At 43.9% G+C, this 72,089-nt stretch overlaps 1 protein-coding gene across 2 annotated transcripts; it reads right to left on the bottom strand.

Moving 5' to 3' along the window:
• Positions 1-33,790: 33,790 nt before the first annotated feature.
• Positions 33,791-71,755, bottom strand: fam171b (family with sequence similarity 171 member B). Of its 2 annotated transcripts, XM_078404075.1 has the most exons (9): positions 71,434-71,555; positions 55,957-56,042; positions 52,758-52,991; positions 50,730-50,822; positions 45,029-45,187; positions 41,649-41,819; positions 39,840-39,956; positions 38,304-38,424; positions 33,792-37,042 (listed from the first exon to the last, which is right to left on the bottom strand). In XM_078404075.1, the coding sequence occupies exons 4-9, from the start codon at positions 50,797-50,799 to the stop codon at positions 35,683-35,685; spliced, it is 1,998 nt and encodes a 665-aa protein (XP_078260201.1). In that variant the 5' UTR covers positions 50,800-50,822; positions 52,758-52,991; positions 55,957-56,042; positions 71,434-71,555; the 3' UTR covers positions 33,792-35,682. The 2 variants fall into 2 exon arrangements, with proteins under 2 accessions (XP_078260200.1, XP_078260201.1); XM_078404074.1 differs by lacking the exon at positions 55,957-56,042 and having other exon boundaries at positions 33,791-37,042; positions 71,434-71,755.
• Between the last annotated feature and the right edge of the window lie 334 nt (positions 71,756-72,089).

The following is a 72,089-nucleotide window of genomic DNA, read 5'->3' as shown; positions in this document are numbered from 1 at the left end:
GCAGATTGCTAACTGTGGGCAATACTGGGATTGATTAACAGAAGGAAGCTTGTGAATTATCAATACAAAGATACTTTAGCAAACTGCAAGCAACATGGATTCAGAGAGGAGATTTTGTTTGATCAGTCTCCTCTATCACCTTGAGGAACCATTGACTCAAGTGGACTAATCCATGAAAGGATCAAACATCACTACCAATATGTGACAACGTTCAATGCAAACTGCGAGTTGAATTGAAAGCTACAGCATTGGAGCCTACACCCTGGGAGTGGATAACTTAATGTCAGAGTCGAATTAAATGAGAAAAAAAAAAATCACGAAAGCTGTAAATCTGAAACAAAAATGGAAAATACCAGAAATGTTCAGCATATCAAATCCTCTCCCCATTTTAACTAAAAATGCACGTATTTCTCTTTTTACTTAACTGAATGCACGGTCATGAACTCATCACCAAGTTTCTGTCGCCACAGATGATGCCTGACCAGCTTAACAGTACTTTCTACGGAATTAAATGTGTTCTTGTTACGAGGGAGTTTGTTTGGAGATGGGAGGAAGATGTTTCTAACTTTAACACCCCCTGCTGTCTCTCATTTATAAAAGTGATTTAGATTCAGAAGCTCAATGTAAAAATAGTCAAAAAGGTGGATGCTACAAAATTAAGAGAGCAAATTGAATCAAAGGAGGTAGTTCTGAAATGGACACAATGCACATATGGGCAGAATAATCACAAATATAATTTAAATGTGAATGGTAACATTCTGGAGGGAAAATGCAGTATATATTCCACAAATTATGTTGAAATCGATCATCTCAACAGCAAATATCCCTGACATACCCAGAGCCAGAACCAATCGTGTCTAATCTATGGAATGCAAGGATAAATAAACTGGAATCAATCTCAATAATTTACTTAAACTCTATTTTGTCCAGACATGGAGTTGTGGGGGCAGGATTAGTGGAGATACCAAATTCAGAGGAGAGTTGTGAATGTAATCTTACGGCAGGGTGTGAGTCATTAGGAAAGACTGGAAATCTTGAATGTTTCAATCTGTAAAGATGATATCAGAAATGGGCAAATTCAAATCAGTAAGCAATAAATGTAGGTTCAACACACCCTCGTCAATGAGTGGACTAGACTTCCAGATGGGATCGTCTCCAAAGACGTACAGGTTTGGAGGCTAATTAGCTTGGTATAATTGTAAATTGTCCCCAGTGTGTGTGGGATAATGTCAGTGTGCGGGGATCACTGTTTGGTGCAGACTCAGTGGGCTGGAGGGCCTGTTTCCACGCTATATATCTCTACACTAAATTGAACCTGTGTTGGAAGTAACTGCAGATGCTGGTTTACACCAATGATAGACACAAAATGTTGGAGTAATTCAATGGGACAGACAGCATCTCTGGAGAGTAGGAATGGATAACGTTTCAGGTCGAGACCCTTCTTCAGATCCTGGAAGCCTTTAACAAACAAGCAAATGCTGCAATATGTACCAGGATCTTTTGGAATGATTCTGTTAGATGGGCCTTTATTCACAAAATGCTGGAGTAACTCAGCAGGTCAGGCAGCATCTCAGGAGAGAAGGAATGGGCGACATTTTGGGTCAAGACCCTTCTTCAGACTGATGTCAGGGGGGCGGGACAAAGGAAGGATATAGGTGGAGACAGGAAGACAGTGGGAGATCTGGGAAGGGGAGGGGAAGAGAGGGACAGAGGAACTATCTAAAGTTGGAGAAGTCAATGTTCATACCACTGGGCTGCAAGCTGCCCAGACGAAATATGAGGTGCTGTTCCTCCAATTTCCGGTGGGACTCACTATGGCACTGGAGGAGGCCCATGACAGAAAGGTCAGACTGGGAATGGGAGGGGGAGTTGAAGTGCTCAGCCACCTGGAGATCAGATTGGTTAACGCGAACCGAGCGCAGGTGTTGATCAAAGCGATCGCCGAGCCTGCGTTTGGTTTCGCCGATATAAATAAGTTGACATCTGGAGCAGCGAATGCAATAGATGAGGTTGGAGGAGGTGCAGGTGAACCTCTGTCTCACCTGGAAAGACTGTTTGGGTCCTTGGATGGAGTTGAGGGGGGAGGTAAAGGGACAGGTGTTGCACCTCGTGCGGTTGCAGGGGAAAGTGCCCGGGGATGGGATGGTTTGGGTAGGAAGGGACGAGTGGACCAGGGAGTTACGGAGGGAACGGTCTCTGCGGAACGCAGAAAGGGGAGGGGATGGGAAGATATGGCCAGTGGTGGGGTCCCATTGTAGGTGACGGAAATGTTGACGGATGATTTGTTGGAATGTCAGGGGGACGGGATGGGCCAATGTGTTTCTTAATCAACAATTCCCCCAATACCTTGTGAACAGAAAACTGTATGAAGAGATTCACTACCTGATATTTTGTTCTCCAGCACTTTCACTTTTTCTTTCAACTTTGGATCTGCAGACAAAAGATAACTTAAATCACTTTGAGGAACTATTATCGTTTCAGAATTAATTAAAAAACTTCTGTATATATTGAATGTTCAACATCCATTTTACATAAAGTAATTAGTTAGAAGGTAGCTGACTCGTATGTCAAATATTTTTTTCCCCCTTTTTTGCAAAGGATAAACTTGATTGTAAATGTATTCTAGATTTTGATTATCATTCAAAGTACCAATTTGAAAGAAGAAGATTAGCTTTGTCAATTCTTAGCTGAAAACAATGACGCATGTTGTGGATGGTAATTCAATACTCCAGGAAATAAGGCTATGTCTCTACCCAACCATTGGTTTGATCCTGAACCAAATCACAAGGATGGGCTGATGTGGATGAAGAGCAAGAAGTCCGTCTCATTAATTGCACGACGATTATTCCCGTCCCCCTGCTCATTGAGAGGCATAGAGAAATAATAGATACAGCACGGAAACAGGCCCTTGGGCCCAGAAAGTTCACTCCGAGCATCACTAATCCTATATTAATCCCACTTTTATTCTCCCCACTTTCTCATCAGCTCCTCCTAGATTCAACTACTTACCTGCACTCTAGGGGCAATTTACAATGTCTAATTAACCGAGCAACCTAGCATCTTTGGCATTTGGGAAAAAACTGCAGCATCCAGAGGAAACCCACGCGGGCACGGGGACAACGTGCAAACTCCAAGGAGATAGCTCCTAAGGTGAGAATTGAACCTAGTCTCAGGTTGTGTGGCAACAGCATTACTAACTGTGTCACTGTGCTGCCACTTCGGCAGACAAATTCCAAAACAACACCTTTTTATTCATTTGGTGCAGTAACATACTCATCGAGACTAAGGTATATATATAGTCCAGTCCTCACTGTGCAAACAGCAAACATGGAGAATCTTCCTTTAAGCTGCAAATCTCAGTGATTTTATGAATTTCTCTTAAATTAATTGGCACGAATACTTACGCTACATATTGTGTCTCTACAATAAGGGGATTCCCATGGAAATTCAATATCAAAATATATTCACTTTAAGGGGTAATGGTTTAGTTTAGAGATACTGCGCGGAAATAGGCACTTCGGCCCACCGAGTCCGCACCAACCAGCGACCCCCGCACATTAACACTATCCTACACGTGCCAGGGACAATCTATACTAATACCAGCCAATTAACCTACAAACCTGTATGTCTTTGGAGTGTGGGAGGAAACCGTAGATCTCAGAGAAAACCCACGCGGTCACAGGGAGAACGTAAAATCTCTGTACAGACAGTCCCGTAGTCGGGATCGAACCTGGGTCTGGCGCTGCAAGCACTGTAAGGCTGCAACTCTACCACTGCCACCCTGGAAGTGAATGGGAAGTGTAGAATAATGGTCCACCCAACCTCATCAGAAATTGTAAATGACGTTCAGAAAGTGGCACATAACACCTTCGGTCTGAAATCCCTGGCTCTCTGCGCCCACTGTTCCCCAGTCATGCTGCAAAATCATACAATGTTTGCTTGGAGGTAGGAAAACAATCATTATGAAAGGGTATGGGCTTCATTTAAATTGGACCAGTGCAAATGATTTGTAGAGATCTTAAATAAGTTAATGGGAAATACTGGAGGGACGATTCCGGGTTTAAGGATCATTATTTACACGGAGACATTTAATGAGCTGGGTGGGACTATATAGAAAAAAACCCAGAAAACAATAGATAGCTTTTGCATTTCTCCAGCTTCATCCAACAAAAGCTCAAAGTCTGATGAAGGGTCTCGACCCGAAGCATCACCCATTCCTTCTATCCAGAGATGCTGCCTGTCCTGCTGAGTTACTCCAGCATTTTGTGTCCATCTTCCGTGTAAACTTGCATCTGCAGTTCCTTCTAACACATAAAAGCTCAAAGAACACCTTTGAAGGCTTGCATTTAAAAAATCAGTTGTTTGTTTTACCTAGTAAAACTCTATGCTGGTAATAAATGATAACCCTGTTGTATACTTTCATTCTTTTTGTTTTTATGAATACCGCACCCAATTTCAAAGTCCTCAAATAGTTCACTGGTCAATCCCATTTGTTTGTGGGATCTGCTGGTTAGCTGATAAACGGAGAATTTCAATAAGCTAACATAACTCTGAATGTTGACATATTGTAGTTTCTTACACCAATTTCAATTTAGTTCTGCTTAATAGAGACCAAAGACCAAACACCTATTGACTGGCTTTCTCAATGACCAAAGAAGACCTGATTTCGCCAGACTAATTAATGTGCAAAACCTCTCTAAGATTGAAGCTATAAAAAAAGCATTTAAGCTCTGAACATGATGCAAAGACTGGATTCCATGCTTAGTGATGGAATGTTTCAGTGTGTCGAACTGCATGCGTGTGAGACGCAGGGAGCTGGGTGCAGATGCATGGGAGAGCATGGGTTTAAATAGCAATTAGGTCAGATGTTAAGAGACTTTTTGAGAGGAGTAAGTCTTTGGAATTTAGCTTAGTTTAGAGATGCAGGCCGGAAACAGGACCTTTGGCCTATCGAGTCTGCACTGATCCGTGATCCCCGCACATTAACACTATCCTACACACACTAGGGGAAAATTTACACTTATACCGAGCCAATTAACCCACAAACCTGCATGTCTTAGGAGTGTGGGAGGAAACCGAAGATCTCGGAGAAAACCCAAGCGGTCACGAGGACAACGTACAAACTCCGTACAAACAGCACCCATAGTCGAGATCGAACCCGGGACTCCAGCGTTGCAAGAGCTGCAAGGCAGCAACTCCGCCACTGCGCCACCGTGCCACCCAGACTAGAATGTATTGTTAATTGGTGGAAACCATACCTTCACATGGGAGTTGGATGAATTCTGAACTCCCATCACATTAAAGATAATGAATGAGTAGCCGATGAAACCCTAGTCAATATGATCTCCCGTAGCAGACTTTGCCCCTCATTGTCCTTGGGTGTTTTTTCGGCTTTGTTGCTTTTTCCTGAGGATCACAGAGCAGCAGGTTGCAGCTACTCACAACGTTCCGGGCACCGGGAGCAGTCAGCAACTCAATTGAGCATCTGTCTCAATCCTGCCTGTCTGCCTTCCCTCTCTCTCCCTACAAGGACAGGAGAGTCCAGACAGTTCACAGCTCAAAAATAAAGAGCCATTAAATGCAAGAGATAACTTTGCTGGGTGTGGTGTCAAATGGGCAGATGTCAAACATCGATACATCAACTAAGCGCTTTGGGTCAAAGGCAGGTGGAGAAATCTTCCCCATTTAATCAAATGGAAAAATAATAACAGCAAAATCAATGCACAGCTGATTTGACAGCATGGATAAAATGGATGCCTCCAAATTAGACATGTGAAATGATAAACATTAGGCATGACGCACCCAATAACCTCCTTACATAATATACCATTCTTTAATCCTGAAGATTCACAACCAGCTTAGACTTAGTTTACTGCCGAGTGGTGAATTTTAGATCATAATGTCCATCAAGCGAGATAATGGAGGAGATTTGTGAGTTGGCCCTGGTAATGTTTTCTGGACTAGATAGATAGACTGCGCCAATTATGGTGAAGTACTTTGCTATGTTCCCATTCTAAATATTCCACCTCATCGTCTACATTGGCTGAATAATGTATTGCAGGACATGATTCTTTTCTGTGAGGACTTCAGTGTTAAGTAGTTACCCTGAAGAGCTTCAGGCCTAGCTCTTGGTGCTGGGTCAGGGCCAGTCCCCATGCTCACGTTCGCATTACTGCATCCTTGAATGTTGGGGCAAAACGCAGTGGAGCCTCCGCTAACAGTGAGAGTAGATGTGATGTTTTGCTTTGGGCCACCTGAATATGCATTTGAGGGAAGATGAGGTACCAAATTAGTCAACAGCGCACACCAATAAATTTTGATCAGGTTATTTAACATCATAAATACCATAGAGATATCATTATCTTTTGCAACTGAAGCATTATTAATTATCTAATTCTACAACTAATTCGAAGTACCAGCACAAGAGGAGATTCCTGGATTAAACAAAATGCTATCACTACAAATTGAGGAATGTAAACCATTTTTAAAAAAAAATTCTGCATTGGTCAAACATGACTAGGCAACAGCCTGGCTCGTTAGGCTGAGCGGGGAGTGACGCATGCAAAAGAAAAATTCCCCAAAAATAAACTTTATTCAGAACAATAAAAAAAAATATACAAAACAAGAACAGTGCTTCCAACACCCTCAGTGGTTAAACATATATTCATTAGTGTTATATTGGGCAGTGTTCACAAAACCTTCATTCTACCCGATACTCTTGCCCCTCATGTGGCCCCCTGGGGTGATATCCCTTCCCTTGGTGGAGGAGTTTCTCCACCTCACCAAGCAGCAGAAGGACCCTAGACTGTGGTCCTCCCCCACAGAGCCCTGGCATTGACTGCACCGAGCTTCAGTGCGTCCCTCAGCACGTACTCCTGCAGTCTGGAGCGGGCCAGTCGGCGACATTCCCCGATGGACATCTCGCTCTGCCGGGAGGTCAAGAAGGTTCGAGCAGAAGAAAGAGCGTCTTTCACCGAGTTGATGGCCCATACAAAACTGACCAATAACACAAGGCAGACGTCTGGTGCCCATCCATGTGCTGGGTGCTTGCGACAACTCCATTCCCTGACAATCAACCCACATTCCCCTCCGTGGCCCCCATCTGAGGTGCATGTTGCGTACTGCAAGGGAATGCTTCACTTATTACAACATTGTTTTTAAACTTAAGTTTTCAGTCAGAAATCAAATGGCCACAATAAACAGTTGTGTGTCCCTGATGTTCTGCTTTAAAATGAGTTTGAGCGATACTCAGCCAGGAACGTATAGGAGTCCCCACGGTTTATTGCACTGGTAACGCTGAACCTGGCAGATCTTGCCAATTTATTTGATTGTGAGTTAATCCTTTGCACTCCTCCTCATCCTCTCCAATTCAAATAACATTTATTTCAATTTATTTTACTACCTGGGCTTTACTACCTGGGCTTTACCAATGCAGAAACTGCTTGGTAATGGAATATCACATATAAACCATACCTTTTACTATCTGAAAAATGATCACCAACATTTTACAAAATTTTACAAAGCCAAATTTAATTCATAGTAATGCATAGAAAAAAAGATTATCTTTCCCGGGGACTTACCTTCCCTGCCACCTACTTGAACCTCACAAATGTCCTCTAAACACACAATCATTTAAGTTAATATTGTTTATTTACCCAACTTCATGAGAAAATTAATTGTGAACATCTTTTGCAAAATATACAACAGAGAGACACTCAGGCTGTGAACAATGCAGATTAATCTAGAAACCGAGCTGAAACATTTACTTTAACTAGCTACAAATAAAAGGAGAAGGTACCTGGATCCATCTTTGTTATAGAAAGTATCTCCGAGCTGCAGGACCAACAGGAACTATAATGACGATAAAAGTAGTTACTTTAAGTAAATATGTTTAAACTGAACTAGCCAAGAGTTGCCTGCACAGTGCGAGTGATTTTATCTTTACAATGCCATAAAGCATTCAACACGTTACAGGAATAATTTTATTTTTAGAGCATAAAAAAAGTTTATGGCTCCAATTCTGGTGGAGCAGGGAATTGTCCCTGAAGGTACTGCATTCATTGGCCAGTGGTAGAGTTGGCAGGCTTTGTGCACCTGTTAGTTAGACCATAGTCCTTCCCTGGGATCAGCAAGGAGACTGACAATGTAATCAGAAGTTATTGTTGCAAATAACTCTACGATTAATCCTGCAGAGAAGTGCAAGTGTGAATATGATTGGCTCAACTTCAATCACCTTTCCACCGAGACCTCACCCCATTCCAGAGGTAAATAACCTTCTAAGATTCACTTTCTAGTTCCACTGGAAATCAAGCTGGCATGACATGTGGTTTAGTTTAGTTATGAGGTACGGCGCGGGCAGCAGGCCCCTCGGCCCACCGTATCCACGCCAACCAGCGATCCCTATACACCAACACTCTCCGACACACCAGGGACAATTTACAATTCTTACCAAAGCCAATTAGTCTACAAACCTGTACGTCTTTGGTGAGTGGAAGGAAACCGGAGCACCCGGACAAAACCAACGTAGTCACAGGGAGAACGTACAAACTCCATACAGACAGCACCCGTAGTCAGGATCAACCTCGAGTCTCTGGCGCTGTAAGGCAGCAACTCTGCCGCTGCGCCACTGTGCCGTCCTTGTGATTGGGGTGGGGAGGTGGGGGTGAGAGGATGGTCAGTGGGTGAAGAGAGGCAAGGAGTTTAGGAATTTTATGGTCTGCGATTCCTTGCTCTACAAGTCGAAGAGCTGAAACTTTTTGTGGGATCGAGGAGAAGCAATTAGCCTTGCAGGCGAGAAACGTCAGAGTTGTAAGCAAAAATACACGCGAAGCCCAGGATTTCAGCATGGTTTTCTAACTCTGTGCCTTAAAAGAAGCAAGCCCAAACCAGGACCACTCAGTTTGAACTGGAAGAGTAGCACTCAGCCACACCCTCGCAACCCTGCTATTGAGGGCGTGCAGCGTAGGTTCACTAGGTTAATTCCCGGAATGGCGGGACTGTCGTATGTTGAAAGGCTGGAGCAATTAGGCTTGTATACACTGGAATTTAGAAGGATGAGGGGGGATCTTATTGAAACATATAAGACAATTAGGGGATTGGACACATTAGAGGCAGGAAACATGTTCCCAATGTTGGGGGAGTCCAGAACAAGGGGCCACAGTTTAAGAATAAGGGGTAGGCCATTTAGAACGGAGATGAGGAATAACGTTTTCAGTCAGAGAGTGGTGAAGGTGTGGAATTCTCTGCCTCAGAAGGCAGTGGAGGCCAGTTCGTTGGATGCTTTCAAGAGAGAGCTGGATAGAGCTCTTAAGGATAGAGGAGTGAGGGGGTATGGGGAGAAGGCAGGAACGGGGTACTGATTGAGAATGATCAGCCATGATCGCATTGAATGGCGGTGCTGGCTCGAAGGGCTGAATGGCCTACTCCTGCACCTATTGTCTATTGTCTATTGTCTCCTCCACAACAAAAACAAAGGCCTTATTTTTATCATATCGCATAGAGACATCCAGCATGGAAACTGGATGTCTCTATGTGAGCCCTTTGGCCCCGCCGAGAATATGCTGTGCATCAAACACTCGTTGGCACATACTATTTTTATTCTGCCCTTATTCTTGTCCATGCCTCATAAATCCTACCACTCATCTACACGATGGGCAAGTCATGAAGGCTAACTGACCTACAAATCTTCACCTCCTTGAGATGTGGGAGAAAACCGGAGCACCCCAAGGAAACCCACGTGGTCACAGGAGGGAGCGTAGAAGCTCCAGACAGACAGCACCGTGGGTCTGGATCAAACAGGGATCACTCGACTATAAGAGGCAGCAGCCTCACCAGCTGTTCTACTGTGCTATTTATTAACCTATTTAATTGGGTATTTTTACGGTGGAGATTGGCAGATTCTTAATTAATAAGGGTGTCAGGTTGTGGGGAGAAAGCAGCAGAATTGGGGTTGAGGGGGAAAGTTGCAACAGCCATGATTGATTGGCAGAATAGACTCAATGGGCTGAATGGCCTAATTCTGCTCCTTTGTCATGAACTTATGATATTAGGCTGGTAAGCAAGCATTCCATGGCGAGTTTAGCGATGGATCACCCTTTAATAGCGCAAGTACAGATTGCCCCTTTAAGTTACATCCAGGCAAGCTGCCACCTCTCCATATAAACTGTTTCTTTAGTCGACACCCACGTTAATTCTAAAAACATGTAGAAACAAAGAACTGCAGATGCTGGTAAATACACAAAGTGCTGGAGTAACTCAGCAGCTCAGGCAGCATCCGTGGAGAACATGGATAGGTGACGTTTTGGGTCGAGACCCTTCTTCAGACTCCTCGATTTCACACAGAGGCTGGTAGGTACAAGGAATGAGCGGTCAGAGGATGTAGTTTAGACAATAACAAGGTTTAAAAGTCATTTGGACAGGCACCGCGGAATCACACGGAAGGGAGAGGTGGTGAGTAAGTAGAATACATCTGTCAAGTCATATTACATTTCTTAAGCTTATAATTACTAAGCAATGTCAAAGAGTGTTACCTTATTAAACATTTCTAAAAGTCTTATTTTAGATAATAGCAGGTAGAATCTCTACAGTAGCACAGCTGGTAGAGTAGGAAAGAACTGCAGAAGCTGGTTTAAATCGAAGGGAGACACAAAATGCTGGAGTACCTCAGCGGGACATACAGCATCTCTGGAGAGAAGGAATGGGTGATGTTTCGGGTCGAGACCCTTCTTCAGACTGAAGAAGGGTCTCGACCCGAAACGTCACCCATTCCTTCTCTCCAGAGATGCTGCCTGACCTGCTGAGGTACTCCAGCATATTGTGTCTACAGCTGGTAGAGTTGCTGCCTTAGAGTCAGAAACCTGGGTTCGATCCTGACCTAGGGTACTGACTGTGTGGAGTTTGCATGTTCTCCGTGTGACCGTGTGGGATTTTCTCTGGGTGGTTCTGTTTCCCCCTGCATCTCTGGAATTCCCTGCCCCTGAGGGGGATGGGTCATTCAATAGTCAATAGTCAATAGTCAATTTATTTGTCACATACACATAAATGTGCAGTGAAATGAAAGATTACCCACAGTCCAACAATAAGACCAATAAAAATAAGCAATAAAAATATGCAATAACACATACAATCATAAACCAACACCAAACAAAAGAAACATCCATCACAGTGAGTCTCCTCCAGTCACCTCCTCACTGTGATGGAAGGCCAGAATGTCTTTTCTCTTCCCATGCCGTCTTCTCCCGCAGTCAGGCTGTTGAAGTTGCCATATTCCAGGCCGTGCCGGATGGTGAAAGGTCCGCGGCGGGCCGACCCAAGCCCCGCGATTCGGGGCGGGCGAAGACGCTGTCGCTGCCGCTGCCAGAGCTCCCGATGTCACCCCCCACCCAGGGGCCTGCGAGCTTCCGACGTCCACGCGGCCCGCGGCTGAAGTAGCCTCCGGAGACGAGTCGCAGCAGCTCCCGCAGCCTCCGAAGGCAGCCAGCGCTGCAGGTGGTGAGTCTGGGCCGCAGGCTCTGCGAACCAGAGCCCCAGGTGGTCCCAGCCGGAGGTCGCCAGCTCCAGGTGCATGGCCAGTGGTAGGCCGCAGCGGGAACGGAGACACGACACAGAAACAAAGGTCGCGTCTCCGTTCGGAAGAGACAATTTTACAGTTTTACAGTTCCCCCCCACATAACACACAACCACAAACACTACATCATATCTAAACACTACAATGAAGACAAAAAACAACAAAAAACACAAAAGGCAAACGGACTGCAGGCGAGCCGCAGCTGCTAGGGCAGCACATTTGACATATTTCAGGTGAAGATAGATAATTTTTTGAAGAATTGATGAATTGAGGGTTAAGGTAGTTTACAGAGAAGGCAGGTTGGGATCAGCACAGACAAGCCTTTAACATTGAATGCCAGTGCAGGTTTGTGGAGCCTGGTGCCCTAGTCCTGTTCCTATTGTATGGTGCTCTTGCATAATGCCCCATTGTCTCACATTTAGTATATCATAACCAAAGGGGTCGCTTTTATCATTTAATTCTCCAGCATGTTTTGAAGCACTTAAAAAAATATTGTGAAATGAACTTTAAAAATTTAACTGCGTTCTTATAAAGAATTAATACAACATGTAGGTACAATTACCACATTTTATTCCTGGATCCACATGTTCCACTTCTGCAGCGAAGTCTTATTATTATTTATACAGGAGGAATTGGCCAACAATCACAAGTGAAATATGTGAAATAAACTTGTAATATGTGAAATATATCAAACAATAAAACATCTTGGCAGCATTTGAATGTTGATTCATGCAAGTACTGTTAATTTTCCGATGAAATCAATACGTAAATGGCTTGGAGATTCCTGTGTTATTGTTCCTTGTCTGGACATCTCAGGTATTAACCGTGGGTCAAAATGATCGCACTTATCCTGAAAGAGATGTGTGTGGAAAAAAGTATTTTTACGCAGAGAAGGGTGGGTGCCAGGGGTGGTGGTGGAAAGTGAAATTTAAATAGAAAAGTGAAATTTAAAAGGCTTTAGGATTGGCACATGAATATTCAGATATGGAGGGATATGGGCTGCATGCAGATGAGAGATCTTGGCATCATATGCTCAACATGGACATAGTGCGCTGAAGGGCCTGTTCCTATGCTGTTCTATGTTCTATGTATCTGACAGGCAAGGAGGCACGAGGGAGCCAGACCCAGCCTGTCATGAGAAGAATGCAGACCAGTGAAATATAATATAGGTGGAGACCCAGGAAAAGGATCTCTACTCATCTTACTTTTGAAATGCGCACAGGAGATTTTGGTGACCCTGGATGCAACGTTGAATTTGAGCAACACACAGGGAGAGGAGAGATATGGATTATGTGCAGGCAGATGAGAGTTGGTCTTGGCATCAGGTTCGGCACAGACATTGTGGGGCTGTACTGCTCTATGTGTAGGAAGGAACTGCAGATGCTGGTTTACACCAAAGCTAGACACAAATTGCTGGGATAACTCAGCGGCTCAGGGAACACCTTTGGACAAAAAGGAATAGGTGACATTTCGGGTCGAGACCCTTCTTCAGACTGATCCTCTTCTGTACTGTTCTATGTTCTTGCTATTGAGGCAGTGCAGCCTAGGTTCACGTGGTTAATCCCCAGGATGTCGGGACTGTCATATGAGGAAAGATTGGAAAGACTGGGCTTGTATTCAATGGAATTTAGAAAGATGAGAGGGGATCTTATAGAAACGTATAAAATTATAAAAAGGACTGGACAAGTTAGATGCAGGAAAAATGTTCTCAATGTTGGGGGAGTCCAGAACCAGGGGCCACAGTCTAAGAATAAAGGGGAGGCCATTTAAAACTGAGATGAGAAAAAACTTTTTTACCCAGAGTTGTGAATTTGTGGAATTCTCTGCCACAGAAGGCAGTAAAGGACAATTCACTGGATGAATTTTAAAGAGAGTTAGATAGAGCTCTAGGGGCTAGTGGAATCAAGGGATATGGTGAGAAGGCAGGCATGGGTTACTGATTGTGGATGATCAGCCATGATCACAATGAATGACGGTGCTGGCTCGAAGGGCCAAATGGCCTCCTATGTTTTTCTATGTTTCTATGTTCTAAACATGGTCAAAAGCAAGGTTCAGCTACTTTAGAATAGCAGCCCAGATGAGAGGGGGAGATCCTACTGTATGAGCTCGTGCATGACATATCTATTTAAGGTGCACAGTGCTGTAAACAGATGCCCTGAAACCACATCGGTTGTAGTAACGTATCCAAGGAGAGTCCTCATTTTCTGTTCAGGTGTTTGGCACGCCATGATGTTGGAATACATCTCGTTCGTGAGACCGTGCCCGATCATGTGATCTGCCAGTTCATCAACATGCTTCACTTTCTGGACCAGCTTCGCCCAGTTCGCCTTCAGAAACAATTTCTTGTCTGTTGTCGCAAAAATAGAAAGTAGAGGTTGATACTAAGCCTTAATACATAACTCGCACAAACAGGTTTATGTTTGTAAATATTTTTTTTAATTAGATTTCATAGAAATGAGCCTATTAAGAGGTTGTAATTAATGCTTATTTTCCTATGATTGTAAATGAAACTGGTATAGTCTTATTGCTCCGGGAAATGGAAAGAAAAAGTTGTATTTTTTGTTTTAGTTTTAGAGATATAGCACGGAAACATGCCCTTCAACCCACCAAGTCCACACCAGCCAGTGATCCCTGTATACGACCACTATCCTACACACTAGGGACAATTTACCATTTTTAAATTTAGTTTAAAATTTTAGTTTTAAATTAAAACTCAGTTTTAAATTGACCAATTTACCATTTTTACCGAAGTCAATTAACCTACAAACCTGCACGTTTTTGGAATGTGGGAGGAAACTGGAGCACCCACACAGTCACAGGGAGAACGTACAAACTCCGTACAGACAGCACCTGTAGTCAGGATCGAACCCGGGTCTCTGGCACAGTAAGGCAGCAACTCTGCTGCTGGACCACTGTGCCGCACTAATACTTCAACTATTTTGAATGGGGCACTAGATTTTTGTATAAATTGGGACCTTGAGGATAAATTAATTTTAATTTTCAGAAGCTGCTTGTTTTATATCTGTCAATTCGCTGAACTTTCAGACTGGCTGGTTCAGGATCATTACACCTTTAAGAAGCAAACATTTAAGAGCAGGAGTTGGACATACACCAGCTCAAACCTGTTCTGTCGTTCAGTAAGTTCAGCACTTATGTTAGATTTTCAGTTTTTGTTTAGATTTAGAGATACAGCGCAGAAACAGGCCCTTCGGCCCACCGAGTCCGCGCCGCCCAGCGATCCCCGCACATTAACACTATCCTACACACACTAGGGACAATTTTTGCATTTACCCAGTCAATACCTGTATGTCTTTGGAGTGTGGGAGGAAACCGAAGATCTCAGAGAAAACCCACGCAGGTCACGGGGAGAACGTACAAACTCCGTACAGACGGCGCCCGTAGTCAGGATCGAACCTGAGTCTCCGGCGCTGCATTCGCCGTAAGGCAGCAACCCTACCGCTGCGCCACCGTGCCGCCTACCGTTCTACCTTAGCACGTATCTTCTCCATGATCGTTGATACCCTGAGTCTCCTCAATGTACTGCACAACAACAATATCTTAAACTGTAATGTTTGAAACCAACATCCATGTGCAGAATAGTGGGATTCAGGAACAGTTCAGGAATGATCTTCCACCTCAGCACTTACTTTCTCCATCATCCTGGATTCCCATAGTCTCCAATATCTTACGCTTTAATGTTTGAAAATACCATCTCTAAACTAAACTAAACCATCTGGGTGCAGAATAGTGAGATCCACTCTTCCTGCAGTTTACCACTAACTTAGAATGAAGCATGGCATTAAAGAAATGTAATTTATTTTGTGGGTGAATGCAGTGTTTAAAGCATACTGCCTGGTAGTTAACATATTGGCGGGAACGTAAGGCTTGCCAACAGTCCTGCATCATCTGCTATTTAAAGAGGAAATTGTCTGCCCTGTACAAAATCAAAACAGGGTCCCCTTTTCTCTCATGTTGGAACTTTTAGCTGCTAATGTAGGAGGCGCAGAGTATGTGTACTCAGACTCTGATATATTTTATGTTGATTCTGGATGTTCCCTGTTGCGTGGTGTTTGAGCCGAGCGAGACTGGGCTTGTTGCTGGTGACAGCACCCCCTCCCTCAGACGCTGCTATGACCCCTATCACTGGCTGGCAGGCCAGGAGAGGCCAATCCCCAGCATCATTGGTAACAGCCGGCTTCAATCATCTGACATTGGTTTGGCCGCCTGAACCTTGTCAGCCTACTCCCCATAAAGCCCAGGCCCTCGAGTCAGAGGGGAGAAAATGAGAGATAGGAAGGGGGAGAAAGTGGGGGCGGTCACCTCCCTCCCTGCCAGCTGTGTTCCCTTGTTACAGGTTTAAGGAAGATTGAGCCACTGGGACAACCTGAGACCACCAGTGCCTCCGTGTGGTCAAGATTAGGCTGCTGAGAAGAATTCCTAGACAGCCAGTGCCTCTACTAAGGCTAAGACTGGGTGGCTGGGGCAGGCCCGAGATGCCAGGACCTCTTACTGCCCATGAACAATGAAGGACTGCACCCACACACGCACGCACAGACACGCACGCACGCACATAGATTAAGCCACCAAGATAACTCAGAGACCGCCTCTTCAAGCCCAAAGCTGAGCAGCCAGGAAGAAACCCGAAACCGCCAGCGCCTCCACTCAAGGCAAGGGTGAACTGCAGGGAGAAGCCTCAGATAATCACAACTCTTCCTTCGAAGACCTGGACTGACTTGCCGGGACAACCCCGAGGTCGCCAGCACCACCGCCAATGTGCTCTGATGGCGAAGGACAGCGCCCCCATGTGGTGCTGGACTTTGTTACCACTGTAAATAAACGATATCACGTACGTTCACCCTGCTACTGCGAGTGTCAGTGTGATCACTGCCGAACCTGGCATCATCTCCAATGCCACACTCTGGGTCTATTCACACGACCTGCTGTCTCCCAACATCTTGCTCAGCCATGTGGCCGCCTTCTCCTCATTGTCACCAACTGTATAATGAATCACATTGTCTTGCATAATAAATAATGACAAAGTCATCAAGAAAATTAACATCTGTTTTTCTTTTCATCTTCATATTTCTCCTGCCTTGCCCAGAGCCTTGTCATTTTCATGGATCTTTCATTCTTTGCAATTTGAGGGTAATTCTGGAAACTGACCATTGTGTTCATCTGTAGATGTTATTAATAATTGTCTTTTATAAATCAACGGAAAAAGTAATTACCTGTCACTTTGTCCTCGAGCTCACTGACACTTATTTTGTTTGTGGGACCTGCAAATGCAATTTAATTTAAAATACTGTTATTTCCCTTTGCAGTTTTATTTCAATTCATAGATCTTAAATATGTCACAATTTTGGCATTCAATTCATCCAATTTATTTTGACAAATTCTGTACAGTTCAACCCTCCATCATTTCCTCCTGATGTTTTCAATCTTAAAGCTGCTTTAGATTATAATTGCCTGCTTTTATGACTCTTCCATTAAGAAGATGGATCATTAAAAAGTAAACTGTATTCTGGATTTTTTTTCCCTGTGACTAAAAATGTCCTTATTTATCTCTTGAAATTGTTTTAAATTCAAAATACGTGTGACGCCGTGTTCTATTGTGGCAACTGCAAACATATCAGTATGAACAAGATTTTGAAATATTAATTTAAATCTTTCATCCATTGACTTGCTGAAGGTTGTACGGGTGGAATTAATCTTTAAAACCCTGAAAAGTCTGGCGTGGTCCAGTGTTTGATTCTATCTGTTAAATTAATCAAGGTTACCTCAGAATCAACTCAACTCTAATAACTAATGCACATCACAGTCAATGTCAACAAAACCTAGCCTATTGCATTTTCATGTTGTATGGGTGGGGATGATTCATTTTGCTCCCATTGGAAAATGAGCCACATTGCAATGGGTTTGATGTGGAGATAGTTCCTGATGATGGATGCTACCTTCTGTCAGAGCTTTCGTGTGAATCCTACTTTGAGTGGAAGTGCGATCACAACATTTCAGCTGAAGATCAAAGTGTGGCCTTTGATAATAATACGATTTAACAAGGGGAAAGGGCGACCCCAAAGACACGACCAAGGATAATGCAGACGAGCAGAAGTGAATCATTAAGAGGTCGTCATTCATAAAATAACGCAAGGCTCCACTTGAATAATTTACCTATAGGCAGGTTCCTGTTGTGCCTGGTTGAGTTGAAATTTACTGGTATGTTAATGGTTGAGAGTTGACTCGTTTGGATGAAGGGACACACCACGACAGAACATCCTGTAGCATTAATTTCAGCTGTAATGCCTCCCTGTCCACTGACCACAGGAACCGAAGGAGCTTGGATAATAGATTGAAAAATTACATGCAAATACAATTTATTTACACTTGATTAGCTTATTTGTTCCACTGAGTGTTGTTGTTTTAAGTAGAATTACAATAGTCAAACTTATAACCATCTCTATGTTATAACTATCTCTATATTATAACCATCTCTGTGCAACAGAACTCGAGGTTCACTCAAATGCTAAGTGCCCAGTGTAAAGAGCGAACAAAGTGTTCTCCATGTTTTGTTACTCCACCTGCCTGCAAAATAAAGACAACTGCAGTAACATACTCACATTTTCTTAAATCAAATATTGAGTGTACTATCAAACGCAGCGAATTACGGACGCAGCCCAGACCATCACACAAACCACCCTCCCTTCCATCGACTCCATTTATGCCTCACGCTGCCTCAGCAAGGCCAACAGCATAATCTAGGACGAGTCGCACCCTGGCCACTCCCTCCAGTCTCCTCTCCTCTCGGGCACACCTCCAGATTCAGGGACTGTTTCTTCCCAGCGGTTATTGGGTAACTGAATCATCCCCAATGAGAGAGCAGCACTGAACTACTATCTACCTCTTTGGTGATCCTCGGACTATCCTTGATCGGACTTTGCTGGCTCTACCTTGCACTAAAGGTTATTCCCTTATCGTGTATCTACACACTGTAAATGGCTCGATGGTAATCATGTATTGTCTTTCTGCTGACTGGATAGCTTTTCACTGTACCTCGGCATACGTGACAATAAACAAAACTAAATGAAATAATTGCATATTTTATAGACATGTGCAGTGTCCAAAGGACAGGAGGAGGGAATAACGGAATCAAAGGATATGGGGGGAAAAACCAGGAACAGGGTACTGATTCTGGATGATCAGCCATGATCATATTGAATGGCGGTGCTGTGCTGGCTCGAAGGGTCGAATAGCCTACTCCAGCACCTACTTTCTATGTTTCTATTGGAGAGGGGGGGGGGGAGGTAAGATAGTGGGAGAAAAGGGTGCGTAAGTTTTTCTTACGTTTTGCTTTCATGTTTCTAAGGGACTCCAAGGGCAACACACCTTTCATCTTAATAGTTTTATTTTTTAGCTTCTCTGCATGCGAGTGAGGATTCTCACAATCAGCCATCAAAGGTAGTCTCAGCATCGTCCCCCTCGGCTCCCCGGTTCAGTTCCTCTTCACGTATTAAATCGTTTCCTTTGATGCCAGGAGCTTATCACTCAAACCAAGGCAATAGGACTATCATTGACACTTTGAGGGGCAGCTGGGTTCCCAGCGCAATTAACATTTAACCAGCGATAGCAGGAACACCACGACTCAAACCCTCATCACGCTAATGCCTTGCCATTGCCCGTTAGACAGCTGTCAACCGCGGGAAGAAGATAAAAGGTAACCTTTGGAGGATAGCAGGAAAACGCCCTGCGTTTTATCAGCAGGAACATAATTCAAAAGTGAAACTGAATTGAAATGAATCCATCAAGAGGCATGAACATCGGCAGGGAGTATTTAATCTCCAGCTGATTAATGCTGGAAGTACACCTTCTGCTGCAATCCACAGACTAAAATCCAGGTAATTGAGAGAGTATGGTGGACTCAGTCGCTCACAGTGGGAGAGGATTCCCATCCTACTTCAATAATTAACCCGTTTCATCATTTATTGAGTCTCCATGGAAAACAGACAGCCCGAACGTGACAGTAACAAGATCTAATGAATAGCTTGAATATTAATACATTTCTGTGACTTTAGCTTGAGAGGACTTTGGTTCGACTGCATTTGGAGCAATGCGTGCAGTTCTGGTCGCCTCATTATGCAAAGGATGTAGAGGCTTTGGAAAGGGCGCTGAGGAAGTTCACCAGAATGGTGCCTGGATTGGAGGGTATCAGCTGCAGGGAGAGGTTGGAGAGACTTGGGTTGCTTTCTCTGGAAGGCAGGGGTTGCGGAGAAACCCGACAGAAGTCTATAAATTTATGAGAAGCATAGATCGGGTAAAGAGTCAGAACCTATTTCCCTGAATGGAAACATCAAATACTACAGAAAATAGTTTCATGGTGGGAGGAACAACATTTAAAGGAGATGCGAGGGGCAAGTGTTTTTTTTTTAAACAGAGGAGGGTGAGTGCTTAGAACAGTGCCAAGAGGGGTGGTGGTGTGGGCAGATACAATAGAGGCAGATTGACTTATGGATAGGCACATCGATATGCAGGGTTCGGTGGGATGTGGATTATGTGCAAGGAGATAAGGGTTGTTCTTGACAACATGTTCAACACGTACATTATGGGCCAAGGGCCTGTTCCTGTGCTGTACTGTTCTATGTTTTATGTTCTATCTGAAAAAAGACACAAAGTGCTGGAGTAACTCAGCAAGTCAGGTAACATCCCTGGAGGCATTGATAGGTGGTTTCAAGTTGGGACCCTTCCTCAAGCTGAGGAGGGAGAAGGCCGGAAGAGATGTCCTTCCCTGGCATGTCCTGCCCCATCCTCTTTCCCAGCTTACTCTCCCCTAACGACAACCAGTCTGAAGAAGGGTTCCAACCTGAAACGTCACCTATTCATGTTCTCCAGAGATGCTGCCTGACCCGCTGGGTTACTCCAGCACTTTGAAGTTTCCGTTCATAGTCACTAATCAGTGATGCCTTGTATCTTCAGGCAGAGAAGGATGAGGGGGGGTCTTATTGAAACATATGATAATTAGGGGATTGGACACATTAGAGGCAGGAAACATGTTCCCAATGTTGGGGGAGTCCAGAACAAGGGGCCACAGTTTAAGAATAAGGGGTAGGCCATTTAGAATGGAGATGAGGAAGAACTTTTTCAGTCATAGAGTGGTGAAGGTGTGGAATTCTCAGAAGGCAGTGGAGGCCAGTTCGTTGGATGCTTTCAAGAGAGAGCTGGATAGAGCTCTTAAGGATAGCGGAGTGAGGGGGTATGGGGAGAAGGCAGGAATGGGGTACTGATTGAGAGTGATCAGCCATGATCGCATTGAATGGCGGTGCTGGCTCGAAGGGCTGAATGGCCTACTCCTGCACCTATTGTCTATTGTCTATTGAGACTATCACAATGTTTAAAAAACATTTGGACAAGCACATGGATAAAACAGGTTTAGAAGGATATGGGCCAAACGCAGGCAGGTGGGTCTAGTGTAGATGGAGCATGCTGGTAGGTGTCACGACGGAACATGTGGTTGAACTTACCTTGTTGTTTACTTGAAAACCACTCCATCAATTTCGGATAAGTTTCCGTCACTTTATCTTTCTGCAAGACTTGGCAGAATAGCTCGCAGGAAGATTGTCCTTTCCCCATTACATTATCAATGAGGTTTACGATTCTCTTCTCAGGATCGGTCTCGGCTTTTAGCTTGCGGTACTCCCTCTGCGTAATGACGGCATCCTCCTGTATCACTTGCAGAATAAAATCAGGATCGCTGGTTAACCATTCAACAAGGCTGGTTTTTGATCTTCGAATATCTTCCATCTTGCTTGCCTACAGCTGGAAAAGGGACACGAGTTATAATTTTAGTAACCGACAAAATGATAGTCAGTTTCTGACGAGACAAGTACTGTCTATATAAGCTTCTGACTCTACGGGCGGCACGATGGCGTAGCGGTAGGGTTGCTGCCTTACAGCGCTTGCAATGCTAGAGATCCAGGTTCGATCCCGACTATGGGTGAAACATAGAAACGCAGAAACATAGAAAATAGGTGCAGGAGGAGGCCATTCGGCCCTTCGAGCCTGCACCGCCATTCAATATGATCATGGCTCCAACTCAGTAACCTGTACCTGCCTTCTCTCCATACCCCCTGATCCCTTTAGCCACAAGGGCCACATCTAACTCCCTCTTAAATATAGCCAATGAACTGGCCTCACCTACCTTCTGTGGCAGAGAATTCCACAGATTCACCACTCTCTCTGTGAAAAAAAACTTTCTCATCTCGGTCCTAAAAGACTTCCCCCTTATCCTTAAACTGTGACCCCTTGTTCTGGACTTCCCCATCGGGAACAATCTTCCTGCATCTAGCCTGTCCAACCCCTTAAGAATTTTGTAAGTTTCTATGTACGGAGTTTGTATGTTCTCCCAGTGACCTGCATGGGTTTTCTCCAAGATTTTCCGTGTCCTCCCACACTCCAATGACGTACGGGTTAGTAGGTTAATTGCCTTGGGTTTGTATGCTTGGTATAAGTGTCATTTGTCACTCGTGTGTATAGGCTTGTATTGATGTGCGGGGATCACAGGTCGGCACGGACTCGGTGGGCCGAAGGGCCTGTTTCCATGCTGTATCTCTAAATTATAAAACACTGATGAAATAGTGTATTTACACTGACGATGTAAATATGTCAGTGCTGACGTCACATGTACGGCACACTCACAAAATAAGATCGCTCTCAAGAACTCTGAAACTTTGTGGGCGCCAGAAACTTGCCAACTCTTTGGGTATTGTCTCGATGAAGTCTACTATTACCATTCCAATCATTGCACTTTTGTACTTATCTATGATTGTGCTTGCCTATTGTATGATTCTACTGGATTGTATGCAAAACGAAAAAAATCACTGTACCTAAGTACATGTGACAACAACCTATCATCCTCAAGGAAATTTGAAGGTAGGGCTTTAACGAGCATTTTCAGAGAGGTAAGTAAATATGCGGATCAGATAGCCGGTTAATGCTTTGTATCAGGTTGGGCAGCATCTGTGTAGGAAGAGTTCATCCATTTTCACCCTCCCCTCCCCAGGTTCCATCTTCCTTCATTTTCCCCCTCTACTTTTCCTTCTCCCCACTTTTCTGTCTGTCCTCACCCATCAAGCTCTTGCCTCTGCCTTCAAAACTCCCTCCCTCTCCACCCCTTCCCAATCCACCCGTCCCCTCTTGCTTCTGCCTTCCCACCAACCCCCCCCCCCCCCCTCCACATGACACCATCTACCTTCCCTCTCTACTCTGCATGGTTTTGACCCAAAACGTTGACAATTCCTTTCCACCCACAGATGCCGCCCGGCTCACTGAGCTCCTCTGACAGATTGTCGCCCTTGCTTTTCTTGCCCTCCTTAATTGAGTTGTTAATTAACCTGCCCGTCATTCACATTTTCACATTCTGAAAAAATGCGTCTCTTCCTCCACAGATACTGCCTAGCCTGCTGAGTGTTTCCAGTGTGTACAGCTTTCCTGCGTAACCAGTATCTTGCCAATGCACATGTCTTCCTCCTGTTCTTCAAGTGTTTGGCAGGCGCAGATATTGGCATTGGCTCTGTTTTAAAGGGGGGGGCTTCAAACACATGCATATTATGCACAGCTGCATCGACAACCCTGACTTCCATGTGCAGAGGGAGGCATGGGCTTTGTTCCTGCTGTCTCGTCTCCACACTGGCCATTATGCGCCCTTGCCCAGGTGACAGTAGAGTCTAAAGATCCACACTATCTACTGGTACCTTTGTTTTGGGATTCTGAGTCCTCAGCAGCCACCAGCCCTTTACTTGTGAAGACTTGTTCCTTCGTCAATGTGCCGTCACACTGAACACATGAGATTAAATTCTTATGAAGAGTCTGTGACCTTCATTGCCAACTGTCACACCTTCCACAGATGCTGCCTGACTTGCTTAGTATTTTCAACATGTTCCCATTTTTTTCAGATCTGCAATTATTGATTTGCATCAAATGTAAAATAACATTTTTAATCGCGAGTCAGGCCTTGAATAATCACGTTTGACCGTAGAAACTGCTCAAGGATTTTAAACAAAATCTTACTTTCTTACTCAAGGAACAGTGTTGGCCTCGATCCGAAATGTCACCCATTCCTTCTCTCCAGAGATGTTGCCTGTCCTGCTGAGTTACTCCAGCATTTTGTGTCTATCTACAGTGTTTTTGGGTTGTACAACGCAAGGGGTTTTCTTTCCAGATAAATACTAAAACTGGCACTAATGGGGGTAAAAAAAGGTTTAAACCCCAACCTGAGAGTTTCCATGTTGTGAGGGGTAGTGCTTCTCTGTGGATTGTCACCTTGTCGTGGTGGAGAAGCTTGTGTGGTCCTGAGATCCTGAGAGCGATGCCGTCTGGAGTTACGCTCCTGGTAGGGTCACCCATGGCAGTAAGGTCAAGGGGGAGGTCCCTGATAAAGAGCAATCCAACCAAGACCTCAATGGTGGACCAGGCAGAGGACGATGGCTGACTTTAGTGGAGCGTCAAAACGGCTGGCAGATGAAGACTTCAGCAGAAAAGGGTCCCCGGTCATCTTGGACTCCATGCCACTGGATCCTGACCCAGATCTGTCCAGGACCGTGTGGTGGCTGTCTGTGCACTAGTCTCCCCACGTTAAACAAAGTCACGCACAGGCGTCCTAAAAGGAGTTATACTAGCTTCGAGTGACCGCCGATGATGAAGGGTAGTGAACTCATTCTATGCAGAGCAGATGCTCAGCATCTGGACACACAGCTGCATGGACCCACAGTTGGGGAAAAGTTTCATTTTTAGTTTTAGTTTAGTTTAATTTAGTTTATTGGCACGTGTTCCGAGGTACAGTGAAAACCTGGTTGCTGCGTGCTAACCAGTCAGCGGAAAGACAATACATGATTACAATCGAGCCATCCAGTATACAGATACATGATAAAGGGAATAACGTGAATAATGTTCAGTGCGTGATAAAGTCCAGTAAAGTCCGATCAAAGATAGTCCGTGGGTCTTGAATGAGGTAGATTGTAGCTCAGGAATGCTTTCTAATTGTTGGTAGGATGGTTCAGTTGCCTGATAAAACTCAATCCTGATTAAACCCAATTATGGTGCCTTGACTAGAAGTATCAGGTGTTTACCGATGCAGGAACCCAGTGCAGGCAGCATGGACACTGCGCCGCTCATTACGGGCCTACACCTGGTAGAAGTAAACCGTGTCCTCACTCACCACACAGCCTCAACGCTTGGCTTTTAAGACACCCGCCATCTTCACACAATCTGCGACTGAACTGTACAACTGAGGCCCTCATCTCTAATAATTCATCTTACCTTTTCTCTTTGAGGATCACCACAGACATGAACTAATTGTTGTGGTCAGAACGAAACCAAAGCAAAACAACTCTCAAAATAAAGCAAAATGGCTCTCGGACACCTCCTCATGCCCGCCCCTTGACCATGAACACCAGGCCATCATCTCCCAGACTGTTTCTGATCTCTTCACCTCTGGTGATCTGTCCTCCTCTGCCTGCACTCTCGTTCCCCAGCCCCACAATACCCGCTTCAACCTCCTCCCATCTGAAGAAGGGTCCCGACCCGAATTGTCACCAATCCATGTTCTCCAGATACTGCCTGACCCGCTGAGCTCCTCTAGCATTTTGTGTCTTTTAAAGCAAAACAACGCAAGATTAATTTAAAATACCTTTCTGCTGATGTATCCCGCTGCAAGTCTCACTCTGAGTCTATTTCCTGGATTATGAGAAGTGAGGAAGGAAGTGATTGGTTTACAAACCTACGTAGTGACTTAAACTTAACCTACGAATAGTGACTTAGACTTGACCTACATAAACTTAAAACCACCAAAGGATCCCCTTCACAGGCTTGCAGTATGTTGCAAGACTGTGTAGTTTAGTTTAGATACAACACGGATACAGGCCCCTTGGCTCACTAAATCTGCACCGACCAGCGATCTCCATTCACTAGTACTGTCCTACACACTGGGAACAATTTACAATTTTTACTGAAGCCTAATTAACCTACAAATCTGCACGTCTTTGGGGTGTTGGAGGAAACCGGAGCACCTGGAGAAAACCCACACGGTCACGGCGAGAACGGACAAACCCAGTACAGACGTCACTGACTCTTTTTTAGTCAGAGAGTTGTGAATCTGTGGAATTCTCTGCCTCAGAAAGCAGTGGAGGCCAATTCTCTGAATACATTCAAGAGAGAGCTAGATAGAGCTCTTAAGGATAGCGGAGTCAGGGGGTATGGGGAGAAGGCAGGAACGGGGTACCGATTGAGAATGATCAGCCATGATCACATTGAATGGCGGTGTTGGCTCGAAGGGCCGGATGGCCTTCTCCTGCACCTATTTTCTATTGTCTATTGGCACCCATAGTCGGGATCGAACCCGGGTCTCTGGCGTTGTAAGGCAGCAACTCCACCGCTGCACCGCTCTGTACTTGACAGATTTTACAAGCGTTCCTCCCCTCAGTAAAGCTGCAGACACCAATGATCACCTCTGAACCACCTCTCGTTTCTTTTCCAATCACTCACTGTCCCCTTCCCTTCCGTCTCCCAGATTGTCCCTGTTGAATCACTCCGAAGCAGCGCCAACCTTTCCTCTGCGACTGGCGCCACTGTGTGTGCGGCCCAAACCCTCCACCCACGCCCTGCTCGCCACAGGACCACAATATGCAGTTGAAGCCGGGCCAGGCATGTGCCCAGTCGACTCTGTGCTTGGCACAGTGTGGTGCAAGGCTCGTTAACTATATAGGACTGCACAGCACTGCAACAGGCTCTTCGGCCCACAATGCCAGTGCCAAACAACATGCCAAGTTAAACTAATCTCCTCTGCCTGCATGTGACCCATATCTTTCCATTCCCAGCATCTCCAGGTTCCTACCCAAAAGCCTTTTAAATTCCTCTACCGCCTGGCGGCATGTTCCAGGCCCCCACCACTCAGTGTGTTGAAAAAAACCCTAACCCCACACATTTCCTTTGAATTTTTTCCCACTGACTTTCAAGCTATGCCTTCTAGTCTTTGATGTATCCTCCCTCTGACTGTCGACCCTGTCTATCCCTCTCATACTTGTATCAAGTCTCCCCTCAACCTCCGGAGGGAGCCATTAGTTTATCAGCTGTTTCATCTTAAGCTAGGGAAGTCTGATCCAAGGATTGTGGTGACAGAGAAACCAAAAACCGTCCCCCTCTCCCCTTAATCCTGTGCTCTCCTGTTATGGACATTGCCGTCCTGGAAAAAGACCGACTATCCACTTTATCTATGCCTCAATCTTATAAATGTCTATCAGGCCTCCCCTGAGCCCCTGATGCTTTAGAGCAAACAATCCACGTTTGTCCAACCTCTCCCTGCAGCTAGTGCGGCCCATCTGATGAACTTCTTCACCGCCTTCACATTCTTCTTGTGATGCAGGGTTCTGAACTGCACACAATACTCGAGATGGGGCCTAACCGCTGTTCTGTACAGCTGCAACATGACTGCACAATTTTTAAAGTACCCATGCCCTTGAATAGTGAAGGCAAGTGTGGAACATTCCCAGGAAGTCCAGCATGTGAACAGTCCGTGACATCCATGGATAAAATTCCAAAATCATCCCACTGTCACTCCTTACTTCATTTTGTAAGGGGTGATCGCTGGAAATATCTCCCCACTTTTTACCCAGTTCCCCGACTGTGTGCAAAATCATGAGAGGCATAGATCGGGGAGATGCACAGAATCGCTTGCTCAGAGTAGGGGAAATCGAGAACCAGAGGACATAGGTTTATGGTGAGGGGGGGAATTATTCAATAGGAAGCCGAGGGGTAACTTTTTCATGCGAAGGGTGGTGGGTGTATGGAACTAGCTACCGTAGAAGGCAGCCGAGGCAGGTACTATCGCAATGTTTAAGAAACATTTAGACAGGTACATGGATAGGACAAGGTTTAGAGGGGTGTGGGCCAAACGCAGGCAGGTGTGACTACTGTAGATGGAACATGTCAGCCGGTGTGGACAAGTTGAGCCAAAAGGCCCGCTTCCACACTGTAAGCCTCGATGTAATCCGTGACCCATGCATAACGCCCCATCAGTCAACGCTGCCAAGCCTGTAGAGGGAAGCCGCCGAGCTGGCTCCTGCTCGTCCCCAGAAGACCGGAGGGGCAGATGGATAGAGCCGGTGACCTGAAGAGAGTGAACCTGGGTCTTGCCTTCCTCCTCCTCAAAGTCGGCTGCGCAAGGCGTCCCTGGGGCACAAAGGTTGAAGGTAGCCGGGCGAGGAGAGGGACGACAGTTCACTGGACAGTCCGGATGGAGGTGACGGCTGGAGGCCCTGCAGCAGCCTAGAGTTCGCCTGGATCAGGCGCCATTCCAGAGGACCAAGCGCCAAGGCTGGACTTGGAAAATGCCGCCAAATCCTGGCAACTATTGCATGCGGTCTCAGTGGACTATTTCTATGCACTTTGTACTAATTGGGGATGCTGCAATAATCTACTGAACTGCATGCATAAAAAATTAGTTCACTGGATATCTGTACATGTGATTAATGTCACCCAGTACATTGATGTCACCCAGTTTTTAGTTTGGCAATGTGAATTTTTTTCAGTTGATTATGTGGCCCAGCACACATAATAGGAGCCATCTTGTTTTTCAAGGCAACTACCCACCTGCACGGACAGACGTCATTTGCAAGGCTGCTCTGGAGCAGGTTAGTTCAGAGAGCATCAATAAACAAGTGACCACAGCAGGATGTGGATGCAAGGGCAATGTCCCCCTCCATGAGGCCAATTAGTTGTACAGTTGCAAATAAATATTTTATGCTCATAACTTATTTGTCACTCAGTGGGTCAGGCAGCATCCCTGCAGAACATGGATAGACAATAGGTGCAGGATTAGGCCATTCGGCCCTTCGAGCCAGCAGCGCCATTCAATGTGATCATGGCTGATCATTCACAATCAGTTCCCCGTTCCTGCCTTCTCCCCATACCCCCTGACTCCGCTATCTTTAAGAGCTCTATCCAGCTCTCTCTTGAAAGCATCCAGAGAATTGGCCCCCACTGCTTTCCGAGGTAGAGAATTCCACAGATTTACAACTCTCTGACGGAAAATGTTTTTTCCTCACCTCCGTTCTAAATGGCCTACCCCTTATTCTTAAACTGTGGCCCCTGGTTCTGGACTCCCCCAACATTGGGAACATGTTTCCTGCCTCTAACGTTTCCAATCCCTTAATAATCTTATATGTTTCAATAAGATCCCCTCTCATCCTTCTAAATTCCAGTTTATACAAGCCTAGTCGCTCCAGTCTTTCAACATATGACAGTCCCACCATTCCGAGAATTAACCTAGTGAACCCACGCTGCACGCCCTCAATAGCAAGAATGTCCTTCCTCAGGTTTGGAGACCAAAACGCCACCTATCCATGATCTCCAGGAATGCTGCCTAACCCGCTGCGTTACTCCAACACTTTGTGCCCCTTTTCTTTTTAGATTTTTTTAGATTTAGAGATACAGCGCAGAAACAGGCCCTTCGGCCCACCGGGTCCGCACCGCCCAGCGATCCCCGCACACTAACACTATCCTACACCCACTAGGGACAATTTTTACATTTGCCCAGCCAATTAACCTACAAACCTGTACGTCTTTGGAGAGTGTGAGGAAACCGAAGATCTCGGACCAGGATTACAACAGTAGTTGGAAACGTTATCATTTCTGGTTATCAAAGCTGGTTAGCATTTGGAAATGTTGAAGCTGTTAGCTGAAAATTGGCACTGTTGCACGTTGAACTACCTTTTGTTGAGCAGGAGAGTGTTTGGGAACTGTGTGAATGATCTATAATTAATCCGAAACATTCTGTGGCTAGGTGCAACATTTCAGATGAAGTGCGAGGTTTGAATACTGGCGCAGGTATTAACTGGAAGGTTAAAGCCTATTCTTGCAGTAGTGGGGATCAACCAAGCTGTATGGATCAAACATTATTTGAGCACCAGCAGGGAGTCGGCAAAGATTCGTCCTTCCTCATGCGTTCTCTCTGTTCTATTGTCACTCAAAAACATTGGAGAAGCCCAATGGATGACATTGGATACAAGTTTAGTTTAGCTTATTGTCACGTGTACCGAGGTGCAGTGAAAAGCTTTTAGTGCATTTTAACCAGTCAGTGGAAAGACAATACATGATTACAATAGAGCCATCCACAGTGTACAGATACATGATAAAGCCAATAACATTAATACCATTTAGTGCAAGATAAAGTCCAGTAAAGGTAGTCTGCTTTAAAAAAGGTATCAAACACATGGCACGGTACCAACTTAGTTCATTTTTATAGTCGTGTTTTATTGTCTTATTAACACGCACACGTGCATATAAATCAAACAGACAATAGTGGTGCAAAGTCAAAAATAATGTCTCCTAGTCTGTATGGTTCAGAGCGTATTTGGAGGTTGCAGTGTTTAATAGCCTGATGGTTGTAAGGAATACAGTACAATCATGCAACTGTGATTGGTGATGTATTAATCTATTGTATTCAAGAGAGAGCTAGATAGAGCTCTTAAGGATAGCGGAGTCAGGGGGTATGGGGAGAAGGCAGGAACGGGGTACTGATTGAGAATGATCACATTGAATGGCGGTGCTGGCTCGAAGGGCCGAATGGCCTCCTCCTGCACCTATTGTACATGTATTGTCAATACATTAATCACGTGTTGTCATTTTTAATCATGTATTGTCTTTCTGCTGACTGGTTAGCACGCAACAAAAAGCTTCCCACTGTACCTTGGTACACGTGACAATAAACTCTACTTAACAGGTTGAGAAGCCGGGCAGCTTTTGCAATAATATACATACCAACTGGGGGAACAGCCGCCTGTCCTAGAGCTCCAACTGGGATAGCTGCTTGCAGAGATGATCAGAGGTGATGTTCAGTGCCAAGACAGATGGTTAATCCACAGATCTGATTCACCACAACCCTTATGAGCAAGAGCCAACTGCACTTACTCTCTGCCATAATTTCCTGAACAAAGACCTTTGCTGAAATAATCTCTCAATCTCCCATTAAAATCATGCAGGGGTTCCATTTCCATTTTCCAATTAAAATTTAAACATTAAAGGCAGTAGCTTTTAATGGCAACAGAGTGACATTCTGGATCAGCAGAGATTTAACAACTATTCTGTGGATTTTAACTGAACAAATGTTTTGGGATGTAAAATATTTACAGAAGATGATGTGCACTCCATAACTGATACAGAAGGCTTTCTCCTGCTTAAATGGAGTATGATGAAGCAGGAGATGTATTATGATCAGACATTAGTTTGACTGTTCTGACATTTTGTTATACGACTTGAAAGTGTGAGTTGGACGAGATTAGAATCGTACAGTATGGAATCAGGCCCTTCAGCCCACTGAGTCCATGCCAGCCATCTGTCACCCATTCACACTAGTTCTATGTTATCCCACTTTCCCATCCACTTCCTTACATATTAGGGGCAGTTTACAGCAGCCAATTAAACCTACTAATTGGGATGTTGGATGAAACCAGAGCACAGGAGGAAATCAACGTGGTCACAGGGAGGACGCAAACTCCACAGACACACACGAGGTCAGGATTGAACCGGGTCTCTGGCGCTGTGAGGCAGCGGCTCTACCAGCTAATATCATTACAGTGAGGGAATTTGGGGATCTGGTACATCGGAACACGCAAAGCAAAATGTCCATTCCAGGTTTCGGGATAATGAATGTAAAGGGGAAGAGTGAGAAGGGTGGAGTGGGAGAATTAAATGGCGGATACAGATATTATTGGAGGGGGCAAAGAGGTTTTTTTTAAACAACCAAACAAAATTCGAACCTTTGCCGCAAAAATAGTTTAGGATTAATGGCAGGATTTTAAAGGAAGAGCAGAGTTTAAAGGAAGGAATTCCAGAGATTAAGAGCGACGCCAGGCGGCACGGTGGCGCAGCGGTAGAGTTGCTGCCTTACAGCGAATGCAGCGCCGGAGACTCAGGTTCGATCCTGACTACGGGCACCGTCTGTACGGAGTTTGTACGTTCTCCCCGTGACCTGCGTGGGTTTTCTCCGAGATCTTCGGTTTCCTCCCACACTCCAAAGACGTGCAGGTTTGTAGGTTAATTGGCTGGGCAAATGTAAAAATTGTCCCTAGTGTGTGTAGGATAGTGTTAATGTGCAGGGATCGCTGGGCGGCGCGGACTCAGTAGGCCGAAGGGCCTGTTTCCGCGCTGTATCTCTAATTCTAAAATCTAAATCTAAAAAGATTACTGTACCAGCAGTAATGCAGTAACAATTTTAACCAATGCAAGAGTTTGTATTCAAACAGCTGTATGTGCATGAGTGACCAGGGAGAAAACATCTAATCCAATTAACACAGAAGACTATTTGCAAAGGTGGATATGATCGGAGGGATTTTGATTTGTACCACAACATTATTGATGACTCACCTCGATTCTCAATCACCATACACCATGCCGATTCCCCAGAAACATAGTGAACATGGACTCTGGAAGAGGTGGGACAGCAGTCCATTTTGGGGCACGTCACCACTGCAGAGAATTTTGTGCAAACATTTCATGCAGGTTACTTCAGTCAGAAAAGTCCAGAACAGACACAAAGCATCCCAACAATGCACATTTATTCCCATTTGCCTTTATCAGGAATCACTGGGAGTGGTTAGGGATCAACAACTCCCGATGTTTTATTTCTACATACATCACAAATGTATCTTTTCATAGATATGTATAAATGTCAGGCGATTTTGTCCCTTACAGACCAAGACAGTTTGCTATACAGTTGTGGTATCTGGTACAGGGTGATCTGCAGATGATTACTGTGATCAGCACAGCCTTTCCCATTGCAACGATACGATATGATAGAACTTTATTTATCCCAGGGCAGGAGGGAAATTGATCTGTCAATAGTCATAAAACACAAAATTCATGTAATTAAAGTGACGAGTGTATGTGCAAAGATTGGGGAGGGGGGAGAGGGTCAGTCTACCTGATGACAGAAGGGGGAGGAGCTGTACAGTTTGATAGCCACAGGGAAGAAGGATCTCCTGTGGCGTTCTGTGCTGCATCTTGGTGGAACCAGTCTGTTGCTGAAGGTGCTCCTCAGGTTGACCTGTGTGTCATGGAGGGTTTACTGGTTGAGTCGTTAAGCTCCTGCATAACAGAGGGACATGAGCTGCAACAACAAAAAAATGTTTACCACATCTGATTATCAAGATGACAGGTTTGGGGATATTTGCAGATATTCCCGTGATGCGTTTTTTGTGTGTGGACTGCAGTGATCATGCAACTTCAAACCCAAATTCTTACTCATTAGTAGATAAGCTGCGGGTACCATCTTCCTCTTGGTTAGCAGCGCACCCAACCATTGGTGACACTTCCGTGCAGACTGCCTCTAAACAGGGCACCGTTATTCATCCAGTGTTTATTGATTAGGTCACCTGAGAGGCAAGGGCAAGGACCATTACTCTGGGTCGAGGACTCTGATGGCCATCAGTGGGAGTGGCTCTACAACACCAACAGGAAAACAGAGATGGTCGAGTCGAAATGAAAGTAGTCGGCAAGTTGCATCTGCATCTTTACCAGCCACCTTGTTGCAAATACATCCATTCTTCAGTATTGGGAGGAGCAACCATCACATTGCTCTTGGAAGCTCTTCCACTATTCATCCCAATTTCTTTCCAGTGATCGTTACATTTTTCTCTGTCACGTGTTAACAAAGTACATCCCAGAACAAAATATTTCATCGAACAAACAAACATTCTCCTTTGGTTACTCAATGCTAAATTGAATTTTTCTGGCTGATGACATAACACACTCTGAATGAGATTAATAACTTTACTCAAGACTAACGTTGATTCAATGAGGGGTGCAGGAAGAACATGCGTGGAACAGTGTAGCTAAACATGACATGTTAATCTGGCCAAACGTGTGCCAAATGGTGGAAGTAAAGTGCATTCGAGATCTAACCAACTCAAAACCAACATAACCATACCCAAAGTCCCACAACCGTGGTTAACAATGTGGCTAATTGGGTGGAGCTTTGTGAAGGAAGGAACTGCAGATGCTGGTTTAAACCGAAGATAGACACAAAAAGCTGGAGTAACTCAGCGGGTCAGACAGCATCTCTGGAGAAAAGGAATAGGCGACACAAAAAGCTGAAGAAGGGTCTCGACCCGAAAAGTCACCCATTCCTTCTCTTCAGAGATGCTGCCTGTCCTGCTGAGTTACTCCAGCTTTTTGTGTCCATCTTCGGTTTAAACCAGAATCTGCAGTTCCTACCTACACAAATCAAATCAGGTTAATGATCATCCTGCCGTCCACTCTCAATCATCAGTGATCGGAGGGGTTGCTCAGTTATGAAGCAGCATTCAAGCCAAACACCAATGTAAACAAAACATAGTTCAGTTTTATTGGGTTTTCAACAATGCATTAGAACAATTCCGAATGTAATTCACTACTCTTTAGAAATATTACACAAAATACAACTGTCTTATGGCAAAGCCGGCTTGGATAATGAACAAAATGTATGAACATGCAACCATGCTTGACACCACACGGAATAAGCAAACACTTTCCTGAAAACATATAATACAATAAAACATTTCCCAATGATATCACAAAACAAGCTTTTGCTTTAGTTCCTGTATTTTGTCATCGATGAAGTGAAAACTCAAGCTGTTTATCAAGATATGCTCCAAGAACAAATGTAACCGTCAGAACACGTAGTTGCCGAGATGAAGCAGAATTAGTCGAACTATTTGCAGAAAGTATATTTCAGTCGGGAAAATTGCCTGGATTGTAACAAACGAGGACAGAGTAAAAACAAAAACCTCAAGAAGATTCACGTCAAATCTCACAGTATCATATCGCTTTTCATCAGCTTAAAGACGCCTAATGGTTCCTCGGGATCTTTGCAGATATTCAACAGGAAATTGGCAACAAAGTGAAACAAGATGGCTGCCACAAAATAGCTGGGGAATCGTCACATGACAAAGAACAAGTATACGGTTTAGATGCCGCTTGTTGGCAAAGCTTTAAAGCCAACTTGTTTCTATGTCTCTGCCCACCTCTGTCACAGAAAGAGAAAAAATTGACATAGTCTTCACAACTAGATTTAGAACTCAAGTTATAAAGAGACAAATTATTATCTTCTGTTGTGCTTTCTACATTTTAATGCGACTCACAAAAAGTGCTCCCTATTCAGCCTTTTTCGAATGTAGCTGTGAACTAGGTAACTTAGCATCTATTTATAGACAAGCCCAAGCCTCTCAGAATGCAACAAAAAAAACATCTGCTGCATTTTCTAAATATTGCTGTGTGAAATCCTACTCCTCTACTCACATGCAATGCATCACAATCATTCGCAAAATTTGTGCTTTTTGGATTTATAGTTTTTTAAAACATACTTGTGGTTTGACATTTTAAAACTGTCGATTGAAACTGTTTTTTGCACCAATTTTTGGGGAAATAAATTTTAAAAGGGGATACACTTCGAAAGGAAGTGCCATGCAACATGTTCATGTTTAAATGAAGACAAGTCGAGACAGGTGCCTGAGGATGAGAGTTTATCAATAGAGTTTTAAATCAAGCACGTTCTTGTTGGTATGAATTTAATTAAATTCTTGAGTCAGTTCTCTTGTGGGCACCACACAAATGGATCATTACAGGCACAAATCATACTTAACCATAGCACCCTGCTGTCAAAAAGTAGTTAACACATTTTCAGCAACAACTCGTGTCAAAGATCAACAGCAGATACAACTGCTTTCTTTCTCATTCAAGATTCACAGTGGCAAAGGTGAGAGATCAGGGGAAATTACTTAGAAAAAAGAAAGAACACGAAAAGTTTAATTGTAAAACATACTGGAAGCTTATCAGCATTTTAAAATCAATTTATGAATAGGTTCAGGGACCAAAGTTTAAAGGGCACAAAATTCTCTCAACTTGGTGTTTGATAACCATGTGTATTTACAGTATATTCCAGTTAATGAAAGATCTAGAAGATACACATACAAACAATGTCTTTATTCAGCACAATGAATTGTAATCAACAATAAAATGGAGTGCATAAAAACCTGCGTAACCACAGAACCAAAAACATGCTTTTGTTCCATCGTGAAGATCTGGAAGCAAAGCAACTCAACTTAGTTTAGAGGGATTAGAGGTCGCTCCTCTCTCTTCTGCCAAACACTTTTTTTACTATCGTCCCCCTCACCTTCAGTACTCATGCGGCGGCCCAGTTTGTAGGGTGGGGTCACACTGATCTCCTCATCCTGTAAACTCTGGTCACTTTGCTCCTCTTCAACCTCCACCAGTTGGCCACTGCTCCCGTCCAGCACTTGCCTGAAGGAGAGGTCCTCGGGGGTGCAGACAGCTGTACCGCTCTCACTCCCGCTCAGCTCCAGGTCTTCTGAGTAAAGGCTCTTCGAGGCTGCCCCCCCGCCTTTGGCACAAGTCTTTTCCTTCTCCAGCTTCCTGCCGGTGTGGTGCTCGTTCATGTCGACTCCCGAGTCGAGACTGGTGTCGTTGCTGTGGGCCTTCTTGGGTTTGGGAACCAGCACGCACGAATGTCTGATGGGTGGGATCGGCTTGCCCTCCAGCGACACGAACCAGGCTCTGGGGTGAGGAGACGGCTTGCTTTTGGTCAGCTCCAGCAGCGTCTGCTCGGAGATGCCCTGCAGTTCTGCAGCAAACGGGGTCGCTCCCACCGCCTCGTTCAGGGTTCCGGGAACAGACACGGACTCCAGCAGGTTGTTGTTGTACCTTCCCCAGTTGGCAGACTTGGGATCCAGCGCCTGCTGCCCCTGAGTTACGTGTTGTCTCTGGGATTCCGACTGCTGTTGGGAGTGCAGCGGCATTTTCGGAAGTGTCTGGGTGTAGCCGTCCCTGGTGAGTGGTTCGGCCAATGGGCTGTACACCATCTGCCGGTTTCTGGGCAAGGTAGCCGACCGGGAAACATGGTCTGCAATGCCAAAATGATCTTGGGCTTGCATGACAGCAACATTCGGGTTATAAATAGGCAACAATTTATTCGAAATTAGAGGTAATTGGTACATTTCTTCATTAACAGTGTGCTGCATTTTGTATTGCCCGTCAATCATCTCCCTCCTCCGGGCCAGCATTTTCATATGTTTAATCTGCAACGCGTTCTTGGGGACATCCTCTGGGCTGTTGGTTGCCTGTTGATAGAGGTTATCCATGCACTTTTTCCGAGATCGGGCCGTGAAATTTTCGACGTAAATTTTGCAGCTGTCATTGTTTTGTTTCTCTGCGGTTTTATTCACAAGCTTGCAGAATTCCTTGGCTTCTTTATGAGACATTTCCCTTCGAGGACTGTAGGAGATGACGCGAGGCTGTTGCGAAGTTGGCTTCTCATCAGGTTTCGAGCTTTCTTTGGTGCCAAGAGCCATGTTCACGAGGTTGGTTGACGTGGTCTGGTCTTTCTTCGAGGTATCCATTTTAGTCTTGATCTGTGATTTTTTATGTGGATGATGGTAGCGTCCTCTGTTTAAAACAAAATTGAACAGGAGATCTGAGGGAGAAATTGAAAGGAGATACGTTTTCTATTTAGAGGGGTACGTTTTCCACTTAAGAGAAGTGATGGTCGTCTGGAATGAGCTGCCAGAGAAGTTGACAGAGGCAGGTACAACTTAAAAGGCAATCGTATACATAGATAGGAAAAGGGTGATACAGGCTTAATGTACACATATGGGATTTACATAGTTAGGCGACATGGTCTGAAAGGGCACACTTCTGATCTGTACGATTTTATGATATGAAAAAAAAAACTCAAACTATTAACTAAACGTTCTTGAAAAGGAATTACCGTTTTCTTCTGAAAACTGATGCCAGTATTGTGAACAAAGATAGAACGTAAAATTAGGAAATTCCTTATTTCGGGTTGACCCAGTGTCATGATTACGTATTCAAACATTCAATAAACTGCGATCATATACAGATGGCAGCCTCCCAAGATCTCCACTATAGTATGCCTCCCTCCAAACAGGTTGTATTATTGAAATTCTGCACATGATGAACTCTGCCCCAATTCTCTTCAGCATCTTTAATTATAAAATGCCCAATGAGCGATTTTTGAGCCTGCAAAATCAACCAAAAGATACCTTGACACGACAGATAGTTCTGCTGCTTCACGGCTCTGGGGACAAAGGCTCGATCCTGGTCCAGTGTTATGTCTCCGTGGACTTGATGCCTTTTCCCTGCTACTGTGTGGGTTTGCCCTTGGTGCGCTGGTTTCCTCCCACATCCCAAACATGTGTTGGTTGGGGGTTTAATTGTCTCTCCCGAGCGAAGGTCGAAGACAGGAGAATTGGGGGAAGTTGTGAGCATAGGAGGAAGAATAGGTTACAGGGAAATAAGTGGAAGTGCAAGACTGTTGGAAATGCTCTGAGGGTGGCCATGGACTCAATGGATTAAATGGACTAACGATGTAATGAAAATATGAGAAAGTATACAAATTAATGTGGGAGAAGGAACTGCAGATGCAGGTTTAAACCGGAGATAGACGCAAAATGCTGGAGTAACTCAGCAGGACGGGCAGCATCTCTGGAGAGAAGGAATGGGCGACGTTCCAGGTCGAGACCCTTCCTTAGACCCGAAACAGGGTCTCGACCCAAAACGTCACCCATTCCTTCTCTCCAGGGATGCTGCCTGTCCTGCTAAGCTACTCCAGCTTTTTGTGTCTATCGTCGGAATAATGTGGGGAATCTGCATGGGCATTCATTTATGGAGAAATCCAACCACCTACCTGCAATAACATACAAGCACAGCCACAAATCCAGCAAGAATCACAGCAGTGCCTCCCAAGATGGCCACCAGCAGCGTGGTATGGTAGTTGCTTATGTCCTTTGCAAAGCGACCAATTGTACCTGGATTAACAAAAACAAGTGTGAATAAAAACGACAGTCACACTGAACCACACCTGTATTGTTCCCCATTGTGATTTAAGATCAGCACCAAAGTCTGTGCAGGCCATTTGCAATACTATGCCTTGCATCAAATACAGCAAACTACAGGTTTTGTGGCTCTATGGGTTCAGTTCTTCTTGATGTCTGGTTTCTACGAGTAAATCAGTCAGATGTTATCATGTCTATGAGCCTTTCTAGAATAATTTTCATTTGTAGGAACAACACAGAATTTACCCACAAGAGTTCACAGGTAGCACAGACCTTGTGGGCTGAATGGCCCGTTTCCATGCTGCGGGTCGTCATGACCCTACATGTACGAGTGTAGTCACGAATTTCCAACCTCACTTGACCATTTTATTTTTCCCGTCACACGAATACAAAACCCCACATTAAGCATCTCAGTAATTGCTGTAAAATTAAAGCAGGAACTAATTGGCTGTGAAAATGCAAATGGTCTAACTTAATGAGCTGAGTGATGGCATTTTAGATCAACTGAATAGCAAAAGATGTCAACCCTGTCTCTAGGTATCAGTTACAACACGTCCTTCAAAATACAAGTAAAAGAATCAGTCGAGTTTCTCGCGACATGTTGAGGACAACAGGGCAGAATATTATCAAATGAAAACTGGGCATTTTGTTTTTATAATTTGGAAGGATCAGGATTTAATTACCTCAGATTGCAAGCATTCTCTACATTTTGATGAAGCTAAGTCTATTGTCAGTGAGGAATGAGTTTTAACCTTTTGAATGTCTGCAGCTTCCTGCGATCACTCCTTTTATTTTATTTCAGGTAATAAAGGGCGGCACAGTGGTGTAGCAGTGGATCTACTGCCTTACAGCGCCAGAGACCCGAGTTCCATCCTGACTACAGGTGCTGTCTGTACGGAGTTTGTACCTTCTCCCAGTTACCTGTGTGAGTTTTCTCTGGGGTTTTCTCCCACACTCCAAAGACGTACAATTTTGTAGGTTAATTGGCTTCGGTAAAATTGTAAATTGTCCCTGGTGTGTGTAGGATTGTGTTACTGTGCGGGGATCGCTGGCCGGTGCGGACTCGGTGGGCCGAAGGGCCTGTTTCTGCGCTGTATCTCTAAACTAAACTGTGCTCTAACAAACTGTTTATTTTCAGCCAACCTTCTCCGCTTTGAAGTCAGTTTTCCTGCATACTAGGCAAGATATGATGCCCCCTAAGCTCACACAGAAATAAACTCTCTGATACCACAGAACAAAATCCATTGAATTTTGCCCAATCTATACTTCAGTCAACGCCCTACAACTTTTAACTTGTAAAATTCACAAAACTAAAACTGTGATGAGGCATTAAAAGGACGAACGTGACAGGAAACTGCAAAGATTAAATGTTGAACGTGCTTATTCACCTGTTGTTAGTGGTAGCGGGGCTGCTATCCACTGTCCCAAGTGAGGGGCTACGTAGGTCCAGACAAGCTGGCCACCCTCTTTCCTAACTGCTCCGAGCCCTCGGTTTACCCAGGCACCTTTGACGAAAGAAGAATATTCAGGCATTTATCACAAGCAAATAAACATTTATGGTGCTGTAATAAAAGAACCAACGTTAGAAAATATCTGTTACATATTTGCAGTAGCACTGTGTTTACTGTGCTGCCTCACAGCTCCTGGGGCTCCCGGTTTGAGCCCGATCGCAGGTGGTCTCTGCCTCAAGCCTGCATGCTCACATTGTGAACAGTAGGTTAGTTCGCTGGGATATATTACCTCCCCAATGTACGCAAGTGCCAAAAACAATCAAGAAGGGAGTGGATGGATACACGAGGGAAAATGGCTTATGGGTCTGCTGGATCTACTCCGCTGGGAGCCAGCACCAACATGATGGCCAGAATGGTCTCCCTCCTTCTCTGTCATAAGTAAATTTTAACAACTTTTGCATTCACATCAAATCCCCTTGCTAGAATTGATTTTTTCAACCTTGTCTCAGTCAGTCCATTGTTCAAAATCCAAATGAATTCAAAAGAACCAAACAATTTACATGCAACTCCTGGAAAAGAAACAAGATAATTTTAAGCATTATTCTGATATAAAACCACAAGGGCAGGGCAAAAGGAAAAGGGAAGCAGAAATGAGGAGCAAATAACTTTGTGGGGCCTTCACTTTGTGGGCACATTTCTTACAGGTGTACTACAGGCTAGCCAACTGCAACGATAGAACAATCTGTGTCCACATGCACTTCCCCATTCTAATATTGGTTGTCATCAGGAACTCGTTTTAAGGCATCACTAAAGTTGCACAAACATTGACTGTTCAGCAAGTTTCATAAAATAATCTTATCAAACAATTCACCAAGACTGCAAACCAGAATGTATAAAAAGTATGCCTTTTAACATTTTACAGACTGCGAAATAAAGATGGCAATTTACATGCAATGAGGAAAAGCTGCTGAAGAAATTAAAATTAATATACATAAAATTAGTACTTTTGTGGGACAGAGAGATGAATTACGCAGCAATAATTCTTGAATTATTACGTATAGATTTAATTCAAAATGATTTGCAGTGAAGAAAGTTTCATGAAAGAATAATGGGTAAAGAAATTCTGGAGCAGACAGAAACTTTGGGAATTTACACATTTAATCACTCAGATAAGAAAATCCGCAAGTTATTCCTTGTTATCACAAGTGATGGAGCAGAATTAGGCCATTCGGCCCATCAAATCTACGCCATTCAATCATGGCGAATCCATCTCTCCCTCCTAACCCCATTCTCCTGCCTTCTCCTCTGACACCTCAAAAATCTATCGATCTCTGCCTTGAAAATATCACCTGACCTGGCCTCCACAGCATTCTGTGGCAAAGAATTCCACAGATTCACCACCCTCTGGAATAAAACTAGTGGGTGTTGATAAACAACTGTAAACCCTAAGCCCTTGGTTACTTAAAACCAATTTAGTTATTGCAGTAGTCTTAGCATTGAGTGCAGACCAATGGGCAGGATGTCTTCAGGGACTTCAATGGAATAATGGCTCCTCTTAGCAAACTTAAATCACTCAGGAATTTTAGAAATATTGCGCTAACAGCTTCTTTTCTTCCTGCTGTGTGAAATCCCCTGCACGTATTAACATTCAGATCACTGTAGCCCAGTGCACGAACAAGGTATTTGCCACCAGACTGTACCACTAATCTAAGGTAATTAGGACCGCAATGAAACGTGCTCACATACCAATTTTCATGTCAAGAGTCCAAGCTGGAAGAGCATCTGCATGTGTCACCAGGTCAGTCGGTCCAAGGGGCAATGAGATGTGGATGGACCCAGTCACCTTCACAGGTTTGCCAGCAGCAAACAACTCAACATTAATGGCAGCCAGTGGAGTCAGCTCGATGCTCTTCAGTCCTGTAAAGTATCACCTTTTATAATGAAGTGTTTAAACATCAAACAAATCCATATCCATGAAATAACACTTCCACATTAGGTCAAGTGAAAACTTATCAATTAAAAACAGATATAAATAAATCCATTTCTAAAACCTCCAGGAGCTGGTTGTACAGCTGGTAGTCCTCTTGTTACACATATTTACTTAATGTGAAGGAAATACTGCAGATGCTGGTTTAAACCGAAGAAAGACACAAAGGGCTGGAGTAACTCAGCGGGACAGGCAGCATCTCTGGGTGACGTTTCGGGTCGAGACCGTTCTTCAGATGACCCGAAACATCACCCATTCTTTCTCTCCAGAGAGGCTTCCTGTCCCGCTGAGTTACTCCACCTTGTTGTACTTAATGTGAAATTGGGTGTTCAATGTTACTTGCAGGTAACAGAAGATAACTGGTGGAGGGGCTTGAGGGAAAAAAGAGATGGTAATGAGCCAGGAGCCTGTTGTATTATTATGAAGATAGTCAAACCAGTCAGACACACATCATTTGAATCTACGCACAGAAGCATAATTTCACAATGCCATGGTTTTATTCATTTATTTTCTGCACATTTTTTGTGGACCAAATTCAATTTTACATTTGTGTTCTCGCCCAAAATATTTCAGTTTGATTAATCAATTATTTACCTCAACTGGATCTGCAAAGCAAAACAACTTAATTACAACACAGACAGAGCCATCTAACAGTCCAGGTCGACATTCATGCCTCTGCAAACCATTCTGCAACCAAGCCCATCAACAGAGGTTGCTAATGCCCTTCCACTGGGGGTCCAATTCTGGTTTCCATGTAGACACACTATTTGCTTCTCCTACTTCTATACTCAATTCATGCTCTGGATAACAACTCTCACCCAAATTGCCTGCTGGATTTTTCTGTGATGGTCTTCAATTTATCACCTCCAGTTTTGGGAGTTGACAACAAATGGAAACATATTTTCCACAATAATGCTCTCAAAGCCTTTTAAACTCCTCACTCTCACTCTTCCTTTCCAGAGCCCACGCCCATCCTGGTCATAACGTTCTTTGCAGAGTAAACGTCCCAAATCTGGTATCAGTCTTATAAATCTTTGTCTTGGACTCTCTCCAGAACCTCTATATTTGTTGTTCTACACAGGGCACCTATAACGACGGCACAGCGGTAGAGTTGCTGCCTTACAGCGAATGCAGCGCCGGAGACTCAGGTTCGATCTTGACTACGGGCGCCGTCTGTACGGAGTTTGTACGTTCTCCCCGTGACCTGCGTGGGTTTTCTCCGAGATCTTCGGTTTCCTCCCACACTCCAAAGACGTAGGTTAATTGACTGGGTAAATGTAAAAATTGTCCCTAGTGGGTGTAGGATAGTGTTAATGTGCGGGGATCGCTGGGCGGCGCGGACTTGGTGGGGGCAAAGGGCCTGTTTCCGTGCTGTATCTCTAAACCTAAATAATGACTGCAGAATAATAGTAACAATTTATTCATTTGCAATTTGATTGATAAATGGTTAATCCTGACAAATAAGCTAAACATTGTAGACACAAAAAGCTGCAGTAACTCAGCGGAACAGGCAGCATCTCTCCAGCTTTGTGTCATCTATTCCTTCTTCAGACTGAAGAAGGGTCTCGACCCGAAACGTCACCTATTCCTTCTCTCCAGAGATGCTGCCTGTCCCGCTGAGTTGCTCCAGCTTTTTGTGTCTATCTTCAGTTTAAACCAGCGCATGAAGTTCCTTCCTTCACAAGCTAAACATTGTGTTGTTTTCTCACCTTGTTATTTAATTACGCTATAGTATTTTTTCCTAAAAGTAAAAAAAAATATGTAGATTCACCGCGAATATTGTGGAAATCCAGAATCCCTTGATAAACCCTTTGGCATTGATCATTTTTGGGTGCAATTAATTACTTTCTCATTCAATTATTTAATGAAAATCTATAAAGTTAACACCAAGATTAAAAAATTAAGGCTGGACCTCAACTCTGGATCAGAAGGCTATATTTGAAGTCCAAATTCTGTATTTAAGAGTTAGATATAGCTCTTAGGGCTAATGGAATCAAATGATATGGGGAGAAAGCAGGAGCGGGGTACTGATTTTGGATGATTAGCCATGATCATATTGAATGGTGGTGCTGGCTCGAAGGGCCGAATGGCCTACTCCTGCACCTATTTTCTATGCCACTTGAACTTGTAATGCAGGCTGATGCCCCCGTGCAGTGTGGCAGTGTTACTGTTCAGACATGCTGTTTTTCATATCAGACATCAACTTAAAGACTCATTTGCCTGCTAAGGTGAAACCAAAATAAAATGCAAAAGAGTTTATAAGTTTTCTTCTGATGTCTGGCCAAGTCATATCCCTCAGCCAATATCAATAAAACTATCTGGACACTTATTTTTGTAGATATTTATTGGGTTTTATGTGAGCTAGTTCCCAAGGAAGGGAGAGGAACATCCATCAGGAAAAGGAAGAGTCAAATCTCCAAGATGATATGTGGAAAAATGTTCTAGAAGGGGGAAAAAAGATAACGATAGAAAGGCCAAATACAAAGTCTGAATTGTGAAAAGAAAGTGGCATCCTCGGTGATAATGTGAGCGGAAAATGGAAATAAAACAGTGTCCACGCACAGCGACACAATTTGCTACGATAAACACATTGTGTGAATTCCACAGCTCACAAGTCAGCCAGTAAAGAATCTGAAGAGTCTAAATCCTCATGATAGTTAGATTGCTCCAATCCTATCTACAGATCCCTTCCCACAGCCATGCACATTCCTGGGAGAGGCACTAAGACAGGATCTTTGAAGAAGGGTTCCAACCCGAAACGTCACCTAATCATTTTTCTTCAGAGATGCTGCCTGCTCCGCTGAGTTACTGAGTCCAGCATTCAGTGATAACCTTTGGTAGAAACCAGCATCTACACAAAAAGTATGACCTCTTCTATGTTGATTTGTTCAACATTATCACCAAAGGCAGGTCAGGGTGGAACATGTATGGTAAAATTCAGAGCAGGAGAATAATTAGTACCACGTTTTAGTACAATCTACTGTGTAAACTATAGACAGACAAGCTACGAAGAGATCTTGTCATACACTCCAAGTTGCAGATTTATCAAGTAGTTGCAGATTTATCAAATAACATTGCAAATAATGAAATCTAGAAAGCAAGATGGGTCGGCTACAATTAGAAATGCTTAAGCCTTTACTTGATTTATTCATTAAGGTTCCCATTGTATGGATAAAGTTGTCTGTACGCCAGGGAGGGTGGGGAGATGTGAGATAGGCTGTTAGATTAGAAACATGTGTATTCTTCGGAAGTTTCAGTAACCCCTTCGGGAACTGGACGCTGGGATATCTTCCGTCATCTAAACAAAAACACAACAAACTTTGATTAGGAGGATAAGAAAACTCAGAGCAATCTCATCCAATTAACAACAGCGCTGCAGTTCTATGTGGCAAGAAGATCGGTTGACTAGTAGTTAATCTTTCAAAGGTGGAAATTAAGTTATTTACAGTTGCATTCCCTGCATGCAGCAAAATCTATGTTTATACAACAGAAGGAATGGGCGACGTTTCTCTATCCAGAGATGCTGCCTGTCCCGCTGAGTTACTCCAGCATTTTATGTCTATCTTCGGTGTAAACCAGCATCTATAGTTCCTCCCTACACCACGTTCCTACAGATTTCTTCACCTTTACTAAATGCAGAACCCTCCACTGTAATACAGACTTCAACTTGAGGTATTAGGCTCAACTGTACTGCCTGTTGCACAGTACCTACTGCTGTTGAGCCATCAAAACCAAAATATATACTGGAGTTCCGTACACGCCATTCTGGAGCGCACAAAGAGCTGAATCTGACAGCTCACTCCCACGCTAGACTCAAGCCTGGCTTGCTGGGATCTCCAGATCTTGCACTGTGGAAACCGCCACTCAGATCCCACAACAGAATCTTTGGGAAGAGAGTTGTAAAGTTGTGCAGCGCATAAATAGGCCTTTCAGCCCTCCCTGTTAATTCAGCCATTTTGCCCATCTATACAATAGCAGCTCTGTGGTGTAGCAGTGGAGTTGCTGCCTCACAGCACCAGAGACCCAGGTTCAATCCTGTCTACGGAGTTTGTATGTTCCCAGGGTTTCCTCCGGATGCGCCGGTTTCGTAAAAACATAGAAAATAGGTGCAGGAGTAGGCCATTCGGCCCTTCGAGCCAGCACCACCATTCAATATGATCATGGCTGATCATCTAAAATCAGTACCCTGTTACGGCTTTTTCCCCATATTCCCAGATTCCCTTAGCCCCAAGACCTAAATCTAACTCTCTCTTGAAAACATCCAATGAAATGGCCTCCACTGTCTTCTGTGGCAGAGAAATCCACAGATTCACAACTCTCCAGGTGAAAACGTTTTTCCTCATCTCAGTCCTAAATGGCCTACCCCTTATTCTTAAACTGTGACCCCTGGTTCTGGACTCCCCCCAACATCGGGAACATTTTTCCTGCATCTACCCTGTCCAATCCTCTAAGAATTGTACATGTTTCTAAAATCCTCCCACATTCCAAAGACATGCACGTTTGCACGTTAATTGGCTTCTGTAAATTGTCTCTAGAGTGGAGGATAGAATTAGTGTACCGGGGGATTGTTGGTCGGTGCAGACTCGGTCGGCCAAAGGCCCCATTTCCACGCTTTATCTATAAACTAAACTAAATCCTCTGAACTCCAGACAAGGTGGGACAACATTATGTCCATTCATAAACACGGGTTAAGGAGTCATGTCATAATCGTTCACTAATACAACGTTCACTAATACAACAAAAGGGAATGGAGTGGGATAGCTTTATGTTCCTTTATTAAATTAGCAGCATTTGGTGTTATGTTGACCATATCATTTGATAGCTTCATGTCTCAATGAAAGCAAGAGACCAGTAATAACACCATCTGTTAAAGCCCAGGGCCTGCAGCTTTCAGTGATTTCAGATTCCCACTGTTCATGTCCCAGTTACACCTCCAATGTGTTCCAACAAGTACTGCCAAATGGTGATGAGAAGTGGTTGTGCTTCACTTCATGACCTCATCGTTGATACATTTCTCACTCCACCCCCAGCCTCCTCCAATCATCTCAGGCCAAGGAGAACAGACTCCCCCTTTGCAAAACTGACCGTGAAGCACTGGGAAATTGTGAGGGAGTGGAGATTTAAACAAAGATAAACTCAGTTTAAAGGAAAGCTACGCATCTCCAAGCACGAAAATACAGGGTAAATGCTCTCTCGTTCTCAGTGTTCACTGCCCCCCTGTGGCCATCCAAAGCACTGCAGTAGAGGCACATGGAACTGCACATGCTCTAATATTGATCAATACAGTGCTGGAAGAACTCAGGCTGCATCTATGGAAGGAATAGACAAGACGACAATGGACGGAAGGGTTCCAACCTGGAATGTCATCTGTCCATTTTTTCCACAGATGCTGCCTGTCCCTCTGAGCTCTTCCAGCACTTTGTTTTAATCAAAGCACAGAGTGTTCCACACATTAGCGTGTTGTGGCTTTGCAATCCAGAGTATGGGATCCAAGATATGCTTAAATTTCACCTTCTGGGAATCTCAAGGAAACCAACACATCTGCAACAGGGAATTCCTGATAAAAGGTCCTTTTTGTACAAAGTTCATAGAATTCAGGTGTTCAGAAAAATGCTGACATTCCAGGATTCATACGACCACCTTGTGATCCTACCCTGCCACGACCAAGCTGATCCTGGCTCTCAAGGTTAGTCCCAAAAGTTGGAGTAACTCAGCGGGTCAGGCACCATCTCTGGAGATAAGGAATAGGTGACGTTTCGGGTCGAGACCCTTCTTCACACTCCAGAGATGCTGCCTGTCCCGCTGGGTTACTCCAGCATTTTGTGTCTATGTTCCTTCCTACACATTTTGTTCTGTCTCAAGGTGGTTACATAAGAGAAGTGGAGGCCAGGTAATGGTATATTCAAATTCAATACGAATTCAAACCAGGAGCCATGTCCAGTATTTCAGTCTCCAACCACCCATCACTTATGAGAATTTTACTTATTTGAATCAAACGGCAGCATTTGCAAGGAATTACACAGAAGGGTCTCAACCCAAAACATCACCAATTTCTTCTTTCCAGAGATGCTGCCTATCCCACTGAGTTACTCCAACATTTTGTGTCTATCTTGGACACCCTTTGGACAAAAGGATGCTGCAACAAAGAATTGGCAGGGTGACGAGGCGGTGTCTCTGGTCACGATACATGAGGAGATATTCCTTTTAGATTGGGAAGATGTTGTAATGGAGTGGGAGCTCCCACATTTCTATTACTTTTATTGAATGGAAACAAGTGGTTCGGATCTGAACGGTTGCTCAGGATGCTCAGGAGCTTAATAAACCCAATTAATCATCTGAACCAAACTTCACTCTGGTGTTAACTCCAGCCACTTTGTGAGGGACTAAACAAACATACCAGGAGAGGACCCGAATATCGTGGGGATACCACTATTCCCTCCCGGCTTTTCCGTTTGGTTTCCAATAAAAAGGGAAATTTGTAAACATTATGGTAAGGAACGATATCAGTAAAGACAAGGAGATAACTAACGCAGACCAACATATTCAGGCTGGATCTTTCAGTACCATAATAACTACGGCCTGCAACTTGCTGAGTTTCAGAAACCCTTGAACAAAAATCCTTGACCAGCACCTAGACTGGAGGTGAAATTTTGCTGACTATTAAAAGGTGGACAGAGGGTTATGTGGGCTTTAGGTTTATTATTGTCACACGTACCGAGGCACAGTGAAAAGCTTTGCTATGCATGCTATCCAAACTTTATTCACAAAATGCTGGAGTAACTCAGCAGGTCAGGCAGCATCTCAGGAGAGAAGGAATGGGCGACGTTTCGGGTCGAGACCCTTCTTCAGACTGATGTCAGGGGGGGCGGGACAAAGGAAGGATATAGGTGGAGACAGGAAGACAGTGGGAGATCTGGGAAGGGGGAGGGGAAGAGAGGGACAGAGGAACTATCTAAAGTTGGAGAAGTCGATGTTCATACCGCTGGGCTGCAAGCTACCCAGGCGAAATATGAGGTGCTGTTCCTCCAATTTCCGGTGGGAAGAAGTCTTGTGCTATCCAAACTGATCAGATTTGACTATTCATAAATATAATCAAGTCAAACTCAAGGACATCAGATAGAACAAAAGGGACCATTTACAGTGCCCGCCATAATGTTTGGGACAAAGACCCATCATTTATTTATTTTCCTCTGCACTCCACAATTTGAGATTTGTAATAGAAAAAAAATCACATGTGGTTAAAGTGCACATTGTCAGATTTTATTAAAGGGTATTTTTATACATTTTGGTTTCGCCATGTAGAAATTACAGCTGTGTTCATACATAGTCCCCCGATTTCAGGGCACCATCATGTTTGGGACACATGGCTTCACAGGTGTTTGTAATTGTTCAGGTGTGTTTAAATGTCTCCCTAATGCAGGTATAAGAGAGCTCTCAGCACCCAGTCTTTCCTCCAGTCTTTCCATCACATTTGGAAACTTTTATTGCTGTTTATCAACACGAGGACCAATGTTGTGCCAATGAAAGTCAAAGAAGCCATTGTGAGACTGAGAAACAAGAATAAAACTGTTAGAGACATCAGCCAAACCACAGGCTTACCAAAATCAACTGTTAGGAACATCATTAAGAAGAAAGAGCACTGGTGAGCTTACTAATCACAAAGGGACTGGCAGGCCAAGGAAGACCTCCACAGCTGATAACAGAAGAATTCTCTCTATCATAAAGAAAAATCCCCAAACACCTGTCCGACAGATCAGAAACACTGTTCAGGGGTCAGGTGTGGATTTGTCAATGACCACTGTCCGCAGAAGACTTCATGAACAGAAATACAGAGGCTACACTGCAAGATGCAAACCACTGGTTGGCTGCAAAAATAGGATGGCCAGGTTACAGTTTGCCAAGAAGTACTTAAAAGAGCAACCACAGTTCTGGCAAAAGGTCTTGTGGACAGATGAGACGAAGATTAGCGTATATCAGAGTGATGGCAAGAGCAAAGAATGGAGGAGAGAAGGAACTGCCCAAGATCCAATGCACACCACCTCATCTGTGAAACACAGTGGTGGGGGTGTGATGACCTGGGCATGTATGGCTGCTGAAGGAACTGGCTCACTTATCTTCATTGATGATACAACTGCTGATGGTACTAGCATAATGAATTCTGAAGTGTATAGACACATCCTATCTGCTCAAGTTCAAACAAATGCCTCAAAACTCATTGGCCAGCGGTTCATTCTACAGCAAGGCAGTGGTCCCAAACATACTGCTAAAGCAACAAAGGAGTTTTTCAAAGCTACAAAATGTACAGTTCTTGAGGGGCCAAGTCAATCCTCTGATCTGAACCCAATTGAGCATGCCTTTTATATGCTGAAGAGAAAACTGAAGGGGACTAGCCCCCAAAACAAGCATAAGCCTAAGATGGCTGCAATACAGGCCTGGCAGAGCATCACCAGAGAAAACACCCAACAACTGGTGATGTCCATGAATCGCAGACTTCAAGCAGTCATTGCATGCAAAGGATATGCAACAAAATACTAAACATGACTACTTTCATTTACATGACATTGCTGTGTCCCAAACATTATGATGCCCTGAAATGGGGGGGACTATGTATAAACACTGCTGTAATTTCTACATGGTGAAACCAAAATGTATAAAAATGGCCTTTATTAAAATCTGACAATGTGCACTTTAACCACATGTGATTTTTTTCTATTACAAATCTCAAAGTGTGGAGTAGAGGCAAATAAATAAAGGGTCTTTGTCCCAAACATTATGGAGGGCACTCTATCTTTACTAGAAGCAGAGTAAAAGTTACTAAAACCGTTCCTTGCTCTACTTACCAATTTTTCCTCCTGTTATTAAGATAGCATCTTCGAATAACCAGAGGTTTGCTCGGCTCTGCGGAATCATCGAAAGCGTTACAGCTGCAAACACTGGAAAGCAGAAATAAAATGCGTGGCAGAACAAATTTTTTTTTTAGAGTGCAAAGTCTCAAAAAGTCATACCAGATTCCCAACTGAGCTGCTCATTAAACATCAGTAGATTGAGGATCCTCTACAGAAATTCTTTTTGCCTCTCAAATGTGGAAACAGGCAACAAAAGCCTTCAAACATTTGGACTACGCAGTTGCAACTTGGGATCCATACACAAATAAAAACATTTCTTCCATCGAACGTGTCCAAAGATAGGCAGCTTGTTTGGTTACAAATACCTATGAGAGAGAAGCGAGTGTTACCGAACTCCTAAATTCATTGGGGTGGAACACTCTCCAAGACAGACGTAAAGCCCACCATTTGACCTGTTTTTACAAAATGTTAAATGGTCAGCTCGACATAGATTGCCACATCTGCACCAAACCCAAACGTATCAGGAGTAGACGAGGGCATTCGATTCAATTTGAGATACCAGCCATCAAGACAGATGTGTATAGCAATTAATTCTTCCCTCGCACATTTAAAGCATGGAATAGTCTTCACCCTACTATAGTTACTCAACCAGATGCAACTAAATTTAAGGCAGCTCTTCTTCTCCAAGAAGCCCTTCTTGCTTAAGTCCATACTCCGCCACCTCCAGCTTAAATTCCATTTGGAATATTTTGGAGGACCAAGAACCAAGAACAAAAGGTCAAAGCTTAAACAACTGACGGGAGATCCAGAAACAGGCTGCAACAAACATTTCAAGCGTGAAGCAAACAATGTTATGCTGTAACTTGAGGGTCAGTGTTGGGAGTCCATGACTGCTGTGGACTCTGGGGAGCATTTGACTGAGGTGGCTCCATCCTCAGAGATATTTCAGTTCAAACCTCAGCCCTGCATGGAAAACTATATTAACATAAGCTATCTTTATCGACACCACATAAACAGCCTCAAAAGGGGTGCATGCCAGAGAGGACTCACGAGGGAGTGTACTTTATTATTTTTCTACACTTGCTTCTGAAAAGAAATCAATTTTAAATTAAGAAATTGAGTCCAAAGTCTTTCTGTCCAAATGAAAATAAGAACTTTACTGCTGAGAATTGGAACAGTCAAATAATTTTTCCTGAAAACATGTCCAAATCTGGGTCCTCTGCCATAAAAGGTAGTACATTTGTATTCTACCTTCCACACCCCTCTCGAAACTTCCCTAACGTTTACAACCAGTGAAAGTTTCACTGACTGCCATGGAGGGATCAGAAGGAGCAGCCTGTTATAGAGCATCTCTGAACAGCTCTTCCCAGGACAGGATGGCCCTGCAGAGAGTAGTGCGTTCGGCAGAACGCACCGTGGGAACTACACTCGTCCCCCCTGCAGGACCTATACATCAGGAGGTGCAGATCCAGAGCAAGCAAGATTATGAGGGACCCCTGCCACCCCAGCAACGGACTGTTCCAGATGCTACGGTCAGGCAAATGCCTCCGCTGTCACGCTGTGAAAACGGAGAGGATGAGACGGAGTTTCTTCCCACAGGCCATCAGGACTGTTAACTTTTATAACTCCAGGGACTAAATTTTGTCTTCTCTATATTAACTTTATTTATATGCTGTAACTGTAATTCTTTTTTTGTGCACAATCCGCAGGCATTGCCACTTTCATTTCACTGCACATCGTGCATGTGTATGTGACAAATAAACTTGACTTGACTTGATCAGGTGTCAGGGGTTATGGGGAGAAATCAGGAGAATGGGGTTACGAGGGAGAGATAGATCAACCACGATTGAATGGCGAAGTAGACTTGATGGGCCGAATGGCCTAATTCTTCTCCTATCACTTACGACCTTATGATCTATAAAGACCGTTGCCACTCCACCTTTCCTAGTCCAGAGGATTTTTTGGTGGAGCACAACCTAGAAAGGGAGAACATCGGAGATAGAATCGTCGTTGAGCGTTTACCTGGCACTCTTCTGGTTTTCCAAGGCAAGGATGCAAGCAGGTAGCCCTCTTTACGTGCAGTGACAGTCAGAGGGAGGCCCAGCGTGTACGGTACTTTGAAAACCACTCCTCCACCATCCTCAGTGAGGGCTGAGTTGGTTTTGGTGAAGTTAACAAAGACGTCGACGATGGCCCTGTCCAGGAAATGGCGAGTGACCACGTCGTTTAACTGCACCTTCAAGGTGAATGAAGACCCTGAAACCAGAGAAGAGTTCAATGCTTAACATTTTACGCTGGCTTCCAGGGAAGGTGTTGATCTGTACATGCTGCAAATTAAAAAGCAATTTAAATTTTACAGAAGCCTGGTGTCTTCAGTGCAATTACTGCTTGTGTGGTAAAATCAGTAATCAGGTTCACTCTGGGAACTATGGATGTCTGTGGCCAGAATAACTTGCAAGTGAGCTTGGAGTTTGACCACAGCAGAGTTTGGTACAAGGCAACAAAATGTTCAAATAGTTTGGTATTCCTCGATTTTCTATCAGTCAAAAGGAAGGGGAAGCAAGCTCAATGTTTACAAACTGAAGGCTAGAAGGTACAATAAAATGTTCATAGTCCAGCACACTCAGGCACAGTAGTATAGTTGCGCTTGCAGTGCCAGAGACCCAGGTTCAATCCTGCCTATGGGTGCTGTCTGTACGGAGTTTGTACGTTCTCCCTGTGACTGCTGGGTTTTCTCCTTGTGCTACGGTTTCCCCCACATCCCAAAGATGTACAGGTTTGCAGGTTGTTTGGCTTCGGTAAAAAAAAAATCTAAATTGTCCCCAGCGTGTGGCACAGTGCTAGTGTACAGGGTGATCGCTGTCAATGGGCCTCGGTGGGCCAAAGGGCCTGTTTCTCCAAACTAAATTTGGTGGTGGGTCTCAATCCAAAACGTCACCTATTCCTTTACTCCAGATATGCTGTGTATGAAGGAACTGCAGATGTCGGTTCAGACTGAAGAAGGGTCTCGACCCGAAACATCCTCCATTCAAAGATGATGCCTGTCCCACTGAGTTTCTCCAGCATTTTGTGTTTAGCTCCAGAGATGCTACCTGTCCCGCTGAGTTGCTCCAGCTTTTTGCGTCTATCTTAAATTTGCAGATTTTCAGGTAGACTAGCAGGTTTTCTGGATTATTGGATGTTATTCCAATTACTCCTCATGACCAACAAAGCCCTCCATAACCTGGCCCCATCCTACCTGACTGACCTCCTCCACAGACACACTCCAACCCGTACCCTCCGCTCTGCTGCTGCTAACCTCCTGTCGTCCCCACATCCGGACCAAACTCAGATCCTGGGGGGACAGGGCTTTCTCCATCGCTGCTCCCACACTCTGGAATTCGCTACCCCAAACCGTCAGAGACTCCTCCTCACTCACCACATTCAAAACATCACTGAAGTCTCACCTGTTCAGCACTGCCTTCAATCACTGACCGTCACCTCACCTTCTGTCTCCTTTTCTGTTCGTTTACTTATTTATCTATTTATTTTATTTTCTATGTTTTAGTAAACCCTGTAAAGCGTCTGAGTGTTTAGAAAAGCACTATATAAATGTAATGCATTATTATTATTATTATTATTAGTATGTCAATACAGATATACAGTAATTCTCTTTTTTTGGTGAAGATTCTGTGCAGAATCATCACAAATTTCCTTATGTTTAAAGAGTGAGCAGGAATCAAGGTCCCGCCGAGCTTCAGGGCAGTGCAGGAAACAAATCACCAGATGCCAAACCATCGGAATTTCCGAAAAGTCAAATAAAAGATTATTAATGTAGATATAAACAAAAACTGCAAATTACTGCTGGGGCTGAAAAATATGTTTAGGATAAAGACTGCTTGCAGCTAAGAACTGAGTGTTCAATAATTATGCACCAGACAACTTGCAAAATAAAAAAAAGAATCACTGGACAAAGTATTTATGTAATGGCAAAATATTTTGTTGGATTTGTGTATGATGCTCTAACAGACATAGGGAGCAAATTTAAGGATTTCTACAAGGATGTTACTGGTTTGAGCTATAGGGAGAGGTTGAGTAGGCTGTTAGAGAGTCGTAGAGTGATACAGTGTGGAAACAGGTCCTTCGGCTCAACTTGCCCACACCGGGCAAATGTCCCAGCTACACTAGTCCCACCTGCCGGCACTTGGTCCATATCCCTCCAAACCTGTCCTATCCATGTACCTGTCTAACTGTTTCTTAAACGATGGGATAGTCCCAGCCTCAATTACCTCCTCTGGCAGCTTGTTCCATACACCCGCCACCCTTTGTGCGAAATAATTACCCCTCGGATTCCTATTAAATCTTTTCCCCTTCATCTTGAACCTACAATCTGAAATCTGACAATGTGCACTTTCACCACATGTAATATTTTCTATTACAAATCTCAAATTGTGGAATACAGAGGCAAATAAATAATGGGTCTTTGTCACAAACATTATGGAGGGCACTGTATGTCCTCTGGTCCTCGATTCCCCTACTCTGGGCAAGAGACTCTGTACATCTCCCCGATCTATTCCTCTCATGATTTTGTACACCTCTATAAGATCACCCCTCATCCTCGTGTGCTGCAAGGAATAGAGACCCAGCCTACTCAACCACTCCCTATAGCTCACACCTTCTAGTCCTGGCAACCTCCTTGTAAATCTTTTCTGAACCATTTCAAGCTTGACAATATCTTTCCTGTAACATGGCACCCAGAACTGAACACAATATTCTAAATGCGGTCTCACCAATGTCTTATACAACTGCAACATGACCTCCCAATTTCTATACCCAACTTCTATTCCTTGGAGCACAGGAGGATGAGGGTTGATCTTCTAGACATGTATAAAATCAGGAGAGGAATCGATCGGGTAAATGCACAGCGTCTCTTGCCCAGAGTAGGTGAATCGAGGATTAACAGGAAAAAGATTTAATAGGAATCTGAGGGGTAACCTTTTCACGCAAAGGGTGTTGGGTGCATGGAATGAGCTGCCAGAGGAGGTAGTTGAGGCAGGGACTATCCCAACATTATAGTTAGACAAGTACATGGAAAGGACAGGTTCAGAGGGATATGCAAACGCGGGCAGGTGGGACTAGTGCAGCTGGGATATGTTGGCAAGTTGAGCCAAAGGGCTGTGGAATTCTAACAAATCTGAAACATGGGAAATATGTGACAATTTCATTATAAACAACTTCTTACACTGCTGAAGTATCCAATTTCTGTATCAGGCATCAGGCTTTGTGTAAACAAAAATCAATGGACAAATGATTTTGTTTTAAATCAGCCTATGAATAAAGGCAGTAAAAACAAAAGAGCAGATAAATTGAAATACAATAGACAGCTAAACTTCTTGTCAAATGATTTATGGTTTCTATTTTTAAGCAATGAGAGATGATTCCGACATATGGCACTGTCCAGAGGAAAGTAAATGTGCCAAAGAAAAGCTTTCAAAAGTCTCAAGTGTAAGCAAGATCTGCAAAACATCAATAGCTAAATGCTCTGATCTGTTACATGTACTTAGAAAGTCGAACTGTTTATATGAAACAATGATAAGCAAAGCAAAAAAGTCATTATTGCAGATCAAAGAAAGGGAGTTCCCATTATTACTGCTTTGCACTGAGAATCAACACTTCAGATATTAATCATAATACTGGATTATTGCATCGTTTCCCCCCACCATATTGAAGTATTATAGAGGTCCGTCTTGGATTTCCTGAGATATAATAGAGAAAACATTACAGGTCAATTGTCCAGGTTCAGGGCAGTGAAGGCTGTTAATTTTAATGACCAGAAAAAGATCGATTGATCTACCAGCTTCCACGATCAAATGTCCATTCTAGGCATCTGTTGAGCAAGGCTCCAATCGTGGATGAAAAACTGGAGCAGAGTTTACAAGTTTAATATACATTTCAATAACTTGCATGCACCAAAAGTAAGAACTTTGGAACATACATAAATGCGGTTGGTGCATCATTTGTTTTACAAATTTAACACCTGTGCTTGATGTTCAAATGTACGCAATGAGGAAATTTTGTAGGGTGACACCAAAAATTCACACTCCTTTCTCCACCCTGCGAATTGTCTGGAATTGCTCGAAAACATTTAATTTTTTTAATTTCCAAAATACCTCGGGAAGTGTGTTGATAGAATTTAAAGCTGGCTCTTTCCATCGCAATTTGTCAAGAAAATAGGATGTTTTATCAGGGACAACAGGAATGTGGTGTTCGGCCTTGCTGCTTGGGGCAAGAATGGGAATAACAGCAGGGCAACTAATGTTAGAAAGGACCAGTTTGCTGGAGAAGGGGTAGAAGAAGGTTGTCTCTGAGGATCCTTCATTGCTTCTACTCTGGGGCTGTAGAAAGCATCCTGTCCGGGAACATTACAGTCTGGTTTGGGAACAGCTCTGCCCAGGACAGGATGGCCCTGCAGAGAGTAGTGCGTTCGGCAGAACGCACCATAGGAACTACACTCGGCCCCCTGCACGACCTATACATCAGGAGGTGCAGTTCCAGAGCAAGCAAGATCATGAGGGACCCCTACCACCCCAGTAACGGACTGTTCCAGATGCTACGGTCAGGCAAACGCCTCCGCTGTCACGCTGTGAAAACGGAGAGGATGAGACGGAGTTTCTTCCCACAGGCCATCAGGACTGTCAACTTTTATAACTCCAGGGACTAAATTTTGTCTTCTCTATATTAACTTTATTTATATGCTGTAACTGTAATTCTTTGTGCACAATCCGCAGGCATTGCCACTTTCATTTCACTGCACATCGTGTATGTGTATGTGTCAAATAAACTTGACTTGACTTGAGAAGAATGAAGGCTATTCTGTCAGCCATGCATCTTACTCCATTGAATTCGACAAAACAGTGTGTCTAACGGTAATGCAAAAGCACAAAGGACTGGAACAGTTTCTTCCCAGCTGTTGTCAGGCAACTGAACCATAGATAGACACAAAGTGTTGGAGTAACTCAGTGGGTCAGGCTGCATCTCTGAAGAGAAAGGATCGGTGATGTTTCAGGTCGGGACCCTTCTTCAGGCTGAATCGCGGTGTCAATTAGAGAGCGGTTCTGACCTCCCATCTCCCTCACTGAAAACCTTCGACCTATCTTTAGTCAGACTTTACCCTGCACTAAACGTTATACCCTTTATCCTGTATCGGTACACTGTGGACATCTTGAATCACGTATAGTCTTTTACTGACTAGATACCACGTAGCAAAAAGCTTTTCACACGTGACAATAATTCTTCGAGTCCACATCACAATATTAGAAATTGTCCAGCCAGAGCTGAACACACTTCTCGCCATCTGCATACAATGGCGTCTTGCGCGTAGTGGTGGAAAGAACGGTGGAAGCAGGGCCGCGACGTGAACGCTCTTTCCTTGACCCCGTGACAATAATAAACTGAACTAATCTACTCAAAAGGGAAGCAGGGGTTTGTACTGAGCAGCTGTGCACCAGAGAACTCTGTTCTTTACAGACTGCTCTCAGCGATACCACTGGCAGGTAGGTCATCAGCTTGGTGAAAGAGTCAATTTGGTCGGCCTGATACTTGTTGGTTTTCCAATGCAACAAGATGCCCTCAAGCAAATGGCCCATTCCAAGCAAAACACAAAGTGCTGAAGTAACTCAGTGGGTCAAGTAGGGGATGGATCGATGATATAGGAAGGAACTGCAGATGCCCGTTTATACCAAAGAAAGACACAAAGTGCTGAAGTAACTCAGCGGGTCAGGCAGCACCTCTGGTGACATTTTGGGTCAGAACCCTAAAGAACAGTACTGCCCCAAAACATAATTTATCCCTTTTCTCCAGAGATGCTACTTAACCCAGCACTTTGTGTTTATCAATGGACAGATGATGTTTCAGGTCAGGACCCTTCTTCAGACTGTTACTCCAGCACTTTGTGTTCTGCTTGAGATTACAGCATCTGCAGTTGCCAGAGTCTCCATTTTACTGCACATTCCAAGGTGCAGATGCACCATCCCGAAGGACGCAATGAATCTCAGTACAGCCATTGTAAAGATTTTGCAGCCACAGCCTGGGGAGTAACAGCCTCCCAAATGCTTCAGATGCATTGTTCATGGAGGAATCACAAGTGGCGATGATACATTGCAAGAGAATGCATCGAATTGATGGTGCAATGAATATTAAGAAAGACAAGTCCCGATTGGATTCACTGTCTATATTATGAATAGAGTATACATTGGAAAGAAAAAAGCTTTAATGTAATTGCAATTGTATGATGGGGCAGGAGACTGGAAGAAGCCCAAGGCAAGGTGACAGGAGGGTGCACAAGGCTCAGGGGTGGATGCAAACAGAAGCAGCTGATCTCAGATTGCCATCTGAGGTATACATTACCAGACTCTCATTTTTCTGTTCAAGATGGAGCTCCTCTCCCAGGCATTATATGTTTTAAACATTTAAACACCACAAGCAGCAGACCTTGCACAGTCTAATTAATTGAATATTTCAAATGCCTTCGACTCCCGAGGATGCCCCAGGCACTTTTTAAAGACAGAGTGGAAGTCGCAATGGAATCACACTCTGTGATGTGAAAGAGCAGCAGTGATAGACTTCCTTCCCCAGGGAGTCTGCCATCTCCTTCCTCTGGAGTCAGTTCAGGGCCCCACAGCACATTTGCATTGAAATGTTAACATTTAGCAGATACCAACCTAAAAGCAGAAAGACATTCTGTTTGCATTTGAAAGCACTTCAGCTAAGATTTTTTAATTCTATTTACTTATTTTCTTTGTTGCTGTTTCATTCACAGAATTGAATGAACTTGTAACAGCCAGTTTAAGTATGCCTCGTGAAGGTTCCCGTGGGACTCTCTTTTAGACTACAAATTGCCTCAACCGCATTGTTTTAAATGGCTCTGCAAACAGCTAATACTATTTCACAAATATTGATCGTCATACCCCATAATTTTTTTTTAAACATCTATGTAGAAAATGTATTTGTGAAAAGAACGATAAAATCTACATTTTGAATACAGACAGCAAAGCACAAGAGAAAACAGCATGTTTCTACTGCTCTTGCACAACATGCATTTTTAAATTCTGGGTTAATTATGTCATTATTCTATCATAAAAATTCTTAAAATCCAGCAGATATTGCAGGATTCTTCATTCAATAATCAGTGTGTTTTCACCACAAGGGCTGTAATCTGTTTAATGCAGAGAAAAAAACCCCAACATAAATTTGATAGCACCTGCCAACATTAATGAAAGTTCATTTCAAGCCCATTCACAGACTCTGCCCTGTTTTCTGAACAGTTCCACAGTAAGTGCAAATGGGGATCTGTACCTCATCAGGAACCAACTCCCATTTCTTAGCCTTTGGAGACCTGCATTGCTCCAACCAGATACACTCAGAGAGTTGTGAAGCTGTGGAATCACTCAGAGAGTTGTGAAGCTGTGGAATAACTCAGAGTTGTGAAGCTGTGGAACTCTCTGCCTCAGAAGGCAGTGGAGGCCAATTCCCTGGATGCTTTCAAGAGTTAGATAGAGCTCTTAATGATAGGGATATGGGGGGAACGGGGTACTGATCGTGGATGATCAGCCATGATCATGGTGACTGGTGGTGCTGGTTCGAAGGGCTGAATGGCCTACTCCTGCATCTATTGTCTACAAATCCAACTTTGGGAGGAGCACCTCATCCTTTTCAGTCTGACCTAACGCCAGCATTTTAAAATAAATCCATCAATTTCTGGTTGCTCTGCAAGCAGAAGAGAAGAAGGCCTCTGGGTGAAAGATGACTTGCTACCCCTCCAATTTAAACAGTGATTCAGCACAAAAGGACACAAAGTGCTGGAGTAATGGGTGACGTTTCAGGTCGGAACCCTTCTTCAGTCCGATTGAGGGGGTAAAGAATTCAATGTTCATACCGTTGGGTTGCAGACTACCCAAGCGCTATAGAGGGTGCTGTTCCTCCAGTTTGCATGTGGCCTCACTCTGGCAATGGAGAAGGCCCAGGACAGAAAGGTCAGTATGGGAATGGGAATTAAAATGGTTAGTAGGCCTTGGCAGACCGAAGACACACTCGGTAAAACAGTCGACGAGTCTTTACTTGGTCTCGCTGACATACAGGATGCCTCACTGGGAACACCGGATGCAGTAGACGAGCTTAGAGGAGATGCATGCGAACCTTTGTCTCACTGGAAGGACTGCAGGAGTCCCTGGATGGAGGCACACTCAGCTGCTTATAGCTTTCTCCGTCAAAATGAAGGAAATTCAGTCGTATCTCCTTCCAACTCAATCAAATCAGCAAACATTGTAAAATCTACCTGGCTTCACCTCACAGCTGCCAGGCACCAGGAATCCCAATCAGCTGATGCCCAGAAGAACCGGGGAATTCTGGTCCAAGAGGTGAGGGGTGGAGAGAGAGCCTTCTATCATCTGGGATAGCAGCAAATGCTACTGCTTTGTCACTGACAGCATATATAAGACCACTATACACTCCCAGCAGGTTTATGCTTTCGTCTCGACTACTCCCGCTTTTCTTTCTACCTGCCCTCTCCATTTTACATCTTGAGAATTGTTCAAAATGCAGCCATTTGTCCATATTATCTTTTTTAAAGATTTTACTCAAATAATTTTTGATGTAAGAAAATAACTGCTGGTACAAATCAAAGGTATTTATTTCACAAAATGCTGGAGTAACTCAGCAGGTCAGGTAGCATCTCAGGAGAGAAGGAATGGGTGACGTTTGAGGGCGAGACTCTTCTTCAGACTGAAAATCAGCCCAGTGGTATGAATATTGATTTCTCTAACTTCAGGTGACCCTGGCATTCCCTCTCTATCCCTCTCCCACCCAAGTCACACTAGCTTCTCGTTTTCACCCAACAAACAGCAAACAAGGGCCTGTTACCTTTATCATCGTTACTTTTTTTTTGCATATCTTTTATTCATTGTTCTTTATCTCTCTACATCATCATCTTTTTCTCTCATTTCCCTTATCCCTAACCAGTTGAAGAAGGGTCTCGACCCGAAACGTTACCCATTCCTTCTCTCCAGAGATGCTGCCTGTCCCTCTGAGTTACTCCAGCTTTTTGTGTCTATCTTCAGTTTAAACCAGCATCTGCAGTCCCTTCCAACACATTGCTTCACGCTGTGATCAGAGCAGCTTCTTTGATTTGTCTCTCCAACAGCAGATTATTCACGCCTCAATTTTCAACGCCTGGGATGGGATTACCTTCGAGGCATTAACTGTTTTTTTTTTAACACAAGTGCTGAAGGAGATATTATTCATTTCCTTCATTTTTCTTCAAAGCCCAGAATGGACAATAAAGCGATAAAACAGATAATTACCAGATGGTGAAGGTGACCAATTGCACTAAATATCAAACGAAAGGCAGAAAGATTACAGGGAAATGCAAAAAATAGTTGTTTCTCAAGCATTTTCCTGTTAGTGAATAAATTTAGATTCTAAAACTATCCAAGCAAATTAAAACAATTGTATTCAGTGATGTCTGCGTTCACCCGCTAATTGTGCGATACTGGCTAGGCACGTTGCAGGTATATTTGAATCAAACATGCGAGCAGGTATAACGAGACAGGATGGGGATAAAAGGAGAAGCGATGAGCATTTCAACAAGGGTCAACAAACAGTGTGCCCACCAGCAATCAAAGCTGGCAGGATATGCACAAGCCATGTACTACAGCCGCAACCCTGCAACGTTAGACAAACATTGGTACAAAAATCAGCAATCATAAATGCACAGAAGGCATCAAACCTCTCTGCTGAAGATCGGAGAAAATTCAACAAAAGCAAATGGACCGTTTTGGATCATCTCTCCTTATCTTAACTGAAGCCAACTATTTGGGGATAATTCCCTATAACCAATGGGCTCCCAAAGGACCATTGCGAAATCTTTATCTCTCGACTGATCCATCAATATATGGCCATTACTTTCATATTTAATGATTCCAATTTATTAAGAAAGAAGCATGGTGTAATCTAATATAATCAAATCATTCATTTTTCATAGATAAGAATGAAAGTGTCCAGTCAAAATTGCTTAGGCGTGTGGAGGGAGAAAGGATTAGTATTTAATACATGCTATTGCTGTTGGAAGTGGGGTATTTATTATCACAGAGCAAAATTTAAACAGAAAGTAGCAAAGAAATTTATAATAAGGAAATAAAAACTGATCATAAACCACAATACCAGGGATGCATACCAGCATCCCAGGAGCACACACACAATCTCCTCTACCATTCCTCAGGATGCGAAGAATAACCGCAACTAAAAATGATATTGCCAAATCGATATTTGTAAAAAGTGAGGAGCAGGCTTTGCAAAATCCACGCTAATTAGGCAAACACAGAGCTGTGGAGGAGAGACAGCAAATGATGAGGAAACTGAATGAGGCTTCCAAAAAGCAACGCCACCCACATATACGTGCAGGCATCAGCCCACACTGCCGTATTTTTCTGTTAAATTAGATAGATAACACTACTTCTCCCTTTGATGTACTTCAAAGTACTATTAATAAATCAACCCACTAACATTTCCAAACATTTTTTTCTATTGCATTTGATCTGGCCAGAATATTGAAAATCTGTCAACATATTGTCTGAGCTCATGTCTTCCCTTCAACCAATTAAACTGCAGAATTAGAGATCATAAACTACTCGTGCTTAAAGCTTATTGAGACCCAGCTGTTCTGAGCAGAGCGAGTGTTATATTAAAGTTTTTTTTTCTGTTGCAGATCCTGTTCTTTCCTGGGCCTTTAATAATGTAAATATGCATTAAGAATTCACTTATCTCACAGAAAACATAGTGCCAACATGCCCTAAAAATATTTACTAGCTGCCTGTGCCATCATGCTCTTCCTGCTATTTACCTTTAATGTTAAGCAGCATGCAGCTGCCAGCCTTTATGTACAGTTATGACAGGATTAGTATTCATGCAAGTCTGACAGATGTGTGCTTATCATTTCTACGCATACGATCCCCAACCCAGAGTTGGAAAATCGTCCTGATTAAACCAACCCCAGTAATTGCATCCCAGAAGGGAAACGTCACAGATTTCAAGCTTGACAATTCTTCTTTTGCCAGCAGGGAGGGTTCTTGCATTTCATTCCCACAATTTACCCTTATCATCTGATTACTCAGAAGCCCTGTGCCCGACATGGATTTTTAACCAACTCGACGATTACAGCAGTAATGCAGCATGATGCAATAGCAACTGATCCAAGGCACTGGATTTACAGAAAGAATCAGAACAAATTTCAAAAGAATAACTCAACCTCTTGCAAAGGGAATTACTGGATGAAGCAAAAATATGCACAGAATTGGTGTAGGAATGAACTGCAGATGCTGCTTTATACTGAAGATAGACACAAAATGCTGGAGCAACTCAGCAGGTAACAAAGACTCCTTGTCTGAAGAAGGGTTCCGACCCTAAAAGTCACCTATTCCTTTTCTCCAGTGACGCTGCCTGACCCGCTGAGTTACTCCAGCATTTTGTGTCTATCCAATGCATAAAATTGCTTGGGAAAAGTAGCACAGAAAAAACATCAATTGGAAAAACAGGAGAGGATCACTGTTTATGCTTTGTACCAGCCACCTCCCACTTTATTTCATTGTTTCTCTTCATTCCCCTACTCTTCCTCACTCAACTATCCATTTCCCCCTCAAATCCAACTATCTACACCAGGGACAAACAGTACAATGGTGATTAAGCAATGGGCAATGAGTTCAGCAAAATCAATGACCGAGTAGTTCCAGAGCCGTGAAGGGTGCTTCCAGCAAGGATGCAGGTACAGATGCTGACTATAACTCACCAAGCTCCGAGGACTGGCAGCAGTCAGAAGGGGGGGAAGGGAAAGATATGCTGGCAAATCCATCACTGTTTCTTTGATGGCAACGTGGGCTGCTTCAGACTTGCTAGCTGGAAGCCCAATTTTAAAGCAGCTATGGAATACACAGCGGGTCTAACCTCGGACCCTCTGCATGCTTTGGGCCCACACCAGCCTTAACATTTACTCAGTAAAACAACAGGGCCACCACGACTCATTTACTTTTTGACCTAGCACCGGAAGGTCGACACAGCTTTCAACTTTTAAAGAATGTTAGGCACGATGTTTATGACCAGTAGTGGGTTACAGCTTGCAAATCACTCAACGGTGAAGAGCTTTGATTAATTTCATGGTCACAACAGTACAGTAGCTACAGGTCTGAGATTGCTGGCTCTAACCAGACAAACCAAAAAACTATTCGCATAAGTAGCACAGAAAAATATCAATTGGAAAATCAGAAAAGGATCAATGTTTATGCTTTGTACCAGCCACCCACCTCTTTATTTCATCATTTCCCTTCATTCCACTACTCCTCACTCAGCGGCACAGTGGCACAGCTGCCTTACAGCACCAGAGACCCGGGGTTGATCCTGACTATGGGTGCTGTCTGTACGGAGTTTGTACGTTCTTCCTCTGACCACATGGGTTTTCTCCGGGTGCTCCAGTTTCCTCCCACAGGTTTGGTACAGGTTTGTAGGCTAATTGGCTTTGGTAAAATTGTATATTATCCCTCATATGTGTAGGACAGTGTTTAAGTGCGGGGATTGTTGGTTAGCACAGACTCGGTGGGACGAAGGGCCTGTTTCTACGCTGCATCTCTAAACAAAACTATACTAAATATCCATTTAACAGCGTGACCAGGGTTGTCGTCTGCCTGTTACATCCATAATGGTTTAAATGGCAGAACGCTATCATGACAGTCTGAGCAAGTTAAAAATTCGTGCACTTATTGATCCGAGCAAAGGGGCAAATGGGAAATCCCATGGAGTGATAGGAGGATCAATTGGTGATGGTGGGGGGGGGGGGGGGGGGGTTAGTAAAAGAGATTTTAATGGACTCTGCACATTAAAGCTTAAAAATACCTTCAGGATTCAATGCCCCAACATAATTGACATTTGTAAACAAACTGTGATGCTAAGAGCTGATTCACCAAGGGTGAGCATGTGAATGAAGTATTTGTTCACTACTTAATCTAGTCCTCAAATCATGTACAACCTTGGATAACAGTGTTGAAAGAACTATTCATTGGTGAACAGTGGTGGGGGTGGGGATGGGGATGAACAGCAAATATGTTGTTCACCACAATGCCCTTGAAAAAATGGATCAATTTTACTCTTTGGGAATTCCAGTAATACCCAGCTGTAAAAAATACCAAGTGCAAACTGCAACAAGACATTGATCCGAATCTGGCTGGACTAAATCTACCAATCTGAGACACCCATCTGACTTGAGCTAAATACATTATTGAAACATGAGATGGATGTCTGATGAACTAATGAGATACTTAGGTAATGCTGGTTACCAAGATCTCCTGCATTTTGACAGCTTTCCAATGATCCAAGCTTCCCTCTATTCGACAGTAGAATTGCTTGCTTTGTTGAGGAAAATAAAACGAGGAGAGTTTACAACATCACTCAGTGACGTTAACAACAGGTTTAATGTGGATTAATAGATTATAGCTAAGATAATATAAAAGTAACAAATATCACAGTTTAATTCACCACTCCACTCTGTCCATGGTCAGTCCATGGTCTCAGCACTGTTCCCAACAAAGCCCAATGCAGTTTTGAGGAAAAGACTTATCATCTCCCACCTGGGCAAGTTGTAGCCCCTCAAGATTCAACTGTAATAGGTAACTCACTTTCCCTTTTGTATTACAACTGGTCGTCTTTCTTCTCTCCACCCAACATCTCCATTTTGGGCTCGGTTTTCTACAAAAGCTCGCACTTATTTTCTTTCCAATCTTTCTCATTCATCTTCAAACAAGCCAGTTTTATTAAACTCTCTTCATAAATGTCACGTTGCAACGCTGGTCTCACCCTATCAGAGGCATTTCCTGTATCCTATCCAACCCTCTCCCCCCCCCCCCTCCATTTTAAAATTAATGGGATTAATGTGGGGGGGGGGGGGGGGGGGGTGTCAAATGAGTGGTTGGTGTGGACTCGCATGCCCATTTCTGACCAGTATCTCTTTGCGACACTAAAACTAAACTAACTCATTTCCTCACTCCCAGATCAGACGCAGGATCTTCGACCTTAGCTCTGTGTCTCTTTCTGCAGATGCTACCTGACCTGCAGCATTTTAAACTTTTATTTCAGTTTTCTTTTATCTTCCGAGTGGGGACTCAACTCCTACTTCTCTCTTCCCTCTTGTGCAGTCAGTTTTCCTTCCATGCTGCCACATACTCTTTTACTCCACGGCCTTCAATATAACGAGTATAGACAAGTTCTCGGGGCATTAAACAGAGGACCCATGTGAAACTTGAGCCATCACAGTAAAATGCTTCAGTACGAGAAAAATGTTTTTATAAAGTGCTGGAAAATACTCGTGGCCTGTTTCCTCCCACTCACTTTGCTGTCTTTGAATGCCATTGTTGCCTGTGCCACTGCTTCTAGCATCCATTCAAACAGCGTGTCTAGCCTCCTCATAAAATGAGACACCCAAGGTTGGCTGTTCCTGGGGCTGGTATATCCTGGTTTGGACGGGTCTATCCTTCATATGCATTGCTGTCTGACAGGAATGTTAGGAAGTGCAAAATAAAAATAAAAATCTGCTTCTTTCCTGGCCTGAAGCACCAATGATAGCGAGGTACTAAGCCCTCCATCCTTTGTAAACCTAAAAACATTATTAAACCCCAGGGCAAGGATAATCAGCAGCACACTCAGTCTTCATTGAGTTACCACAAACAGAACAGTTGGCTAGCAAATACAACCTATGGTCACACTGGCCCACAGGATGTTTCGGATGAAATCAATGCTCACAAAATCACCTGATGTCCAGTCTACTAAGTCCAGGTTCCACATCAAATGGACAGAGATATGCTAGGAACCCCAACTAAATTCACAACCGTATCATATAATCTATTGCAAATCTTTTCCGTCTGGTGGAGGGCATCAAGTTCACCGGCATAATGGAGGTAGACACAAAATACTGAAGTAACTCAGCGGGATGGGCAGCATCTCTGGAAAGAAGGAATGGGTGGCGTTTTGGGTCGAGACCCTTCTTCAGACCAAAGTAATAATTGTTTCTCAGAATTTGAAGCCTCTTTGAAAGCACTTCAAAGCCAGGTGGTGTCAATATTATTTTGAAGCCAATGTACTCTCCACTAGGCCTCAAAGCACTAATGGGATAAATAAGACATTTATGCACTTTATTTTTTTGGAACTCTGGTCGTTCAAGGCATGAACCTGCACTGTCCTTCAACCATGACAAGAAAATCTAACCGGGCAGATGAAGCCTTACTTTAATAGCTGAAAGTGACATCTCCGACACTGTGGTACTTCTTCAACGCTTTGAACCAGCATCTGCAGTTCCTTGTGTCATGATGCTGATAATTCCATAATAGGTATCTGTTTCCACAACTAAACAGATACCTATCAGAGTATAGAACTGCAGCACGTTCCGACACACTTAGACAATAGGTGCAGGAGTAGGCCATTCGGCCCTTCGAGCCAGCACCGCCATTCAATGTGATCATGGCTGATCATTCTCAATCAGTACCCCGTTCCTCCCTTCTCCCGATACCCCCTGACTCCGCTATCCTTTAGAGCTCTATCTAGCTATCTCTTGAATGCATTCAGAGAATTGGCCTCCACTGCCTTCTGAGGCAGAGAATTCCACAGATTTACAACTCTCTGACTGAAAAAGTTTTTCCTCATCTCCGTTCTAAATGGCCTACCCCTTATTCTTAAACTGTGGCCCCTGGTTCTGGACTCCCCCAACATCGGGAACATGTTTCCTGCCTCTAACGTGTCCAACCCCTTAATAATCTTATAAGTTTCGATAAGATCCCCTCTCATCCTTCTAAATTCCAGTGTATACAAGCCTAGTCGCTCCAGTCTTTCAACATGACAGTCCCACCATTCCGGGAATCAACCCAGTAAACCTACGCTGCACGCCCTCAATAGCAAGAATATCCTTCCCCAAATTACACTTAATTCTCTTGTGATGACAGGATCACTAGTATGCCAATGGCCGGTTTGAATATAATCAATTTATTAAAATCAGTACATTTCTGATTGGTGCTCGTCAATAGAATTATCAGCAAAGCAACTGTTGATATAACCTCCTCGCATTACTAGTCCTGAATGTATTCAAGATAACCACGAAGCAGATTTTTTTTTTTTTTTAAACTTACTCTAAAGTCGGTCATATTCAAAGCCTCAAGAATAAAAAAGGTCAGCATTTCTAACTGGAAGGGGAAACGAAGCAGCATGATTCATACTCCGAAGACAAGGAGTCCTTACACAACACAATACATGCAATTTTTTCTTCTAAATTCAGAAGGATTCTGTAAAGTTATATTTGTATATCCCAGTTTTAAATCTTTATACATCTACATGCTTGAGCAAGAAATGGCCGATTCACATCCTTCCTAGTCTGACTTTCGGAAGCCAATATTTATCTTAAAAGAGGTATTTATTCACAAAATGCTGGAGTAACTCAGCAGTTCAGGCAGCATCTCAGGAGAGAAGGAATGGGCGACGTTTCGGGTCAAGACCCTTCTTCAGACTGATCCTGTTTATCTTAAAAGAAATCTCCTCATCAGTTGATTTCAACTCCTCCCCAACTATTTTATCTTTGGCCACTACTCAATGTGCATACTTGCAAAAGACTGGTAGACTCCTTCAAAGATCATCTGAGCTTCGCAACAATAGTACATTTTTTTCCATTAAACATGGCTTGGTTTTGAAAAAGAAATTCATTCAGTACAGCCTTTGTCCATCTGCCTTTCAAAGATCTGATACAATACCGTTATAATCCAGAATAATTATCACAGCAGATGTCACTGTATTTTTTTCCTAAACCTTGACATATCTCCCACAAAGTAAAGATTTGATCTGAAAGATCTGAAAGCTAAAAAAAAAAATCAAATTGCGTGGATACAAATTATCAACTTGAGAAAAAACAAAGAATATCGACTTTATATAACAAAAAAATCGCCAATTTTGGTGCCAACTCATTATCCAAATTTAGTTTGGTTCACAATCAAGAATATCTCCTAAACTACCCAATCAACAGTTTGTAATGTTGAACATTGAAGTCCAATACTTATTTGTATGAAATAGATGCAAAATCCTAATTAAGTTCATTGATAGCTCAAAGCATGTGTGACTCACAGATTGTGGGGTCTAATTGTGGAGTCAAGCACAGCAGTCATTTTGCACCAAAACAAAATCTCTTGCAATTCAAAGCAAGGCATTTTGGGATAATGGAGAAAGATATTACATAAACAAAAGCTTCCTTCCCCCAATACTCCCAAAGGTTGTCATTGGAGGTGAGGTGTGATGCTAAACCAAGGTTCATCCACCAGTTCTGGAGCAAGGAGGTGTCAACTGAGTATTGGAAGTGCCTTTACCGGGTTCAAAGACCACAATCATTTTAAAATTTGCACTCATTAAAAAAAAAAGGGCAACAAATATTTCCAAGTTATTTGTGATTGGTTAGTCTGCAAAACATTTGTTCCTCTACTTGCGTTTTGAAAGTATCAAAAAGCAGTTGGCAAAACTATGCAATATCAAGATGTCCTTTCAAAACTTGAATAATCTATTGGGGCCCCAACGAGAATACATAGTATACACCACTTGACATATGTTTCAGTCCGAAAACAGTCCAAGACATCAACTTTCTGAATTACTTTCAGAATTACTGCTATGTTATCAATGCTGGCAACTCAATTATTCCACATTGTGTTACTAATGTTCATACCTAAGAACCATGCGTAATAATTGACATGCATCTTTAAAATAAATCAAGTCACATGCATTGTTACAAACAAATATCAGTGCTTAAATGGCTGCAGAGCCGCGAAAGCAATGAAAATAAAGGGCTTCCTGCTATAACATCAAACGATGCCCGCACGTGATTTCTTAAACTAACATTACACGTTCTTGCAGAGGGAGAACTAAACAAAAATCATGTCTCTAAATGCAATATTTCCCCGATTTTCCAAGCGGGGGGTCGAGCATTCCACACAGGCGAAGCTTCAACCTGGAGTCGAGGGTAACAGATACATGCAAAAAAACAAGCTTTGGGATTTAGGCTCCCCAGAATTGCAAATGTTTCGCTGGCTGCAAGGGATGCAAGAAAAAATACAAATTATTGCAGTGAGACAAGATGTTTTGCTTTTAAATCAGGGATTTTTAAGGCATCATAGCTCTCTCTCTCTCTCTCTCTAACGGTGATGTCGACATGCAGCGGTCAGGTTGTCATCGCAACAAGCGCTGGAGTCAGACGTTGCTGTTACTGCTGTTGTTGCTGAACGCCTCTCTGCGCTCCCCTCCTCAGCCCGAGTCCCGCATCCCCGGCCAGTGGAACTCGGCCCGGAGCGCGAGGGGCAACCCCCCAACCTGGGCTCCGGCACCTCCTCGGCCCGGAGCGCGAGGCGCGACCCCCCCCAACCTGGGCTCCGGCACCTCCCCGGCCAGTGGAACCCGGCCCGCAGCGCGAGGGGCGACCCCCCAACCTGGGCTCCTCTGTAGCTCCGGCACGTCCCCGGCTAGTGGAACCCGGCCCGGAGCGCGAGGCGCGACCCCCCCCAACCTGGGCTCCTCTGTGGCTCCGGCGCCACCTGCCTGGCACGAGCCCCGCGGATCACTACCGGACAGAACCCGGCCCGGAGCGCGAGGCGCGGGTCGCGAGCCTCACCTGGACCCTGTCCCGGGAGCTGCAGCGATTGCTGCCGCTGATGTTGACGCTGGGCGTGCAGACTCCCCATTTTATTGTGCGCCTCGACCACGCCAGTCGGGTTCGCCGTCGCCTTGCTCCCGGTAGAACCGTTCAGCCCATTGCAGCAAAGCAGGACAAACAGGGCTAGGCGGCTAATCGATCCCGACATGGTTTAAAGGGCGGCGGTTCGAATGGGTCAAGTGGCAGCATCAAGGAGGCAGCAAACGCGGCGGGTTTCTGTACGTTCCCATGTTTGTTTATCTGCTGCTCGGTGCGGGTCTTTATTGCTGTGGGATGGCAATTTCTCTGGAGGGCGGAGGAGCTGGCGCCCTCCACAGGAAACTCCAGCATGTGCAATAACACCTGTCCATCCGAGCAGCCTGCGGAGGAGCGAGTGGAAATGGCTGCAATTCAGCGCTGAACAAATATTACATTTTATTTTTATTTTTTCTTTTGCATTGAAACTATGCGGCGAATGTCTCAAACATCTGCTTTCAGCCAACTGGTTCTAATCCTTCCGCTTATTCACACTTTGGGTGCTTTGCTCTCCAGATTGCTCTTTGACTTCGAAATGTTTCCAGTATTACACCCACTGCAGCAGAGGCTGGCTACTTTCACCTCTGTTATATACATCA

The sequence above is a fragment of the Rhinoraja longicauda genome, chromosome 8, assembly GCF_053455715.1.
Source record: "Rhinoraja longicauda isolate Sanriku21f chromosome 8, sRhiLon1.1, whole genome shotgun sequence".
NCBI lineage: Eukaryota > Metazoa > Chordata > Chondrichthyes > Rajiformes > Arhynchobatidae > Rhinoraja > Rhinoraja longicauda.
The sequence above is the reverse complement of the archived record's forward strand: the minus strand, read 5'-3'. Positions and strand labels throughout refer to the sequence as shown.

Bases quoted from the DNA above. Each gene is read 5' to 3' on its own strand.
- fam171b (XM_078404074.1), bottom strand. From the start codon at position 71,623: ATGTCGGGATCGATTAGCCGCCTAGCCCTGTTTGTCCTGCTTTGCTGC. The intron at 52,992-71,433 runs GTGAGGCTCGCG...CTCTGGTTTCAG, and splicing joins GCTCCCGGGACAGGGTCCAG to GGTCTTCATTCACCTTGAAG. The intron at 50,823-52,757 runs GTAAACGCTCAA...TCTGCTTTCCAG, and splicing joins GAAAACCAGAAGAGTGCCAG to TGTTTGCAGCTGTAACGCTT.